Source organism: Lissotriton vulgaris, chromosome 11 (genome assembly GCF_964263255.1).
Source record: "Lissotriton vulgaris chromosome 11, aLisVul1.2, whole genome shotgun sequence".
NCBI lineage: Eukaryota > Metazoa > Chordata > Amphibia > Caudata > Salamandridae > Lissotriton > Lissotriton vulgaris.
The window spans coordinates 422,029,220-422,101,308 of NC_141699.1; the positions used below are offsets into that span (position 1 = coordinate 422,029,220).

At 43.9% G+C, this 72,089-nt stretch overlaps 2 protein-coding genes across 2 annotated transcripts; both read right to left on the reverse strand.

Annotated features, from left to right (window-relative positions):
- Positions 1-18,688: 18,688 nt before the first annotated feature.
- Positions 18,689-28,037, reverse strand: LOC147679927 (gastrokine-1-like). Its single transcript, XM_086943495.1, has 6 exons — positions 27,922-28,037; positions 25,596-25,649; positions 22,721-22,858; positions 21,285-21,395; positions 19,501-19,645; positions 18,689-18,943 (listed from the first exon to the last, which is right to left on the reverse strand). Exons 1-6 carry the CDS (start codon positions 27,931-27,933, stop codon positions 18,852-18,854), a joined length of 552 nt encoding a protein of 183 aa, XP_086799621.1. The 5' UTR covers positions 27,934-28,037; the 3' UTR covers positions 18,689-18,851.
- Positions 28,038-33,581: 5,544 nt separating this feature from the next.
- Positions 33,582-47,770, reverse strand: LOC147679928 (gastrokine-1-like). The gene is made up of 6 exons (XM_086943496.1): positions 47,677-47,770; positions 46,860-46,913; positions 42,872-43,009; positions 42,414-42,536; positions 36,625-36,760; positions 33,582-33,845 (listed from the first exon to the last, which is right to left on the reverse strand). The coding sequence occupies exons 1-6, from the start codon at positions 47,686-47,688 to the stop codon at positions 33,766-33,768; spliced, it is 543 nt and encodes a 180-aa protein (XP_086799622.1). The 5' UTR covers positions 47,689-47,770; the 3' UTR covers positions 33,582-33,765.
- Positions 47,771-72,089: the final 24,319 nt, after the last annotated feature.

Genomic DNA, 72,089 nt, shown 5'->3' on the forward strand with positions numbered 1-72,089 from the left:
ATTCCTAGATAGGGAGGGTGTTTAAACTAGGTGCTTTTATCACCTGTTTGCACTATCATTGTAATATGATTCCTCCTTTTGTATTTTATGGAATTGTAACCATGCTGACCATATTATTTTTAATCATATGTATGCTTATGTTGACTAAAATACTGCGTTTGAGATCACGTCGTTAAAATAAACATGTTAACCTTACTCTGTCTCTATTTTGCTCCTGTTGTGGACTGGTATGAACGTATAACAAACAAGTGTTCTCACTTCCCACCATTCCTGAGATGGTCCTAAGTCGCATGTTCTAGGTTGTCTAATCATTGGTTTCTTTGCTATAGGACGAAGAGTTAATGTGACACTGATTGCTAGTCTGGTAGGGGATTTTGGGTACTAAGGTGAGTTTTTGGCACATCCTAATTCACTGAGGTCCTAAGTCTCTGTGCACAGTTCTGTGTCTGAGCAGAATCCCTGTAACAACTCCTAGTGGGATCCCAGACTATTAGAACACTGCTTCCTGGTGAATGCAAAGCTTTTGTGCCATTATCCAGGGACAGACATTCCTAGCATATCACTGCCTTCACTTGAGGTACTGCTGGCCCTAATGTTTCCCTTTTAAGAGACAGTTACTACCAGCCTAGTTACCACCGATTCACAGAGACATTCTTCGCCTGTACAATTTGGATTCTTGAGATTTGCGAGCCTGACAAACCTGAGATAAAGATACTTTTATTTTCATATAAATCGGTGTGATGTCCTTTTGTGAGTGTTTTTACTGTGTCACTGTTGCCGTGTGTTGCACAAATACTTTACACCTTGCCTCTGAAGCTATGCCTTCCTGCTCTGCACCAAGCTACGCTGTCGGAAGCGGAGGTCCCTACCTGGACTAGGGTGCATACCCCGGCCAACTAGAGACTCCGGTTCTAACAGTGTCCAACAGCGCAGAGTGGTCGAGGAGATGCAGGCTGTAGTTTCTCCACAGTTGAGGTATGTTCTGCTGTCATCTGTGGCGGCGTTCAGCGTGGTCTCAGTACTTAGGTTGCACGAAATCCTGATTGTGAGGTATCCAGTAGGTGGTCTTGTTCCAGGAATACGGTTGCTGGCTCTCTCAAGTACTTTGGTAGGGTACAGGAGCAGGAAGATTGGACGTAATTTTGAGATCATTGGGGTCAGTGGAGGCTTTCTTTAGAAGGGTATAACTGATTGAATTCTTTTAGTGACCTTGCATGAACTGTGGTGGAAGGGTATCTGACACTTGCTGGCGATGTGCTGGGCTTCAGTGATAACTAAGTGTACAATGGAGTGGTCATTCCAGGTGAATTCTATGGTGGGGCTAAATTTGATTCTGTTGCTGAGGTGAAAATGGACTTGATAGTGTATCCAATTTTGTGCGTGGGTTTGGTGACCAGTTGGGTGAGGCTGATGTTGTTGGTGTCATTGGGGTCATTGATGTGGAAGTTGAGGTACCTCAGTAGGACGTAGTAGTGAGAGTCGATTGCTATGAGGTTGGGGATAGCATCACACAATGTTTCTTGGGGTCCAGGGGGGTCTGCAGGCGAAGGTGCCTCTTATTGTGGTTTTCACGTTAGTTTGCAGTAGGAAGTTGAGGTGTTCCATGAAAGGCGTGGGATCATCAATGGTGATGGTGATTCTGATGGTTGCCTTGAAGATGATGGTGATGCCTCTGCCTTGTTTGTTGGTGCGGTCTCAGTTTATCATCTTGTAGCCTACAGGCATGCGGGTGGTGATGTTGGGGTACGAGGAGGGGTTGAGCCACGTTTCAGCAATGAAGGCAACGTCCGTGGAGAGGGTGGTGATGGTATCCTAGATTTCTGTGGTGTGCTTGCAGAGTGAGTGGGTGTTGAGCAGGATACAATGGAGTGGTTGTGGGGTTGTTCTTTGTCTTGTGGGCATGAATGGTGCACGATCTTCCATAGGTTGTGTTGCAGGAGAAGTGGTAGTGTCAGCAGGTAAAGGGTCCTTTGGTGGATCGTGGGGAGGAGGAGACGCAGCCGGTATTTTGGCATCTGGGGACCAGGAGTTACTTGGAGGTGTACAGTTGGACGGGGGGAGGGTCAGGGTCCTGGCGCCCAGCATAGTCCTACCAGTATTGCATTGGCAGTGCACCCGCTGCACGCATCCCCCAGGATTAGCCATGCAATGGGCTCCATTAGTGGTCGTGATAGGTTATCCAAATTGACCTGGGTGCCGGGGAAGGAACTGGAGCTGGCACTGCATAGACAGGGACAGCAAGCAGGGCAGGGACAGGGAACTGCTGGCAGCACAGGGGCTGGGAAAGCAGACAGGGATAGGTACTGCAAGTAGCACAGGTTCTGCAGACAACACAAGGGCAGGAACAGCAGGCAGTCAGGGACGGCAGGTAGTGCAAGTGCAGGAACTGCAGGGAGCACGGAGACAGAGACAGGGAGTGCAGGCAGTGCATGGACTGGGACTGCGGGCAGCGTAGGGACAGGGACTTCAGGCAGCACAGGGACAAGTACTGCAGGCTGCGTGGGCACAAGGGTACAGGCACGGTACCTTTATCTGGGGGTAAGGTGACAGAAGGGTGGCCCAGTCCAGTCACTTTCGGGCTCTGACGGGCATGGACAGGCCTGCACCGCCTGCGCTCTTCCCCTGATGCAAGAGGTGGCACAGGGCATAAAAGGTGCTTGGGCAGGAAAAGCAGAGGGCCATGAAGCTCCAATCTTGTCCCAGCATCAGAGGCTGGTGGGATGTGCAGGCTGGCGGGAGTGATCTGAACGAGTCCCCCGATGTTGGAGGCGGAGCGGGTCTTAAAGGCACCAGGATAGGACAAGCTCCAATCTAGTCCCAGCATTGGAGCGTACCTCACTTACTGCAGTTATTTTCCAACAAAACATGCTAAACGTAGGCTACTACAGACATTTACTCAGTTGCTATTCTTATGTACATCTATATGCTTCCCTAGCCTTAGTAATAGACAGGTATCACCTATGCATTTTAGAGGTACATATACAATGTCTAACTCTTTATGTATGGGAAAGGTGAAGATAGATATTTGTGTGAAATTTCAAGGTCCCTGAACCAAATTTACTATGCTTAAAGGGAGATTCCAATGCGTACATATTGTCAGGCTCTGAGGATCACCAGCAGCTTCACTATATCAGTCATCGGGTCCCAAATTATGGGTGCAGCTTGTACCGTGTACAGTGGGGTCCTTTTTGAGCTGTGGATATCCTCCCTGAATAGGTAAATAGCAAAGAACACATACCAACCACCACAAAATGCACATTCACCTCAAATCTCGATCTACTGTGGCATCTATGGCTAACTTGACATATTCTTCACACCTACCTGTTATCTCCAGTCCACTGACTGGTCAGGGAGAAAAGCCAGCAGCCTGAAGTGTCTTCTTCCTTTTCAACTCTTAATCACGGTGCTGGAGGAATTTCTGGATATTTTCATGTCCAAGGAAAACCCACAGGGATTAGGTGGAGAATGTGTCCGCCAGTTCCCTCAATTTAGGGGGACAGGAGCCATATCCAGAAATATCCATATACTTGGCTGGCTGGGGTCGTCACTCAACACCATGCTGGATTGGAGGATGATTAGAAGGGAGTGCCAAAACAATTATTTGTTGAGTGAATAAGTGCACATCCATTGGATTAACAATTATAAATTAAAGAGTATTCACTGATTAATTTTCGCTGGAGATTATTGCTTTTCGTATAAACTGCTCGAACAGTGCAATATGCCAAATGACCATATTCACAATCATAAATATGCAAGTGTAAATCTCCTTACATATATATCTACACCTACATATAGGAGTAAATCTCCTTGTGATTGGATTTCACTATTAGCAAGAGCGTGTGGATAGAAACCCCTATGACTGAATTTATGAGTGTAAAGTTATTACCCTTATCTTCCTGGATGTTTGAGGAAATCTCCATCGCCAGGACAGAAAACTCCATACAAAAGTAGCAGGTCATTTTGAGAAAATAAATTTGAATCTAAGACAAAATAAATATATTTTAATGAAAGAATATTAAAATTACATTTTCCGAACTCCTATTCACTTAGAACTAACCCAGTAACAAGGGTCAACACACCTAAATTAAAACTAAACATATTAATACATTTTAAACTATTTACATTTTGAATTTAATTTACACATTTTATACTTAAATTAAATTAATTGAAATGTTAATTTGTCCCCACCATCACTTACAGTATAATTTATGTTGAGAGTCGCAATCTTGATTGCAAGATCTGTATCAATGTATTTGTGATTTTTTTTTTAATTTATTATAATTTGCCATATATTGTATTGGATTTTTTTTATGTATGTTAAGAAAGTGAAGATTTAGACAATTGCAATTTAAAAAAAATATTCAACAATAAAAATAAAGCTAATTTAAATAGTGTTTTATTTAAAAATGTATTAAATTCAATTTATATCTGTTTCTCTGTGTTAGTGTTAATCTCTTCTGCCATTGATTTAAAAGGAATTGTGTTGAAGTACTAGTAGTTTGCTATGTGTGGTGCTTGACTTAATCCAAGGCTAGGCTGGATTATATTTAAGCCTGCTTTTTCACTTTCACTATTGTGATACTCCTATGTGGGTATGTGTTTTGTATTAGTATGTCCTGTCTAAACCTTAACTTTAATTTCCCTTAAACCCACTTATTTTGTAATAGTTGTTCCAGATTCGACCACCACTTCACCACCACATCTGCTACTAAATCCTATACTTAAGTGTGCTGAGATCTCCACCACTTGCACAAGGAAGACTTATTTACAGGAAAAATAGGCAATGGAGAGGTGGTGATCTCCAGTCAGAGGCTTGTGAGTTCAATTTTGCAGTACATAAAGTAGTTCTACCTTACATACACTAAATTAGCTATTATAACCAGGCATGCTCGTTTGTCAAGGTAATTGTACCCAAACAACGATCAACCTTTCATTCTTGTTTGTCCTGCTTTTCACACTCCTATTCGTCCTTTTTAGGTCAAAGCCTAGTGTGATCTGCGCACATGCGCAGTCTCGCTACTGAGATCTTATTACTTTGAGGAACTTTCAGTTACCGGCTTTAAGCCCCGCCCCTCGTTCCGATTGGCCAGCGTCAGCGTTTATGCTAAAAGGTGGCCAGCCATTGGGAAAGAGCACTTTGTGACATACAGTTTTCTCTGTTTGAGCCGTCCCACTTGAATTGGCTGACTTGACTTGCAGAAGCTGAAATAGAAATAATAAATTATTCCACACATACGACTCAGCACACAAGATAGCAAGGTTTATTGGAGACCAACAAACAGCAAATTAACGTGCAGCACGGAGACATCAGCAAAGCCACTGAATGTCCAAAGAGGTGACGGGTCTGACAGGTTTTATAGGCCCAAACCGCCAAGGAATTAGCATCATAACATACGTAGCACAAATTAAGCATCATTCATTTGACCAATTAGCAAGAGTTTAAACAGTCGTATACCATGTAAGGTCTGAACTATACTGTTGCTGACCACGTAATCCCAGTGGGCAGCTTCTGGGACTTTCCACTGTAATGTAAGATAAAAGTCTGGTACTTTTCCAGTTAATAATTGCACATAGTAGTAATGACCAGAAACATATTGCGAAATGGGATATGCGGAAATGTACGTGTACGTGCCTAAGCGAGCATCTTCCCTTGTGCCACGTATCTTGTTTTTGAGCAAACCTTGCATTACTAAAGATGTTTCTCTGAAGCTAGGAAAAAGTGCAAGCATCTTGTGCAGTGTTTATTATATCAACTTAACAGGCCTAGAAGCTAGAAGCGTACTGCATCTGGTATCATAAAGAAAATGGCTTCCACAGACTTACTGCTGTCGCAAAAGGATTCTTATCTTTATGGGGCCATGTGTTTCAAACACATGGCCCCATAAAGATAAGCTCCGCCTACTCACTCTGTCTGTTAACATAAAGATAAGCGTTCATATTCATAGCAGGCCAGCCAGACCCACACAATCTTCCCTGCTGCAGACTCCCTCGGTCTCCATCCCTGCCTTACACTCAAGCTTCAAAGTGAATGCCCTGGAGAAAGCTCCACTTGGCCGGGGGCTGCAACGCTCCCTTCCGCAAGAACCCATTGTTGGCAGAAACCTATTTGCATCATCCCCTTACTTCTGAATTGTGCTATACTCCTGTCGGCTGTCGCCCAGTACTTCTGAAGCCAAGAGTGCACCTTGCAGCCCACCCTGCCCCCACCCCCTCCCGGCCCCCTCACTCACCGGTGCTAGCCTTGTGAAGTTCACGAAGCGGTACTCGCAGGCCGCGTCGGTCTTGGTTTCCACCCAAGGCCTCTTCATGGTGGAGTAGGTGTTCCCCGGGCAGGGGCCTCCCGCTTGGGGGCTTGTTCAGCCGGCAGCCCATCTCAACAGCTTGAGCCTGATGCGAGCCCCAGATCTAGCGCCTAGCGTCGAGCTTCACGGCACATGGACGAGGCGCGAGCGATGAACATAATACGGTAAAGAGCTCTGGCTGCGAATAAAATACATATATCACAGCATGTCTGGCCTCATTTCTGACAGGATGCATCACCCGAGACTCCACCCTACTCAATAACACACCCATTGGCCATTACCTAACCACACGGTAACTCTGCCACACGTCTGTGGCCAGATGACATCTTTTGATTTGAGGCGCGATGTCACTTATTAGAGTCAGCCGAGCTTCATTTATTCTGGGGACACTCTGTGCCATCTGTGGGGGCCCTAGGGTGGCAATGAGATGCGTCTGACATGCTGACAGAGCCAAGGCACCTTCCGCCGAGCACCTCTGTTTATTACTGTTTATGCAAGGGGGTGCATGTCTCACAACTGCTTGGATAGTATATAGAGCGCATTACATGAAGGACACGTTCGATTTTGTTAGGCACGGGGACATTAAGTGATTTGTCCAGAATCACAGGATATTGAGCCGAGACTGGAACCTCCTTTTGCGGTACCAAAGATGGCAGCTCTAGCCGTTACGCGACATTCTCGATGAGCCACATGTAAACACTCTGTGCCCTAGGGTGGCAATGAGATGCGTCTGACGTGCTGACAGAGCCGAAGCACCTTCCGCCCAGCACCTCTGTTTATTACTGATTATGCGAGGGTGTGCATGTCTCACAACTGCTTGGATAGCTCCGTGGCAGACACAGCAGGGATTCTAGTTGCTTACTGATGTTGTGAATTACACTCGGGTATGATGCCTGTTTTACTTTTGCAGCTTAATAGAGCCTGAACTCGAACCTAAACTATTGGAGGGCTTTCCATGATTGTCAGTTACATTACACAAGGATATGTTCGATTTTGTTAGGCACAGGGACATTAAGTGATTTTCCCAGAATCACAGGATATTGAGCCAACGCCAAGACTGGAACCTCCTTTTGCGGTACCAAAGACGTCAGTTTTGGCCGTTACGCCACATTCTCGATGAGCCACATGTAGCTCAGCTGTTAATTTTGCTGGGGGTAGGAGATATGATGGGGTGAAAGGTTTGGGGGGACTCGGGAGGGGTATTGGCTGCACTATTGTAACACCTCACTAGTCGTTATTGGGGGTGGTAACCAGACGATGGAGTTCATTTCACTGGCAATCAACAACACGCCACATCATTCATTGGATGATGTGGAGTGTTGTTGATTGTTGAGGAATATTGTATGACAAGAGAATATCCCAAAGGGAATTTTTCATAGACTGAAGTGTCTTGTCGGTGTCCAGCCCCTTTGGTTAGTTGGGCCCCTCTCTTATTTTTGAGTTCATTTCACTGGAACATTATGTCCTAGACCTGGAATTTTAAGCCCCATCTGTTGGATTTTGGGAGCTGTAGTCTAATCCTGGGGAGGAGGGGGCGGGGGCGAGGGAGATGATGCCATCAGCTAGGTCTGGCTATTTAATCAACGACTTTGCATTTTGGGTTCTGTAGTTTGCATCCTAACATTGGACGTGTGAGGTAAATGTCAGCGCAGGCTGAAAGTGTCACGCAAGGCACAGGACTACTTAACAGCTGAAGAATGTTGTTTAATTTGAAGTGCAACCAGAAATGTACAACTTTGCAAAAATTTGCAAAATGCACGCAACCCAAGACTGAAGCATAGTTGCGCCGGTGGCATAGAGACATCCGCATCCGCGTGAACGGAGGAGGGTGGGGGGCGTACACTCATCTGCTTTGCAGACCGGTTTTACACCAGGGGCAAGCACCACTCAGCAAAGCTCTTTAGCCCATCCTTCTTTAGTTTCTACCGTTACACACTGCAGGACTACAAGCAGCGGCGTTGCGTCCATTGGGGCGTTGGGGCGTTGCCCTCCCAATGCACACCGCCGCCATCCGGACTGCCAATGTATGCCTAAATCACACATTCAGGAACGAGTTTCTGGCCGGCCGGTTACTGTGCCGGACCAGAAACCATCAGGAAAAGGGGGAGGCGGGGCTGTGCAGACACGCTAGTGCCGTGGCCTCTTTCGGACAGGTCATTTTGCTGCCCGGCGCGGACATGCGCACTAGCCTCCCCCTTGGGAGACCGGGGGTTGCCTCATGCCGTAGCCCCCGGTCTCCTAATGGGGCGGGGATTGGATGCACCCACACGACCAAGGCAATAACAACGACAGCAGCAAGTGCCCCCTGGCACAGAGGAAACACGAGCAGCTGTAAATCCCCCCCAACTACCCTTCAAAGAGCAGCTGTAAATGGGGATTGCTCATTTATCATTCTGTTTTCAAACAACAGCATGACAGTTTCTCAAAATACACGTGCTCTATCCACTATGCACTTTCCATTTTTGGTTAACGCACAAAAAAAAATCTTTCCTTTTTCTAAAGAAAAGTACATTTTTGTTTCAAAAATCCGATTTCATCTATTTTCCCCCAAATGTCAGCTTTCAATTTCCATAGACAATTGCATCACATTGTCTGATTCTGCGCCGTCAGAACAGGTGTTACCAGGACGTGCCAAGGATGTCAACATTGTACCAGCGCCACAATTGTGCAGCGGCTGCCTACCCTCGTGCATAAACACCACACAGTGTCAGTCACGGACGTTAATATTCTAATGACAGCCACTGTTATGTGACATAAAGGCCACAATTAGCCCCGCGTGCTCATGCTCTGATGAGGATAGCCGTGCGACCCTTATGCTATGATTCACCCAAGGATGCCCTATATATGCCAAGTTTGACCATTACTGTGTTCGGGCATGCGCGCTGCGCTTGTGAGCTACAGTGCAGAAATAATTTTCCGCCTCACCACGTTCAAATGTCACCAGCCGCCACTGACTACAAGCAGGGCCGGCGCTAGGCATGGGCAGAGTGGGCAGCCGCCCAGGGCCTCGCGGCTGTGTTACTGTGAGGGGGCCCCCCACGGGCCCATAAACCTTTGAAATGGTGCCATTGTAAGAGTAACAGGTGGGGAGCCCCCTCCCTTGGGGTTTGCAGCCGTGGTGCAATCAGCGAGGCCCACGGCGGGGGCCCCCTCACTCCCCGGCTGCCATGGAGTTAAAGTGCAATATGACACCCCATCCCTTTCAGATGCTGCAGTGCAGATTGGGCCCTGATCAGCCTAATCGCTGCATCTGCATAAAAGCAGTTAGGGAGATGCTTGAATTGGCGTGAGGTGTGAAGTGAGCCCTGCCCCTGCATGAAAGAAACGCAGAGCAACTTGCAGGGCTTACAACACAAAACCATAGAGTGATCTCACATTACAAAAGGCGCTAGTCCTTCTATGGAAGAAATGGATAAAGGGCTTATTATTCTTTTCTTTTTTTGCAACTCTGTTTTTTTTTCTCAAACAAGCATGTTCATCCAAAACAAACATAAAAGGAGTTTAACATAAATAACAACTCCAGTTATAAGCGCTTGGTGTTTTTTATTTTCATGTAATTTACATGAACCGAAGGAAGAATGAGCAATTTGCTCTTTAAAAGTTAAGTTGAGATGCTAACATTCAGTTAGGGGAAGCGATGGGGGGGGTGATCCCACATCCATCCTTATCACCCCAAGGGGAGTGCAATGAACCCTCCAAGATACACCCAAGTCATATAACCCCTCGGGCCACTCACCATTCATTGCTTTACGCATCTGAAAAGTAACACAAGAGCAGTTGTGTAACACAAAAGGATGGGGTCCCTCACTGCAGAATGTGATAATGGGCCACAGAGTCTCCCACATCTCACATATATTCATTGGCCCTAGGCTGAATGGGAGGCCCCTGGAGGGATGGAGCCCTCAGAAGTGTTGTGGGCACAACTGTGCTGCAGGGGACTGTATTGCGCCCAGGCACAAGACGTGAAGCAAGGTAAGAGGCCGGAGAGAAGAGTGGTGAATAGCAGGGTATGTAGGGGAGAGGTGGAAGCTTGAGAGGCAGAAACAGTGAATGGAGAGTAGAGGTGATAGAGATAAAACATGAAGGGGGAGATTTTCAAACCTTTTGTGCAGGTTTTGCGTCATAAAAGTGACGTAAACCAGCGCACATTTTTTTTGCTGCTATTTTTTTTCCAGCGAAAACTTGTTTTGTGCTGGAAAGCACCCTCTAAGTAGTGCAAAGAAGCGCAAAGCACTGCTTTGCGTTACTTTGCGCCGAGGGGGTGGTACATGGGCGTGCCCATGTAACCACCCATGCCCTTTGATGCAAAACCATATTTACAAAAATTTGTGAACATGGTTTTGCGACAAAAGTTAACGCCCCTTCAAAGGAGGCGCTAACAAGAGAAATGCTTTCATTTCTCCATGCTTTTACGACTTTGCATGCGCACTACACTGCGCAGCACGTATGCAAAGTGCGAAAAGCGTAGTATCGTACCCAGCATAGTATTTTGCACAAGAAGGGTACCCTTCTGTACAAAACCTATGCAACACTCATGCACACACCCTAGCGCTTCAGCGCTAAGGTGTGTGCATGGCGCACAGAGCTGAAACGAGTGCCGGTGCAAGGGAAAGGGGAGGAGAGAGCCAAGTGTTTGAAGATATAGTGCTCTCCTGCTCCCTGGCTGTCGCGCAGGGCAGCGCAGCCGCACGGGGGGGGGCAAGGGGGAGGCTGCGATGCGTCACATGACTTTTTTCGGAATATCCCCAAAAGAGTTGAGAATGGAGGGGCGAGGTGGACATGAGGGACGCAGAACCCGTGAACAAAGTAGAAGAGAAAGATGAAAGGCAGTGCTTGGATAGGCGAGGAAGATATAAGAGAAGCAGAACCCTCAGGAAAACTTAAGTGTCATAGAGAGGGAATGGTGAGTGTTGGATATAAGAGGGCAAGACAACCAAGAGCAGGTAAGAGGCTAGGGTAGAGAGGCAGGGGAGAGGTAGAACCAGTGAGAGAAGGCTAGAGACTGCAGAGAGATGAGAGGTGATGAGCTCAGCAGGTAGGTAGGAGGTGGGTGTAATATAGGCAGGATTTGTGAGAAAGGTAAGAGACAGTAGTTAAGATAAAGTGAAGTGTAGAGCATGGAAGGGAGACATGAAGTTATGAGACAAGGTAAGAGGTAAGGGGATCAAAGAGGAGAGGTGGATGCAAAGGGGACAGACCAGCAAAGAAATCTTAGGAGTCTGAAGGAAGAAATGAGAGAAGAATGGCAGTACATGGATGCGGTATGTAGATGTAAGAGAGGCAGAACAATCAAGAAAGCTTATACAGAGAAAAGAGAGGGAATGATGAGATGTGGATGTAGAAGGCCAGAATCGGTGAAAAAGGTAAGAGGCAAGGGGGAGATGAGGCATACAGCATGGAAGAGAAAGATGGATATAAGGACATAACGAGAAAGAGAAGCAACAAAGTTGGGGATAGCAGAGAGATTGATGTAAAAGGGGCAGAATCCATGAAATAAAGTTTGAGGAACAGATGATAATATGAATGAATAATGAATGGAAATAGGTGGTGTAAGAGGCAAAATCTGTGAGAAAAGATTAGAGTGTTCAAGAGGATGAAAATCGAGAGAAGATGGAAATGGGGCAGAACCAGTGACAAAAGTTATAAGGCTGGGGGAGAGATGAGCAGTGAAGATAGCGTAGTAGAGTTTGATGGAAGAGTGGCAGAATCAGCAACAAGAGGAGAGAGGAAGGTAGTAAGGGGAGAGTTGTATGTAATGAAGTAGGAGCAGAAAGAAAAGATAAAAGGAAAGAGAAGAAGTTAAAGGCATGGCTGGATTTAGGATGGCATAACAAGCAAAGAAGATAAAGACTGGGTAGAGAGTTGGGATGTGAAGAATAGGACAGAGAAGAGAGATGTGGATTTAAGAGGGGAGGAATCAGCAAGTGAATATCAGAGGCAAGGTGGAAAGATGAGAGGTAAAGAGTAGAGCATGGAGGTGTGAGGGTCTAGATGGATGTAAGAGTGGCAGAACCAAAGAGTAAAGGTAAAAGGCTTGGGCATTCGGGAAAGATAATACGTTAAAAGGAGAGAATGCAGAATGAGGTGGATGTAAGAGGGGCTGAACCAGCAAGAGAAGAAAGTAGGCTGAGCAAGAGGTGAGGTAAAAAGTAAAGCACAGAGGAGAGAGGTGAATGTAAGTGGGCAGAACCAGCAAAAAAAAGTAGGAGGCTGGAGGAGAGGTAAAATTGTCTTTGAACTAGCATGTGCTGCTAAGTACATTGAGCCTTCTGCCAAAGTTTTCAATTACCTGCCTCTTTATTTTCCAAGTGCCCTCTCATCCTCTTATTTGTGCTTTCTGTTTACTGGAGCATTTTCAGGTCGCTCACCCGAACCATCATGGATCCCTTTATGTTGATGTCCATGCCTGCTAAAACCAAATGCCTTAACCTTGAACTTCATTGGTGCAACTGGAGTATCAGGGAGCCACCTGAAGATCCACTGTACAGCTATGGGACAGTCTGTCTTAGAATTGTATTCATGCACTAATCTGGAAACATTGGTTTTGGAGAGATAGAGGCATAGCTTTTAAACCCCGTTTGACGTGTTGCATTTCCACATAATACAGCTTTAAAATATTTGCACTTATTTTATTAGGGCTATTTTTTGTATTTGTAGCCATCTCAGTGATGTACACATTAGAGAGGTAGCTTCTTGCAAAGCTACTTCAACAGTGCCAACAAATGATTAGTCAGTGGACACTTCTTATGATGTCACTTGCTGTGATACTACATTTTATGCAAATTAGAGGGGCCTCACATGTTCCTATCCTGCCCGGGGCCCCATGAATCCTAGGACCGGCCCTGACTACAAGTACCAAAATGCAAAGGTAAAAATCTAATCTGGACAAAATTCGAAGGAGGAGTCAAATGTAAACGTCACGTGAACGTCTGTGGTGAGCCATGAAAAGGGCCCGCCCTCATCCTTTCCCCTGCAGAAGGGGCGCTGCGCTACGTGCACAAAGGCGGAGTTTTGATAAGCACGAGAAGAATTTTAGAGGAAAATTGATTTTTGAGTACAGTTGCAAAACAAGGAGCAGAGAACCCAGATTGCAGGTGCTCCACATCACTTGTGCCACCTGCAAGTCATTTCTGGCTTGTAATCAAAAGCACTGTGCAGGCTGGCATTTGTAGTTTCTTCATAAATCTGAGGTTAGATAACCCAGAAAGAAATGTGCTGCTAGCTGAACTGTGAGGCTTGGGTGAAAGTTTCACACTGGCTCGGGCCACTTTACCGCCATGACGGACTCTGCATGCAATTCACAAGCAGCAAAAATAATAGCAGATGAAAAGTCTCACAGAAAGTGAGGTTTGATGGAGAAAATTATTTTTTGAGCGGCAATCCTCACAATAAAAAATCTGCAGCTATGACTTGTTTCCACAGAAAATGTTGCTTGTAGGTGAAACAGTGGGAAAGTGACACAGTGCGATTTCGTGATTTTATAAAGTTTATCGACATTATCGGATCGCCCTGCCATAATTGCAGTTTCAGTCAGCCCTTACTTTGCTCAACAAACATAGTTTTCTTAAGCCGATTATGGTCAAATGTGGATCTTTTTGCACCTCAGAAACAGCATGTGGATTATTCACGTTTTTATTTGCGATGTGTTAAATATAAAATAGATTTTATAAAAAACGATAACAGGGTGACGTGGTTAAGTAATAGGTGGACACTGCCATGTCGCCAAGGTCCCGAGGGGCACACCCAGCTCAGGAGTGTAAAAGGTACTTCTCAAGGGACATAGCCAGTTCTTAGGGACGATTTGATTTGACTTTTATAAAGTTTGACTATTACTGAAGAAGGGTGTCCTGGTGCGATGGAGAAGGAACAGAATGGGGAGAAGTAGTTCAGTTGAAATAACCATGTATTCACTTTTTTTTAGGTCTCGCCTGTCTGTTGCATACCTGCCAATTTACAAATTAATCCCACAGTGTGAGGAGGGGGCAGGACCTTATGCTGAGAGCTATCTAAGAGGCACCCTGCCCCTCATCAAGCCCCCCTCCGCCCCCAACCCCATGTATCTCCCAGAAAAACAAGCACTGAAAATGCAACAGGTCCCGCCTTTGATTAAGTTAAAGCCATTTGCTTTGCTAATGATATTGTATTGTAGCTTTGCATTAATTAGTGTATATTTGTGATATGTTGTAGTTGTCTGTAGCTAGAATTGTTTTGTTAGCTGTGTAGTAGTTTAAAGCATAGCGTTAGTAGGAAAAGAGCAGTGTTTCAGATTTGGGAGGTGAATGAATAGAAGAACAGTGTGTGTGTTAATTTTGTATAGTGAGGATTACAATAGCATGAGGCAGACGAAAGGGGTGAGGGGAGAGCAAATATATGCACATATCACAAATATACACTAAATAATGCAAAGCTAGAATACAATACCATTAGCAAAGCAAATGGCTTTAACTTAATAAAAGTCTAGACCTATTGCATTTTCAATGCTTGTTCTAGATAGTGCTGGGCTACCATCTCTAAATGACCTATTATCAAGAACATTAGTTTAAGGAATACACACAAAGAATCATGCATTCAAAACCAAAAATGTAACTCTTTTATTTTCCTTAATGTTACAGAGGTCAGTGTTGCATGGTTTGCTGTAATCACAACTGTGAGCTTTGCTTTTGTTGTCATATAAAATGATATGTCTATTAATTGTTTTAATAGTATCACCTTATCATTTGCACTCATATTTCACCCACAAGAAAGACCCAGACTTACTTACTGTTACAAAGTATAATTGTAGTCACGAGGTAAATCCAAGAAGAGGTTTATTTATAAGTTACAGATGATAGTTGTAGGTTACAAGCTGATTGATAGTTGGTTCAGGATCAGTTCATAGCTAGTTCATGGCCCCACCAGGAGCTGCATCTTAACAGCTCAGCCCACTCTCTCCAACAGTCACTCTTCCAGTCCACCAGGCACACCAACATTCCACACTGACATCAGGCATACTAAGGTTCCATACATACACACAAGCATACTGGCTGAGCAGCTGTAAATGCAAGCACAACACTTACCATCAGGGATGAAACACTTTGTGGCTGTTTACTAGTTACAACATTCCCTATTCCAGTACCGGTACCAAGCTGCAATCTGCAGCAGAAAAGAAAGACTGATGCTGGGGATACCACCTGTACCACAATTGTGTGTACGGGATAGAGCAACATCAACAAACAAGCATTTGCAATGCAATAGGTCTCGCATTTGCGGGAGTTATTGGTTACACTGACAACCTAGGTGGTATCTCTTGTCCACTGTGAGGAAAGTCTTTGAGCTACTTTTCTAACATCAACTTAGGCATCAAGGTCACAGACTTTATCTTTGCATGCACTTCCTATATTATAATATTTGCAGTCGGTCTCTGTAACAGCAATTGTGGGTGAGGCACTTACTGAGCTAGTCTTACAGTGGGCATTTCCCGGGTGCTTTACCCCAACATTAATATTGTTATATATTTGTCTCGCACGTCTGCCATGGGTATTAGTCTGAATGCCAAATTGTCTCTCCCATGCCTGTTCATTCTGAGCTTTGACTCACTTGTTCTCCTATACAGCTGTTCTCCTTTAGAGCCCTTTCTCTTCCGACTCTCTGTGTGATCTTAGGCAGCCCTGTTCCCAATATTCTGTTTGCTATGTCTACCATGCCATCAGTCCTTTTCAGCGTTCCTGACAATTAAGCTTGTAAGTCTACCACTAGCCCTGGAATACGTGAAGTAATTATTGGTTTATGAAAGACATATAGTAAAATGCCAGTGCAGGGAAGTGGGTATAATTTTTCCAATATGGCGCTCCCATGAAAAATGATGGTGCTGGCTTATTGGAGGCAATTCTTGGCATAAGTGGCACCCCAGGCAAAAATGCTGGTGCCATCACACTAGAGGTCATTCTTGTCCTAGGCATAGGCACAATGAAGGTAATTATTGGCATACCTGGGGCCCCCATAGCATATTTTGAAGAAATGGGGCCAGGCCCTGAACAGTGTCAGGTTTCATAAACTTGGCACACCATGAAAGTACCTGACCATTTAATAAGCTTCCTAACAGAGCCTCTGTCGTTTGGGTACATTTATGTGAAACGTGTGCTTTGAAATGCACTGTTTTGCCCACCAATTACTCAGGGGCAGAACCCCCAAATCCTCCTGGAAGAAATTAGGCCTCCTCTCTTGACTTGCTTGCTGAAAATTATGGTAAATATTACGCACCGCCACTCTGAAAATTCACCAGCTACATGAGTAAATATGGGCTGTCAATAGGAGAGAGAGAGAGAGAGAGAGAGAGAGAGAGAGAGAGAGAGATAGAGTGAATCGTGCACTGATGCTGCTTGTGCAATATTGTTTATGTATATCTCACAGGTTTCAACTGGTGATACCCATGTACTACCTGCTCTGTATTTGTGTTGGGGACGTGAAGGGAGAAATCATGGACTTTACTGCATGTGCTGTACCTTTACTGTGTGTGAGAGAAGCTAGCAGCTTGGCCTCCTTCCTGCATTCCATACTTCCCTTCAACAATATATTCCATTCTGCACCACGTGCTCATCTCTTGCACCTTGCACTCCCTCTTGTTATTCCCCCTACCCCTTATAAACCGTATTTCCTCCTTGCCGGCTCTGTAGCTCCTCACTCTTTACCCACCCTTCCATTCTCAACCATTGTGGCTTTTCTATAGTGGAAATGTGTTATCTCGGCTTACCTAACATGCAGCACGCGTGCAGCATAGGCAGCACCGGTGCAAGCTTCACAAAGACAAGGAACCTTATTAGGCAGGTGACAGCTGCACATATTTCCTCTAGCACACTCACCATGGGCGCATACGCATTAGCGGTGCAAGAGTACCTTTGTGTGGGAAATAACCATCTACTACTGCTCTCCACATTCGACCTCTTCACTGCCTTACCCACGACTGCAAACATTATTTCAACATGCAAAAACCAAGATGAATCTCATTGCTAATATCTGTCTAATTAATGTGTGGCACAAAACCACAATGGTTGGCACATTATGCTCTGGGTATCAGGTGAGAAGGCAGAGACCACAGTTGTACATCAAAATACTGATAGCAAAAATATTGTCTGACATACATATTGAGGCCTAAATATTGTGTCATAAATATCCAGTTCTTGTGTCCTGATTTTCTACAGGTTCTCTTGCATTAACTCTTTTATCTCGTCTTTAGCACCTTATAGTTTAGTCAGAGGATAATTAGGCCTCCATCTCCTGGTACCATATTGTGACGACTCTTGCTTCCCTGAAGCTGTCTGCTGCTCGAGACATAGCAGTGTGGTCGGCCCTGGACAGCCTACCCTGCTGAATGTTAGTGCCTGCCCAAGGCAGGTATTAATCTTTGATGCAGCTCAATTGTACTGGTTCCTTCCATTCATATTTCCAGAGGAGGAGCCTGCCCTTGTGCTGCACCTCCCCCTTAGGATACACATGAGCTCACAATGCGGGTGAACTGCAGTGCCCATTTTGTGACTGTGAATGGTGGCTGTGCATTCACAATGCCTTGAATTCACACAGCTCTAGTTGTGTGAAAGCAAAGTCACTTCACACATGTATAACCTAATTTCTTAAGTTTGTGAATTGTTAAAATGTTGACAAAAAGGGTATTTTGCTATAGACAACCCCGTGTTCAACAGTCAGAAAAGGGGCTACTAGCCCCAATAAACATTTCAAAAAGGAGAGGAGTGATGGAGCCATCTCAGTCCTATTTAGGAGCCGCAGTGGAATGTTTCAATGCTTTGTGACTGGGATCACAAGTCATTGATCATATACAGACACCTTACTTGGTGGTATCTCGTTCAGAAAGAAAGAGGTGTTCTGGCCATTCCTGGGGGTTGTAAATTGCACCCTGCCTCAATAGTATAACGGGGAAATAGGTTTTGCAACTTCCAGTGAATATTCATGCTGCAATGCAGCAGATTATTCAGACTATCCAGGCCCCCAAAGCTATGAGAGGGGCTTGGACGGCGGGTATAAATCAATTTTATTGTATAGTAAAATAATAGAAAAAATGTTGTTGTGCCAATGTCTAAACTGGACAAATAGCACCACCACGTGTCAGACTGTCATAAGTGTCATAAGGGTAAGTGGTGACAATTAAAAGTGCCGATGGCGAGCACCAGAAACCACGGCTCAAATTAACACCCGCCAATGTTACATCATTTTCTAGTCCCATATGTTTCAATAGCATTCCTATAGGCAATGTGGCCCATTGCTCCATATGTTTATCATCATCCATGTTATTGCTGATCATGCTTAATGTTTTGAAGTGGTCATAAAGTAGCAGGCTTGCAATACAAAACCCAATCATACATTTTCAGATTTAATAAACAGTGACACGACAATGATTGAAGCAATGCTACAGTTTATTTATTGGCAGAATTCGAAGGAGCCCAAATGGGGAAGAAATATACAAGGAGAAGGGAAAGTAAAGGTGGTATTTCACCATCTCAGAAAAACAAAATGGTGGTCTCCAGGCCCTCGAAACTCTGATATTCAAAGTCGACAACATTAAATTTGGAATCCCGCACAGACGTGGACGTCCAGGATGAATAAGAGTCCAACATTCATGCATCCGCCAAGGCTGAAAAACAAGTCGTTTCCTAGGGATGGAGAAAGGAGAAACATAAGCCCTTTAAATGTACAAGCACCCAGTAATACGCTAGGAAGCTTCTACAGAACCCAAATGCACTACTGAGCAATAATGGAAGTCACGTCTAAGTGAACATTGCACCAAGAATAGGAGCTTTCACACTGGGAAACTCGTCAACTCGCTCAAGACCAGTGTAGAGTTATGAAACGCAGACACTCAAAGTTTATACCGATTCAGTAATAGACAGGACAGCTAACATTAGCTGGTCTTATTGAGTATTGCTTTTTTAATGCACCTTCATGGATACTTCTGTACCCAAATAAAAAGGAAATTGAATTGAATTGAATTGACTACTGGTTGTAGACCTGTCAATATGTGCCAGATTGGCCTAGGTGGTAAATAGGGAATTTTCTGATCACTAGTAAATGCCTCCAAATGGCCAATGACTCTTTCTAGGTCAGCACCCACCAAGTTTGTTTCAAAACAATCATCGGACTGATCTGCATGGATCGGGATGTCCTATTCTGGTCAATTTTGTGCTGGGGAGTGGAGATGTAGGATACTCACCGTGAACTTCCTGAGCAACGTAGGATGGCACTCCCCGGCACATGGCCTCAATAGGTTTTCCATACTGTGCAAAGTTCTCGGCTTTAGCACTGGTGACGGTATATTGCATAGAACGAGGGGGTGGTCCTGCAGGCCCTTTGTTATCCTAAATAGGGGCAGAAACACACGTTATAATTACTGGACTCGTTGCCCTACGCTTTTCATGATCTCTTTTCTTAAGTCTCCATGGCCGCTTTACCACTCCCACACGCTTCATCTACCTCTCCTTCCTCTGCATCTCGATAGCATTTCTGGTGCAGATCTAGATTATCTTGTCACCAACACTCAAGACTGTCTCTTATCATGTTTATTGTTTCTGACATTTGGATCTAGAACTTGACACGTTACTCCAGATGAGACCTCTAGAACTTGACACATTTTACCAGGAAAGGCCTATAGAACTGGGCACAATACTCCGGAACGACAGGCAATGCTCCAGATAGGGCTACTAGAGGTTGACACATTACCCTAGATACAGGCTGCAGAACTTAAGACAATGCTCTAGAAGAAGCTTACAGAAAGGCACGCAATAATCCAGATATTGTGTCTAGGACTTAACGTGTTATATCAGTTATGGCCTACAGAACTGGTTACGCTTGTGTGACCCCTTCTGTAATATACAAATGTAGCACCAGCACTATCATCAGAGGGGGGAAACATCTTTTACAACGCAACTTTTACCACGCAGTGCTTTTACATCGCAACTTTTACAACGCAAACCATTACAACGTATTGCGCTGGGGGGCGCTCTAGGATAGGGAATAGATTTAATTTACTATCCAACACCTTCCCTTCTATCCACGGGGACTGGAGTTGGAATAGTAAATTAAACTATTCACTATCCAGCGCCCCTCAACACTAAGCGTTGTAAAGGCATTCGTTGTAAAACTTGCGATGTAAAAGCATGCGATGTAAAAGCATGCGTTGTGATGTCATACATCCTCAGAGGGTGTTCCCTAATTTGCATGGGGGCGTGGCCCCATGCAAATGAGGAAATCAATGTGCCTCTGCACCCGTGCCATAATATGGACACGGGCGCAGAGGCAAACATGCTCTTAGGAAGCGCACTGAAAGTGCGCAACAAAAAGGTGGTGCACTCAATGCACCTGCCTGTAGGGGGATCTCTGATCACTTTTGAAAGTGCAGAAGGGTTGCCACCTGCACAGAGAAACAAGGAGCAGTTTTTAAACAGCTGCTCCGTATTTCTCGTGACTGCACTGCCCCCAGGGCAGCGCAAGTTGGCAGCTGGCCCGAGTGCAGAGCATTCTTCCTCAAAAGGCACTTTCTCCCTGTTTTCACCCGGCACACCTTCTTTAAAGTGCGCCGGGCTTTAATTTGCAAACAGAAAAAGTGCACCCTATCTGTAATAGGGCCTCAGATGCGCTCAATTGAATTCAACACCAAGCTGTAGATTTGTCTTCGAGAGTTGGTTAAAATGATCCACTTGTGGCCTTCAGCAAGGGACACTGAGCTTCAAATGTAGGCTAATCAAAGATGTATTCAGTGCTCAGACCTCTTTTTTACTGCAGGTTATGCTTGTTTTTTCAATCACAAATTTCAACCGAGTCACAATTTTTATCTGAGTGAATGATTATTAAATGTGTGTATGTGTTTTAAATAGTATCGAGGTCTACCTGTCCTATGGCTGTTTACTGGTTGCTTTGACACATAAATGAATTATTTTATTAAAGGCACTCATGCACACATTCAGTACCCCAGCCCCCCCCCCCTCCCTCCACTGTCACCTTCTTCTCCTTGGTGAGGCGGGCGAGCTCCTGGATGCTGGGCACCACATTCCTGTTCATCCTGTGAACGTAGCAGGACTTCTTGGCAAAGGGCCGGACTGCAATGAATCCCTGGAATACATAACATTCAATAATCAACATATATCCCTAATCAACATAAGGGCTGTTGATCACATGACAGTAATGTGTATAGGGTTACTGGAGAATTCTGTAGGCATAACACTTAACCAGCTAATGGGAGAAATGATGAGACAAGTCAGCAAACCTTTTCATGAGTTAGCTTGGTGGGTTCATGCAACCGCTGAAGAGAAATATTTGCGATCTACAGTTCAGAGGTTCGTATTCTATCATATATGTTATTGGTTATTCATTATTATCAGAAGCAACATTTGTGTTTTGTTCTTTGAGACTTTGAAAATAATAATTTGTGGTTTTATGTATTGCCAGTTTCCACACTTGCAGTGCTGTAAAACGGTCCTTGTAGGGGATTCCAAAGTGCAGCAGTGCTCTACTGCACTCTGCCAGAAAGGAAATAACTTATTAATGTGGGGCCATATGTAGGTAATATGTGTTTTGCCATTCTCAAATTGCGATTTTTAGGGAATCGCAATTAGAGAATCGCAAAAAGAAATGTAGGTAGGATTAGGAATATATTTTGCGAATCCCACCTATTCCTTATTTGCGAATCGCAAATTGAGATTCGCAAATAAGGAATACCTTCTCATTCATTCCTATGGGCTAGAATGCCCATAAGAATGAATGAGAAGACATTCTCAATTTGCGATTCTCAATTAGAGAATCGCAAATTGAGATTGCAATTTCAAGGTTGCAAGGGTGTCGATTGGACATCCTTTTGCACCCCTGAAATCAACATGTGTGCGCCACATGGCAAAAAAGTGCATTTTTCAAAGAAATAACAAATTACCACCAACCCGAAGTTGGTGGTAATTTGCAATTTCTTAAGCCAAAATCGCACAACTTGGGTGCTACCTACATTGCATTTAAGGAATCGCAATTTGGGATTCCTTAAATGCATTTGCACAATAAGGAATCGCAAATTTTGCGATTCCTTTTTTTTGTGTGGGTTTTTGTGTGATACATAGCACACTGCCTAAATTGCGATCGCAAACACAGAAATTCTGCGAAGTTCTGCATTTGCAATCGCAATTGGGCTACCTACATATGGCTCATAGTCCTCAATTTGTAAGGTGAGGAGCTCCCAAAGGAAAACATCCTGTGGCTCGACCTCCTGCTTCATTCCCAAGTGAGCACTGGCGAAGAACTGAAGCTCAGTGGGTTTATGCTCCTGTGCAGAAATACACCTGCAATTATCGGGGCGCTCCTTTGATCCCTTCGCAATCCATTATATTTTGGGTAACAGACCAGTACTTGTCGATTACCAGCTTTATTGCAATACCAGAAGCTGTCTTACTCACAGTGTTGTAGTCCCAGATAGAGTTTATTGAGTTCCACCCGGCATTAGTGTCAATGTTGGCGATGTTCTTGCCATTGTTGATGTTGACCATCTGGTGGACGCTGCCGCCATCATTCCCCTGGTTTGTCAGAGTGACAGACTGCAGAGAAAACAGCAAACCATTAGTAACACACATGTGATCTCCAGAGAATCCCAGTGGGATCAAATCAAGCTAACATATGAAGTCAGCGGAAAACTTATAGAGTGAGCACTGCAGCATCAGGCCAAATGCAGCAAGTGAACGCAATATCTACACAGCAGCCCTGCCGCGTCACATCCATCCAAGTAATGAATCATTAGACATGTGAGTGGTATGTTTAGGAGCACCTTGTGCTGCAGTCTACTCAAAAGTAAATTAATTAACGGGGGAGCTCCATGGAGCTATAGAGCACTACTGTAGGATGTCTCCACTCTAAAGGATCAATTCATTAGAGGTGGGTGCCAGTTGACTCCTGTGCGGAATTACATCGTCAGGCGACGTACAGAATGACCCCAGTGGAGTGTGTCAGCGTCACAGACGTATACAAGATGAATCCAATGGAGAAAGCCACCATGAGTGTATATGTGTCTTGTACAGAGATGTGCCATGAGATGCAGTTTGAAGGATCACAGCCCTAAAGCAAAAATGGGAGCTCTTGAGCGAATGACTACGGGGTTGGTCCTAATCCAAATGGTACAATCATTATAGTGGGGATGGCCTGGTGACAGTGAGCACTGATGGTTTGAGCCTGGGATAAAGTATCACAATACTACATCTGCAGATGTTTGATTATGGAGCAGAACTACATTATTGGCTCTGTCAAATAAATTAAGCTTTATAGTGGTGCGGACAGGATGTCGCCACAGTTCAAGGTACATCTAAATTCTCAAATCATTAGATGTGCAATTGGATGTTTACAATAAGAATGAGAGAACCCCACATTATCCAAAGCCTTGACTAATCAAGATGTGCATGAGATATAAAAGTGAATTAAAGTAAAGGGTTGAATCTTATTTTAAGATGAAATCCTGTAGCAGTGCGGACAGTATGTCTAAAAAGCAGCATTGTTGGACCAAGTCTCAGAGAAATCAGGAAATCATTAGAGGTGTGGAAGGATATTCAACTTAGAAGCTTCACTGGATGAGTACCAACCTTAAGTAAGGACTATCTGATTTAAGGTTTGATGGTAACCGGATATCCAGTATGGAACAGTGGGACAGGATGTGTAAAGTGTAGCAGCAGAGTATCTACCTTAATCTAACATTTGAAATTAATTGAGGTTTGAATGGGCTGTCTCCAGAAAAGTTAAGTAGGGTTCGACCTTTCACAAAGTGTCAGGTAATTAGAGGTGTTCATTTGGATACCTTGTCACCAGGATCAAGTATAATCTAGCGCGTGGTCGCTCGCTGTAGTCTTTATGCATGGCGCTGGAGGTTCATTGGATTAGGGTGTGTGCATGTGATGGGACTGTACCCATCCCTTATGTTTAACCGCCTATATTTTGGGAAAATAGAGTCATCCGTTGTGGGATCTCTGTACATTTCCAAATAGTGGACATGATGCCTTGTCACGAGTGAGGTCACAAAGCTGAGTTAAGGGTTCATGCCCATTGGGACAGTAGATCCTGTTTGTAGTTCTCACTATAGCATCTAGAATTTCCTAGCAGCACAGAAAAGGAGAGGCATGGTTCACAGAAACAGAGGACACCTCTTCCTACACATATTCCTGTGCACTAATATTGTTCATTAAAGAAAAAGAAAAACCAAAAGGGCTGGCTTTTAACTGGAAATTTCTGTTGGTTTGCCACACTTTTGTAAGTCACATGGGTTTCTCTGCAAGTTACTTAAAACAAAGGTTGTTGCACTTCCCTTATTTTGGCTTATTTATTTTTTAAAGCCAGAATATGCAATGCATGAAAACCCGTTTTTATGTGGCTTATATGTGAGTGTTCCTTTTCTTCACAAAGTGAGCGAGAAATATATTTCCAAAAGCTCCCATGTAAAAAGATCCCTTGAAAATGTGTACACTCGGTGATTCAGACAAAAAAAAGTATTTGCACCTTCTTGCCATGTTACATGCATTTTCCTTTAAATACTGTGCAGTGTATCTTACTCGTAAACATGCGCATTATTTGTGCCTCAAATGAGCAATTGGCAGAAACTCATGCACTGGGAATAATAATGTCAGTAATATACGATTTCAATCTTGAATGTGGGGTTTACATTACTAATCCCTACGTTTTCAAGTATGCATGTCAGAAATGATCTAATATATAGATATATATGGTATCTAAGTCATGTGGGCCACATTTGCATGCATTTGGTTTGTATCTTTCCGTAATAATGTTGGCTCGGAAAATCTAGTATAGAATATTGAGTGGCCACAATAATGTGCCTAAAATATCATAGATCAAAATATCGACGGGTAAGTATGCCTAGATGTTCTATACCTATCTTCCCTTACACATAGCGTGACGATAGATATATCTCTTGAACAAAGCTGTTGATTTATTTTCCTGACCTTATGCCAGTACACATTTTTTCTAAATGTAGTAGTGCTCTAACCTGATTGATTCATGTGTTTACACAAATGTGTAACACCACTTTAATGCATGTCTATTTATTATTTGTTTTAGAGTGTTTGTGAAGTACTGCTATCCATTACTGTGGTGGTAGCCGAGAGAATTGGTGGTGAGGAATAGGATGCATAAAACAGGTGATTGCATGTAGCATTGTAATAGCTGCACCAGCAGGTGGTGGGTAATAAATGTATCAATCAACAGTGAAGCCTTATACATCTGACCATGTAATCCCAGTTATAAAGCTGCATGTTACCACAGGCTACCTTTTCTACTTACGTCATCAGCCAGAGATGGAGTCAGGAAGACAGCCAGAAAGGCAGCAAGGAGAATCTGAGGAGGAAAAGTAATATATAAACTACCAGGCAAGCTAAAAGCTAGCATAGAAATAACACCTTCTGCAGTGGAGGCTACTGGAAATGGGACAATGTATAATATCATCCAAGCACATCATTTAGGGGGTCAATCTTAATCTGTTTTCGGAGCTCAGCTTTTTGTAGCCTAATGCAAAACACTTGCATCCCAGAAAGGGCAGCTCACAGAATGAAGCAGGTGTCCTTCACACTTCCTCACATTTTTCTCAAACTGGCCTAGCAGGCGGCATTGCTTTCAAGTATGCGCAAAACTGCATTCTTTTTCTCATATCCTTCAAAGGGTTCCATGGAAAACTTTACAGCTTCAAGTTTCAACGTTTTACAATTAAGCCTCATTTGAGTGGAAATCAGTACTGTGGTGACAATTTAATTTGTACAAGATACAAATAAATCTGCATTTATTTCTCATTTCTGAGAGAAAAACGGCAGAGCTTGAACTTGCAGAAATAAGTGGGAATACATTTTGACTGTGTCTAATTAGCCTAAAAATTAGCTCACAGTATGGAGAGCACTACCTTGAAATGCGGAGAAACACTTAACTAGGGCAAAGGGGCACCTAAAAAGGGAGGACCCGATTCACAAAAGTAATCTGTGACAAAATCCTAACTTTACGATTTTCGGTATTCACAAAAGGCATTTAGTAGTAGTAAAGTTAGGATTCTTAACTTTACTACTACTAAATGCCTTTTGTGTGTACCGACAGTCATAAAGTTAGGACTTTTCTCAGTTTAGTAGTAGTAAAGTTAGGAATCCTAACTTTACTATTTCTAAATGTCTTTTGTGAGTCCCGAAAGTCGTAAAGTTAGGATTTTTTCTCAGATTACTTTTGTGAATCGGACCCCTTAACTTTTTCAACCTTAATAATTAAAAAAATCTGCAATATGCACAATGTCGCTGGAATAATAAATATTCGCTTTCTCCTGATTGCTGCACTATAGGTTACTAACTGTATGTGCCTTGACATCTTGAATGCATGTGAAAGCGAAAGCGAAAATAACATGATAAAGAAGATCACAATCACTACCCTATAACCAGTGCCACTAGAATTATCTGACTGTGGAGTACCAAATTATATGTCAGGATTGACTAAATAATGCAGCAAGAAAAGGCAAATTATGCGTCGAAATGCTGCTCATTTTTTTTAAAGTATTACTTTATTATTTTGTCATTTTTACACATAAACACTGTCTGGGCAAAGAGCTTTCCTCATTTGCACCAGATTAACACCCAAATACAGCAATAAGTCACGCAAAGGTGACATACACTCCTCTGGGAAGGACATTCCACTTCATAGTGCAACACATGCTCCCGTGGGTTAGTCACTTTTGATCCGTTTGATCTAGAAATTTGTTAGGGTTAAAATCTGCAAATTATGCAGCAAATGATGGAATACGTGGCAAATGTTGTGCCATAATTATGCAGAAAAAAAGCACAGCAGCAGAATCATATAATTACAGTAGCTCTGCCTATTACTTAGAACCCACAGTCTCAAATTGATCAATTAGCATGATGTTAAATGTAATAAAACCCATAATTAAGAATATCCAAAAGTATGACATTTACCTAAACCCTCTTTAAGTGCATAACCAAATCATAACCCTAACCATCACTCTTTATCTTACCATCACCTTATCCATTTCACTCAAAGCTACTCTCACACTTATGTTTGTACTTAACCTAAACCCTTTGCCTTACCCTAACACTGCATCCTTTAGTTACCCATACTCTTTCCTCCATCACGTACCCGATGCTTATCAATCACCCTAATGTCAGCCTTAACCTTACTCACTCCTTATCCTTGTTCATAGAGACACCTCTTACCATTTTCATACCCAACTCCCCGCCACTAACCATAACATTATCCCTATTCTTAACCCGTAGGCCAACTCCAGTTCTTCATCTTACCACTTTTTAATTAAAATTACTTAACCTTTTTACAATTTTGAAAAACTGCACTGCCCTGGTCTTTTTTCATTTTTCCTCATTATTACAAATCTTCAGTGTGGTATTTCCTCATGTTTGATTTGTTGTTGCTACATTTCATGGATATCTTCTGCGTTATCACCTAATGCTGTGTATCTTGGATCACCTTATGATAGCCACTGAGGACTTCAGACACCTCAACAGTGTGAGAGGCAAATAACTTCTCTATCTCATTGTTTCTGTCCTCACCCTACACCACAGAAGCCTATCATTAGTAAAGCCTTATGTAGACAAGGTTGGATACTCACAGTCAGCTTCATTCTGTTGGTTGGTGGAGAGCCTGCCAGGATCTGCCTTTGAGGGCTTCACGGCCCCTTTTATAGGTGATTTCAGGCAGTGGAGAGGGTGTGCTGAGCAGGGCTTGCCCATTGCTTGAGCTCCACCCTCCCACTCACCTGGCTGACATTTTTTAGTACAATCATTGTATTTGAATAGACCCATGCCCGATTAGATAGCATGGTTATTTACTCTGCTATAAGAGGAGAGTGAGTATTATCATAGGCCCAGCAGTAACCTGCTCCACCCTTCATACTGGCATACACATGACCAACACAGAGGTGTTTCCCCGCGATTAGCACATTAACCTCCTAGGACATGACCTGTCTCTGGTAAGGCGCAGGAGCGATCGTGCACTGCTCGCTTGTTATCTGCAATTCTGCCATATCAGCTCTTAGCCAGGCAATCCCTGAAATCAAACAAGGGCTGACAGTTTAAGGAGTTTAATCATACCCACTACCCCACCTATCCAATGAAAATGCATGTGACTAAGTTGTTGAGTTGAAAAGCTTCTGAGTAAAAGGAATACATTTGTTTAAGGCAAACAACCTCTTAATTTTCCATACATATCAGGGGTGTACTTCTGCATGAGACCTCAGACGTTGAGTATCCTGCATTTTTCTTGTAAGATAGTGCTGCTGTCAGCGGACATTTTGAATGAAGCGGTAAAGGGCGAGGTCTTCTTTCTGTTGGTGCTTGACTTCCTTAGGGATACGTTTTTGTTTGAAAAAGATACAATTTTAAATAAAAGCAAAAGACCTCATATATATGGTAACTATATTGCTCATTTGGTAAAAATTGTAATCAGTCTGTTGTCTTTTGTATTAATAGCAGGGGCTTCAAAAAAAGAAAAGGTAATGCAGTTCTGTGTAGAAATGGAAAAAATTGAGGTAGTGGACTCTTTTCCCTACTTGGGCATACTTTTCGATAAAGACCTGTTGTGGGCAAAACTTATGGAGGGAAGAAAGATGGAGATGGAAAGGGTTATTGTTGCCATAAAAACCTTTGCTAGAAAATTGGGTGCTAAACCCTTATTACCGATAAAAAATATTTACCAGGCCAGAGTTCAGGAAGCAGCAACTTATGGAGCTGGGGAGTGGGGTATGGTTGCATCAACACCACTACAAACCGTTGAGAATATATATTTCAAATCTGTAGTTGGATTACCTCCCTCGTTTACAAATGGTATTTTACACTCAGAACTGAATCTGCCTTACATTTTAGACCACACACAGCTGGCCCCACTTCTCTGGCACTCAATCTGGAGGAGAGATACAGTTTCACTGAATCAACAAATATTAAGGAGCTGCTTAGAAATGGACAAGTGGAAGAGGTCTTGTTGGCTTGGCTATGTGGAGTCAGCCTTAGGGGAGATTGGTCTCCAAGAACTCTTCAAAGACCCCCTAGCCTGTAGAAAGGTGTCAAAACAGAGGGTTAGCGACATGTGTATGCTGATGGCGGAGTATAAGCGCAAGGAACACTCTAAAGAGAAACAAGCAGTCAGGGCATATGGCCTCAAACCGCCAATAACTGAAGTAGGTTTTTCTTATCTACCAAATGTAAATAAGATGCAACACAGATTTCCATTATTGAGGTTTCGCACTAACCTGATTCCCCTCATGTTAGGGTACCCTAACATTTAATCACTAAGTGCGTGCCCATGTGATAAGCTATCGGCTCAAACAGAACTGCACATACTTTTATTTTGTAGCCTATATGAGGAGGAAAGGAATTGCATTCTAAAACCAATTTTAAAGAAAATTAATTTTAAACAGTGTCAGGTAGCACTATATTTTTTTAAAACACTGCCTGGCCCTTTGGTCTGTTATTCAGTTGCCTCATTCCTATGGGCTTGCATGAGGAAGAGGAAAGGGATGGTTTGTGGATTACGGAGTCGTATAACAATAATACAAGTATCTAGACAGAGCACATGAAATGGCTCTCGTTTTTAACATTTTATGTACTTGCTTCTTTATTCTGAAATTGTGATGAAATATTTGTAATCTTAAAATTAGAATTTAGAAAAAAATATGTTAGTGTAAATTATTTACATGTGCTTTTATGATCCTTTTACTATGATCGAAAAAGATAATTGATTGATTATCAGTCAATTCACTATACGAAAAAGAGCAACATTACATAACATAGCACAAGACAAGTATCAATTCCTGAGGTTCAGATAATTAATCTAAAGAACGACTTATAGCGTCTGACCCCGTGAGACACTGCACCAGCTGCTATGGCTGTGCCGGTTTCTAGTATCTGCAGGAATGCTGTAGACATTGTATGACTTACCTAGTACCCTCCTATGTCGGTCACTGTCTTAACTAATAAGAAATCCTTCCTCTATGTTGTATGACATGCTTGCAAAGTTGCGGCCAATGGGAGGCAAAAAAACTTTTTACATTGAATAAGAGAATTGGATACGCTGGCTCCAAGCTTACCTCTTACCATGTCTTAAGCTGTCTCTCAGCGCATCATCGAAGTACAACTGAGCAGAAGGTTTAAGTAAGAAATGTACAATAAATTCCTCCTCAAAGACAATGTTTCTCCAGGACCAGCTTAAGGGTAGTGCCAGTGTATAGTGCAATGACACAGGGCAAAGCCCAGGCCATAGATGCCTTTGCAAAGGGATAACAGTAGACAAGACATAAACACAGGAACTCATGCAAATGGCTGTTTTCAGAGCCTAGCATTTTATCTGAAGGGGGATTGAGGTCTCTTGGTCCCAGTAGGGCACAGTCCACTCAATAAATAGCTCAAGGTGTCCTGATGGTATGCCCACCCACCTACTGCCTATCCCTTAGTTGGCGGTGGGTTTATTAGAAAGGATGCCATCTGAAACCTCCCACCGGAAAAAAGCCCACAGTCACTTGGGAACAGAGAATTTGCACAGCTTTAGACCTAAGCTGAAGATAAGGAGTACATCTTGGGTGTCTTCATTTTTCCTTAAAAGTTAGTAAGGGCTCCTCAGACCTGCCGATGAAGAGCATTGCATGATGTTTCTAGAACTGTAGGTCATAACTCGGAAGGGAAATGGAGGTCAAGGTTTGGAGCACAAGGTCTGCCCCACAAACAGCAGCTGACGACAAAGGCTTGATGTCGTGAGGGTTCTGGTAAAGTGTGAGGGTGCTGTCATGTGTTCTGTGCTTTGCATACTGGGGCCATCCTATTGTGCATCTCTCCATCATTCTCCAAGGTCCTAATGTCTGCATAGGTTGATAACTGTTGCTTATTTTGTTACATTTCAGTATTATTATATCACAACGCGCCATGTATTCTTTGTGAGTTTTGATATTTGCATATCTACACACTCATATTTTGAATAGTGTTTTGTATTGGCATAGAAAGAAAATATTTTTCATAGATTAGTTCTCATAAATGTTCTCTCACGTGACATCACGTGTTGCAATCAATAAATCAATTATTCTTTATTCGATTTAAAAAAAGAGAAAAGCACACAATAAAAAACAATACAATAAAATATACATACACACATTCTTTGTCACAGCATTACAATCACATTGTAGTGTTATGAATAGTTCAGAGAAATCGGTACAATTCATGAGCCAAAAACCCCCAGATAAAATGTCTTTTTATCTACTCTCCGTTGATTTTCGTGTTCAAATCATATTTTCACAATGCTTTTGGAAAACAGTTTAAATCAGCTTTCTTAATCCTTTCAGTTGCAAATGGCATTTTTTGACTATAAGAGAACTTGATTTTCTGTCAAGGCTGCAGTTTGACAATACCCTGCCTTCTCAGATAAACAAACTGCACTTGCAGACAGCCCCAAGCTGTCCGCCATCACCATCAGCTGTACTGGTGAATAACCCACTGCTCTCCTCACCATAACAAGCCTTGCAATGCTAATTATTTTTAGTGATGGAAAAGAGGACTTTGTTTAATGTACTGTGTTGTCTGTGGTCGTAATGTTTCATTTCTGCTCATTTATGATTGCTATGAACTTTGTAATAGTTGTACATATGATATGACTTGCTCAGGCCTCATATAAGTCCTAAAAAAAAATCTTTTATGCATCTTGGGGCATATTATCAAGGGGGTTTATCTCCGCTTTTTTGGCTTTAAAAGCCAAGAAAGCGGAGATAAAATTATCTCCCTATTACCAAGCTGTCGCTAACACCAGTTAGCGACAGCTAGTAGGAGATAGCGACCATCTTGGGCCCCACTTTGCATGTCAGTGATATTTATCACTAATGAGATGCAAAGTGGGCGTGCCAAGATGTTAGAGACTGAAAACAGTCGCTAACATCGCTATCTCCTATTACCAACCTTTGGAGATATTCGCGCTAAGCGGGAATATCTCCAAAAGCTAACACCTGCCCTGAGCAGTTCTTAGCCATGTTATCCAATGGGAGGTGGATAACATGGCTAAGAGCATTTGCTCGATAATGCATGAATATCGCTGACTTTTCAGCGATATTCATGCATTTCGGCCGTTTTTTATCGCATTTGCGATAAACCTTGTTAATAGCAAGGTTTATCTGCGATAAAAATCGCCGATGTGCGGCGATAATTTTTGTCTCTAAACAAGTTAGAGACAAAAATTATCGCTAGTTGTTGGTAATATGCCCCCTTGTGTGTGCTTTTCTGGGGAAAAGATAACAGAGAGCCTAAGTAAAAATAAGGGGGCATATTACCAACAACTAGCGATAATTTTTGTCTCTAGCTTGTTTAGAGACAAAAATTATCGCCGCACATCGGCGATTTTTATCGCAGATAAACCTTGCTATTAACAAGGTTTATCGCAAATGCGATAAAAAACGGCCGAAATGCATGAATATCGCTGAAAAGTCAGCGATATTCATGCATTATCGAGCAAATGCTCTTAGCCATGTTATCCACCTCCCATTGGATAACATGGCTAAGAACTGCTCAGGGCAGGTGTTAGCTTTTGGAGATATTCCCGCTTAGCGCGAATATCTCCAAAGGTTGGTAATAGGAGATAGCGATGTTAGCGACTGTTTTCAGTCTCTAACATCTTGGCACGCCCACTTTGCATCTCATTAGTGATAAATATCACTGACATGCAAAGTGGGGCCCAAGATGGTCGCTATCTCCTACTAGCTGTCGCTAACTGGTGTTAGCGACAGCTTGGTAATAGGGAGATAATTTTATCTCCGCTTTCTTGGCTTTTAAAGCCAAAAAAGCGGAGATAAACCCCCTTGATAATATGCCCCAAGGTGTCTCTGACAGGTGGCGTTCTGTTTCTGTTTCTTTCCAAACATGAACTCTCTCTGGGAAAGTTCAGTAGAGTTTTGTGGGGCAACGAGCTGTCTATTTTCCTCATTCAAGTATCAAGCTAGTACATTTTCTATTTGTGATTGCCTGGGAGCTAAGAAACATCTTTGGGTGTGGTCAGAGTGGACCCTTGATGCGGAACAGTGGTACATGCTGACAAACGGCCTGCAAAAGCAACCTGTAGAAAGCCCCACCACCCACCACCATCCATTAGCAAGCATTCCTAGCAATTTTCCTGTTCCACCTCAAAGCTTGAGATCGACAGGGCGCTTCACCCTAGGCAAACATGCACTTCGAAGTGACCTTAGAAACATTCTAATTTAATATAAATCAAATAAAGAAAGAAAAGAAAGAAAAAAACAAAATGAAGTTGGTTTCAATATTTTTTTTATTAGACAAGCAGAAGGAGGCTTTCTCCTACATGGCACACACAAAAAGGGAACTGAAGGCAACTAGAGAGGAACGTAAGGATCACAGCTGCAGAAAGAACACACTGACTGCCAACACAAGAACATTCAGGGGCAGGGGGTACCAGCTCCAGCTGGGTGCTGTTCTTATATGCCGATGCAGAGGTTGACATCCACCACCCACAGGATTCCAGCATTCAAACAAACTCCAACATAAAAGCTGGCACCTAGAAGTAAAAGAAAAGAAGGAAGAGGAGCTCTAGTCATATTTTTTTTTGAAATCACACATGCGTCACACAGCTCACACTAGAAAGTACTGAAACAGCTGCACAAAACCTGTCTTCCTGGGGGCCAAGAATACCTGCCTGATATTTTTGAATATTTAGATGCACTATTTGTAAGACATGGTAGGTTTTGGATGCTCGCCCATTACGTACAAAGCTTTCAGCATGTCAGAGACAGGAGAATTTGGAAAGATGAGCTGCAAAAACAAAACAAACGTTGGCAAAGCCAACAGGTCTTGGTTTAATTTTTGCACGCATGGAAACATAGCGTTAGCCCATTAGAGGCAGACACATGTAAGAAACGAAAGCTAGTCTATATTCAGGGCTCCCCTGCCTTTTGCCCTAGAAAAAATGAAGGCCAGAGGGCAAGGGAACCTTCATTCTAGTGATGTTATTGTCTCTATGACAGGCAAGGGTGCTCACCTCCTGTGCTACATTTCACCTTAAAACGAAAAGAAGACCGTATGGGATGTAAGGATGAAGGGATAGCAAGGGAGCCATATTTAATAAAGTTGCCATCAGCTTGAATAAAGAAAGAAAAAGCATCCCTGGACCGGGAGAGACTAATGAGAAGTCAGCAGGTTAGAAGGGTGTGTGAGGGACACGAAGATCAACACGGAGGTGAAAAAGGCAGGAATAGCAGGGTGGCATGATGAGAGGAGGTGGGGGTGGCAGAAACAAAAGAGTGAAACACCTAGGAAAGAGGGAGGGGTCAAAGAGAGAAACAAGAGGGAGGCGTAGGAGAAAGGATCGAGGAGAGAGACATATGGGAAATGGGACAGAATGGGGCAAGCTGGAGCTGGCACAAGAAGGGAAGTGGACGGGTTGGTAACCAGGAGAAGACAGAGAGGCTTATTGTTGTAAAATAATCCCTTATGTATTCAAAGCAAGTACTCCATTTGAGGTGGAAAGATATATTCTAACAGACAATTGCTTCCAGGTCAACAGCAGGCTTCTATTGGCCGAGCCATGATGTGATTAAGAAGGTCTCGAGCCAATTGTCGAAAGAGACGGGCCCAAAAAAATCAAATATTGAAAGGGTAGTATCCAAAGTCCACTCTAAGCATGTTATAGGTATTGTTGACAGATGCACTGTCAAATCCTAGACCTAAAAACTGCAGTTATCTAGGTGGCAAATACCCATGTTACGGTGTCAGAAAACAGTGGTACACCAAGGGTTAAATGGCTATTGTAAAAAGTCTGTCTGTATAAGAAACACTTTCATTCTTTCTGAATTTCCTGTTGGTCTTTGTGCTTTTACTACTGGCCCATGAAGTTTAATCAGTTGTGAGTTTTACCTTTGGGGCAGGGTGTTCTGTCTTTGTTACGTTTCCGGCATAAAGAACCAACATTTGCAATTATAATGCTGCCTCGGTAAATTCTGTACTTTTTGTGCCTTTAGCCTATAAAGGTTCGTCTTTTTCCTTAAACTATGGGATTGAGGCAGAAAGTTCCATGTTTTTGTCACTGCATAGATTTCAATGCACCAAAACGCCAGGGATAGTAGTACTGGTACTATGCAAACTTTGAACACCAATGATATCACAAATATGGACTCTCACTGACTCATCCTTTCAACACCCTCGTGTTTGATTCTGAAGTGACAGGGGAAGGCAGCTTTCGATCCTTTATTGAAAGTAAACGTAATCTTCCAGCCCTGCGCACTTCCTGTCCCTCCACTGTTTCCATTGACATCTGAGGCCAGGAGTAGTTGAGGAGGGAGCACCATTAGTGCCAAATGGCAAAGCAGGGGTCTCAGCTGCTTACCCCACTGAACCCTAAATGACTTTCACGTGTAACTCATAGGCAGGGAGTTCTTTCTCTGAGGTACGTGTATTTACAATGTCCATTTCTGAATTTTTCAGAGGTTGAGGATTACAGTGTGGGTTTGCGGTGTCAGTGATCATATTAGAAGAGGATTTTTTTTTTCAACTGGTTAGAATACAGGCCTAGAAAAAATGCCTTCATATGAATCCAAATAAAGCTGGGCTCGTTTCTGTGCACTGACGTATCACAAATTATCATCTGAAAAAACTGAAAGCAAGGCTAAGTCAGCCTCCTGGAAATCATAACCGGAAAAGTTCTCCAAGTAGAGGAACTATTATTGAGGAGATCCTGCTCTTCTCACACCGCTTTGGAGGAGTAGGAGTTGTTTCTTAAGTAACATTCATATCCCCAGCAAAAAAGGGCTTGTTCATCACCAGTGTCAGGGTGTGGTCAGATATAGAGAGAAACTCAGGCCTGGGAACCTCCCAGAGGAAACTGCTGAACCTTTGTTCCAGATACCGCAGTGAACACCAACAGCTGAACTACAAGCAGACTGCACCCATACCCCAGCCAATCTACAACACTGTAAGTAGGGCACAGGATATGTGCCAGACACAGCATAGCATGTTCATCCCTTCTGATAAATATTTGCTGGGAAGGGTACATTAACCCAGATAAAAAGGGGTAAATGAAAAAAATATATAGAAAAGTTGCCTTTCTTGTCACTGGGATCATTTCTTTTACCTCTCAGGGACCCGACATAGAGCAGCTCTTGTGCCAAGCCCGATACCCAGCTAACCAGCCCCAAAGTAAATTCCTTCCATTGAAATTGTATGCACATTTATGGAGTTCCAGTTAGATTAATTGTATGTCATTGCTTGTCTGGATCATGTATGAGGGAAATCTGGGCGGGATCAGGACGTACATCGTACACTCTGGTTTGGTGGTTACTCACCTTGCACCTCCTCAGCCAGGTAGGTAGGGATTCCTCTGCAAAGGGCTTCTATGGGTCTTCCATATTGGGTCAGATCTTTAGCTGGCATCTTTGTGGCAGCGTACTGCAGCGAGCGCGGGGGAGCTCCCTGTGGGGCCTAAGGATGGAAAGGAAGGGGACAGAGAGTGAACGTTCAGTCATTAAAGCAGGTACAGTCATTTGGAGCCTCAGACAATCATTCCCCTTTTCTAAAACAGTCTTCCTGAGCTGTATGTAGGCTAGTTTCTGAAAGAGCATTGTTAGTGATTCAAAAACTACTACGTCAAATCGGTGGGAATCTACTGAAAAGCTGCCCCAATTTTCATTGCCTGAAAACCCACAACCAAAGGCCATTTTCGATCGCATCCATATTAGGCAAACTCAGTGCTAAATTTGTACAAAAATAAGTGCCAGGATTCTCATCACTTGGCTACTGCAGCTTGCACCACACATTATCCCTGCCACGCTGCAAATGTTAGTAACAACACAACTACTAACCATCACACTCCTACAAGTGTGATACTGCAGACTATTTCAGGCCTGAAAGCTATAAGAATGGGTTGAGCGCCAGGTAATAGTAATATTTAATATTTATTCACTCCATAATTAACTGTTGTTGAGGTCATCTCTAATTTACCCACACAGTGCCACCTTGTGGCAAACTATGAGACTCGCCGATTTTACGAGCAAGTGTCTGTGCCAGCACCGGAAACCACCGGCTCATATTAGGCATTGGGCAAACTATTCCACAATGCATAGTAAACAGTGACAGAGAAGCCACAGTGATAGTTGAAATACTCTTGAGTACTGTGGAAGATTAATTTCGGAACAGTAAAAGTAGTATATATATATTTTTTTTAAATGTCCTGTTTTTCTCTTCACGAATTGGTCAAAGCATTTAAAATAAAAAATACAAATTACAATAAAAGAAGCACCAGAAAAGTAAATTGTATTAGTTAATCTGAAAGGATTCACTTTTGAGTAAGTACATTTAATTGTACAGTTAATTAAAATCATTACAAACGTTTGTCGATTTACACGGTTTCGTACTATAAAAGAAGAACATGACCGGTTACATCAGCATTGTGGCAATTCACAGGTAAAACAACACTATTGAGAATGAGGGATAAGAACTAGTAAAATGTGGTTAATAGTTTATGCACATAAAATTAGCCTAAAAGCTTGACCAATCCTCTTCTGTCAGTACTGCCTTCGCAGCGGGGTGTGTTTAGCAAGAAAGTAAAGTGTTGTGTGTGCTAGTGGCTAGGCAAACAGTTCCATTACTCAGAGTGCATGTGGTGTTGTACTGGTCTTAGGAACAGTTAGCCGAGTCTGTGCACGCAGGGTTGCCTTAAAGACTGTAGTCAAGATAGCCACGGCATAGTTAAAATTCATACTTGGGAATTACTGTAAAGCGCGTGGAGTGCTTAGTGTGCAAATATTTCTAGAGTCTAAAGTTCATGGCAAGTTAGGCCTGCGTAGGTTAAATGGCAGCTATTGATGGATGAGATAGCCCACCGCCTGATCTTAAGCTTACTTTGTTTCAGTCCAACAAATGATTAAAACATGTAATACAAAAGGACACGCATTAGAAGAGAAGAATTCCTATAAGAGCCTTTAGAAGATACACAGAGTCAGTTGCTCAGAAAGCGGGAGTTTCTGAGAAGCATCTGAGCCATGCTGGCTTAGTTTTTCAGATCGGTGCTGTTGATTCTTCGGGTTTAAGAGTTTGGATCAATGATGATCAGTGAGGACCAATTTTCATGCTAAACCCTCATTCCCACCTGATTAGTTTGACCTCTTAGACGACAGGAAGTGCGCCGGATGCCGTTGTTGTACTTCCTGCGTCCGGCCTGATGTGAGCAGGAGCCTTCTCAGTGAGGATCATGGTGCTATGTTCCGCTCTGTATCCAGACAGCTGTTATCTTTAGTACGTTCTTTGAGTTTGTAAAGGTGATCTTCAGTGGCTACAAGAAATTTTACCATGTGGCAGCTCAGTTGGACGTAGTCACCGAAGAAGCATGCCAGCACCACTTGCCTGCAAGACTGTATCCGTCTTTTGATAAAAAGCGGTCTCAGGAGGGTGCGGCGTTCCTGTAGTAGTTCTCTAAAAACAGTAATAAAATGAACTATGTTTTCTTCGCCGTTGCCACATAGTTGGCACATTGCTGGTATCGGATGGCGTGGCCAGTGATGCAGGTGATTTGCGGAGGGCAGCAGCCCTAAGCGAAATTTCAAGAACTTCTTTTTCTTCTTTTTGGAGAAGCCGGTCTGGAGATAAGCTTAGGGCGAGAGTTTAATGTAAGATTGTACAGTGAACCAGCCATGTGCACGCTCTGCCAGGGAGGCTACATCCTGCAAGAGTGATTCCTTCCTGACTATATTGTTTACTACTTTTTTTAAGCCTGCCGTGGTCCCTGGGAGTTCCCATAGTTGTCGTAGCCCGAGCTGGTTGATAGCGGCCTCCAGGTATAGCCTTGCAGGGCAATTCTTTTTGGCTTGTAGTTCCTTCCACAGAAGGGCATTTAGCTTTTTCGGTTCTCCCCTGCTTATTTTGTTACAGCTTTTTATGTGTGTTCCTTTGCGGGCCAGCTCTTCTCTCGGGAGCCCAAATTCAAGCCTCATCTGTGTGGGGGATGTATACCCCAGCAAGCCGAAGATCATTCGCAGTGCTCTTGCTACAGCACCGTCTACAGTGTCAGCGTCCCTCCCTCTCATTGCTTCGCTGCCATAAACAATAGATGGAATTAATTTTGCCTGGATTGCCCTTGTTAGAAGGAGGAGACTTGATCCAGTGATTTTGATTTTTAGATTCCTTATAGCTACCGCTGTCATTAGTCCTCTCTTTTTTTATGGCTTTGCATTGTGGCTTGATATTGCCCTTGTAGTCTATAATGGCCCCTACGTATCTGTATTCAAGGATGGCCTCCAGCTTCCTCAATGCCAAGTACCAGTTATTTGGTGTTTTCGCTTTGTGCTTGTTAATACACATATTTTGGATTTTTCTTGGTTGATACTTTGCATATTTATTGCAGAATATTGCAACGTGATGTCCAGAAACTGCTGTAGGCCTACCAGGGTCCAGCTAATGAGCACCAGATCGTCAGCATAGAATAAATTGGATAGCTAGATCCTCCCCCTAACTTGGGTGCATGCAAATCGCTTTCATTCAGGAAGATTGTTAGCTCTGCCATAAAGAGGTTAAAACTGTTGGTGCAAGCACACAACCTTGTTTTGCCCCTGTGCTTGTTGGGATCTTCCTTGATAGATATTCTACTGCACCTAGTTTAACTTGCACCCAGGTGTTGCTGTGAAAGAGGATTAATTGGTTTAGGAGCAGCGGAGGAATGTTCAGCTTTTTACATTTTTTGCCACAAATGGTTTCTGTTAACATGGTCGAATGCAGAGCTATAATCGAGGTAACATCAGATATAGAGGTTGTTTTGCCTCGAGTGCAGTGTCAATCATTAGAGATAGAGCTAATATATTGGTGGTCGTCCCCATATTTTTGCATAAGCTGGTTTGGTTGTATGGAATTGCTGTCTTCTGCTGCCCACAATGTTAATTCCTGGAGTAATAGGCCAGTAAAATATTTGGCCTCGTTGTCAAGTAGGACTACTAAACAGTAACTTCTTGGGTCGTTCCTGTTTCCTTTTTTATAAATTGGGGAAATGATTGCTCCCCTTCAGGATGACTGAATTGTTGTTGTTTGCAAGGTTTTTTCAAACATTGGTTTGAGTACGGCCGCCCAGAATTCCGGCTCTTGTTTAAACAGTATGGGGGGAATCACATTTTGTCCTGGCGAGCCCTTGCATTTTCCCTTTGAAATTCGTTTACAGATCTGTGCATTTGTGATTGAGATTTCGTGTTCTGGTGCTTGAATTTAGTTGAACTACAGTTGTCGGGCTTCTGGGTGGTACGTGGGATTGTATGTCCTTTGTCTGATTTCATAAGCTTCTTTAAAGTGTGAGCCAAGGAAAGTTGTCCAGGCCTCTTCTGTGGCAAAAGATTTGATTCCCTGACTCTGCTCGCTGGTCAGATTGTTAATCTTTTGCCAAAACTGTGCGTCGTATAGCAGTCTGGACCAAATCAGATTTCTGCAGATCACCCTTTAGCCGTCTCAGCTCCTGTTGAGCAGTGGGGTCTTTCCTCAGTCTTCGAAGAGTATGATTAATCAGGGTTTTTAGCTTTTTTAGATGATTTTTATTTCTGAAATTTGGGTGTTTCCTGTGCTTCAGGGCTTGGACTGCTCCTTGAGAACGGGGGGTTCCCTTTTTTGTTCCAGTGTTGTTTCGTAGTGTTTTTATAAACACCTCCTAGCTCTCAATTGGGTCTGGTGTTGGTGTTTGTGCTTCACCTAATGCCTGCTTAGCATGAGAAAGGAGACTTTGTGGATCATCTTCTGCATTTTTTCCACCTCTTATTAGCAGTATATTCTGAGCTATGCTCATTAGCAGTTGGTGGACATAGTATTGAGAAAGCATCGATCGTGACTTCTTGGGTCAAGTGGTTGCTGTGGTCTAGTGAGCCAATGCGTAAATGCCTTGCCATTCGATACAGACTGCACGAGAAGAATGTGAAGTCAATTGTAGAGCTGGCTGTTGCGCTGTGGAACGTTGCTGCTTGATGGCGGTCCCCTGAACATCTGCCATTAAGTGCTCTGAAGCCCACCTCTTCTAATGTTGATAGTAGTCTCTGTGCTGTTTTCGAGCTTCTACATCCAGAGGTGTTATCTTGAGAACTTGATTCCCATACAAATGGGTCCTCCTCTTAATTGGTATCTGCAGTTCGATTACAGAGCATATTTAGATTGAAATCGCCGCTGATAATCATGCTGTTTGTTTTCTCAGCCCTTAGTAATTTTATGAGCTTTTCCTTCAGCTTCTGGGCTCCTCAGTTTTTTTCTTGCTGATGTAAGTAGAGGTTTATCAAGATTATGTCCTCCTTTTTATCCTACACCCGGGTAGATATTCATACGACTTGCATCACATTTGGTGGGGCTAGGTTGTGTGCCAGGGACGCTACTGCATAGATGCTCTTTATGGAGCTGTATATCGCAAGGCCACCCTTTCTGTGACCAAAAGTTGCACTCTGTGTGGGGGGGGGAGGAAGTCCAGGTTGTAACCAGGGAGTGCTGACAGGGAGTCCGACCAAAAAGGATTCATGTAATAAAAGACACATAGGATACTGTACCTACTATGCCACAGCTTAATCATAAATCTAGAAAGAGATCCTAGGTCAAGGTACTTCGTACTGCTCGACACTCCTTCTACGTCACAACGTATGATATGTAACTGCTTGTTTAGCATTTTAGATGAGGTTCTGAGGTAATCGCGCCTGCAATGCCATTCATTGTTAAAAATTCTAAAATGAGCCTTTGAAGAAAACAATATAAAACGGTGAAACATTAAAAAATGTTGTTAACTATTCTGGCTAGAACAAGATGAAAAGGTAAGCAAACGTTTACAGTAAGATTTGTTCTGAATGAAACTGAATTGAAAATGCAACTGAAATGTGTACACAAATGTGACTTAAAACTGTGGCTCACTGTGTCTAGAACTGATCATGCATATGGAAAGAGGGATGAAATAATATCTAAGTAATACAAATTGTGCTATTTTTAAGCTATCTGGTTTGCAAACGGGAGCCATCTTAATGTTAGTGCCCAGGCCTATTTCCTGTCCCAGTCCGACCCTGGTTATGCTCAACATATCTCAAGTTCCCCAGTTGACAACTTAGGTTTTAGATCACACCTCATCATTCAGTCTCACCTTTTGAGTTGCCTGCTTTTCTTTGGTAAATTGAGCCAGTTCTTGGATGCTAGGTACTTGGTTCCGGTTCATCCTGTTGACGTAGCAGGCTTTCTTGGCAAACACTCGAGTTGCAACAAACCCCTGCAAAACAAGCATTCTAATTAGAAGTCTAATTTCTGAGTTTGGGCAGAGGTTATTGGAGAGATAGAATAGGAGCAGCAAAAATTTGTGACAAGACATCTGAAAATTTGTGAAAGATAGTGCTAAGATAGGCTCCCAGGAGAAAACATAAAACGTCTTTTGTTAAAATAACAAAGGCCGGTGCCGCCATTGTGGAAGGTACATCAGGCCACCTAATTTAAATACAAGAAAGGCAACTGGAGCGGTGGTGGTTTACCACCACTGGAACTAAAACAGCATACTGCCAGCAGACAAGCAAGAGGAGGATTTTGTTTTGCCTCCTGGCTAGAACTCACATTGCCGTAGTCCCAGATGGAGTTCCAGGAGTTCCAGCCGGCGTTGGTGTCGATGTTGGCAATGTGATCCTGGTTGTTGATATTCACCGTCTGGTGCACGTCACCACCAATGTTGCCTTTATTGGTGAGCCTGACCGACTGCATTGAGAAACATACACATTAGTCAACTGCATATAGGGTACAATCCACTACCCAGTAAAGATACCCTTTCAGGGATCCAGAAAGCATATCTGCAGCAATGCACTGCACAGCTGGGTGAAGAAAGTATTGCGTGAAAAGAAATGTTGAGCTTTGACGTGCATAAAAGCCATTCATCTATACTTTAAGGAGCTTTGGCTCAGCCTCCTTCAGCCATTGGCTACAGGAACCCGCAGGGATCGGCTTTATACATTGTCAATCACATCTTGGATTAGTCCACAAGAATAATTTAGTCTCATATTCTATCTGTTGGTTTTCTGGATGTAGCCTGCTGCCTCCACCGGAATACAAGTGGGCCTAGTTTACATCAGAAAAGTACACTGCTGTTAAACTTTTAGCTATTTACCCCATTTATGCACTTTAGCACAAAACAGTCATTTCATAATTGTTTGGCTCTGTCCTAGGTATTTTGTTCATTGCTTTTGTCATACGAGTTAAAACCTACTCCCTTTGCTATTGCTTGTTTTATTTTGGAACTTGTGATAATAGGCTTTCATTTTTGTTGCATAACGAATAACTCTAGTTTCTGACGTCCAACTCAACAATTTCCCAAAATTCCTTTGTATCATTCCTAAAAGAGAACACCTAGAAGTGACTGATTATTCTAAAGAAAAAATAATATATACTCCTGGCAAAGATTCACTATGTTTTCATTAGTTCTAGATGGGAGGTCCTGAGGGTTGGTTGATTATGTCCTAACCTCTTAGCAGCTATGGAACGTCCAGCTCCAGTGCTGAACGTTCCATTGCGCAGGTGAGGTTCGAACGTCCGACGGCAGCACTCCTGAGGTAGTGGTGCCGTCGGCCGTTGGAATAGGCGCAGCACCTAAGTGGTTAATGGCTATTGCATTGCATCCCAGGAAAAGACTATTGCAAAAGGAAGTGTCACGTGAAATGTACAACTCAGAAATATGTTATGGTAGCTTTAGATTTTTTTTTCATTATCATTCTGTTTTTTTCGCTATAGGGAAAATCAATCTGCACTCAAATTGCATAGAACATTTTGACATTGAACATATTTAAAATCACATTAAGAGGAGAAAGGACCCAAAGCTATCTTTGACTGACGGTAATTTTGATAGGGAGGGTGTGGGCGGGCCACACAGGCACCCATATACACACACTCACTTTATCTGGCCTTAGGCCTCTGGTTCCTAGGCCTAGAGGCTAAATCCAGACCGCACTAAAAACACTCAGACATTGAGGCAGATCACTAGGTTGTGTTACTTTCTTCCTGGCACAAAGAGGATGTGGCCTAGAAGTTTCTTCAAGACTGTTCACTTTGGAGTCGGATTTGGTTTATATTCACTGTTTTGGTTTCTTGATGTTAACATGACAGACAACCTAATACAGGGAAGCAAGCATGCTGCTTTGAGCTAACAACAACAATTGTTCAAAATATCAAGAAACTCGACTCGGACCCCCACAGAGAACAGAACTCTTTAACACTGATGAGGTAGTCTCCCGCTATATTTGGCCATAGAAGGGAGCCTAAGGACAGCGGAGTTATTTACCGTCCCATTAGGTAATTCCCAAGCAGCCTAACCGTGAATTCCTTTCCTTCAACAATCCCCTGCGACATTACCTGTAAGAAGTTGGGAGATCGGGATATCCGTACACGGGCGACTGTATACACCCCCTGTGCTTGGCAGACAATTCACTTGTCTTGATAAAGGTGGCTATAATAAGAAACATCACAAAACGCGTCCACGCAACTAAAATTGTATAATTCAAGTCTCCAACACTGCAATTGATATGCTGAGGTGGTAGCGATACAATACTGGTGTTATCAGATCGGAGCAAGAATATACAAATCTGTATCCAACAATTGTATGTTGTAACTGTTCTGTCTCCTTGTAATTGTGCAGGTCACAATTAACTGTACTGTCTCAATTTTACTTTTGTTTTAGATTAGGGATCTATTTCAGTTATCCCTATTAAATGTTTTTTTTTTAATGTATTCAAAATAAATGAATTTTTAACTTTCCCTATGCATTTGTTGTATGTAATTGTCACGTCATAAGGTTTGTTATTTTAAACCTGTACTTAGTTGTGCCTTAAGGGAACTCCTTCTCTCTTACCAAGATATCAAGATGCAATCAATCAAAAATGTCCTTTCTAATTAAGCAATGTCTTTCAAACAGCTATGCCCAATTTAGTTTTTTTTTAAGTTGGAAGAAATATGGTAATTGCCTGGTAACCATTCTAGAACTGTTTACTTTTGTAACAATATTTAGTAGTAGAGACATATTGAGGCTACATTTGGTAAATATAACACAGGAAAGTTTTGAAAAACTTCCATGACGCATCCTAAGCTGGTTGATAGTGCCCATCACTATAAACAATCCAAAGGTATACAAATTCTGCTTAGTCATGCTCATAATTGTAAACAAATGTTACCAGTTTCAGCAATGAAAACCCACGGAGAAATAGACTGATTCAACTTTGATACAGCCAAGAATGCTGACCCAGATAAAAAACTCTAATCCAACATCACAATATTAATCCCTACTAAAGGGTCCAGGGTCAACACTGCTGACCTATGTTCAGCAACACCGATCCATCGTTAAAAATGTAAATCCTTTGGCAAAAATCTGGCTTGTGGAGCACTAATGCAGATCCATGTTTCACAGTATCAGGATGGGGACATCAGTGTCATATAGCTGTCAATGCTAATCCATGGTCTCCAAAGCTGATTTATGTGAACAATGCTTTCCGATCAAGGATGAACAACAAAAGACCAATGATGACAATCCAGGGTTACCAATGCTGATTTCTGGTCAACAATGCCAATGCATGCTTAGCAGATCTAATTTATGGTCAGCAATTTTACTTCATGCTCACCAAATGTAACCAGTTGCCAGTAATGGTAAAGCTTTATCAATGATCAAAAATGCTGATCTGTGGTCGATAATGATAAATGTTCAACAATGCATATAAACTTTCAATAATGATTATCAGCGGTCCTCAACTTTAACCCAAGGCCAACAACACGGACATTTGGCCAAGCCTGCCAATCCATTATCAACAAGTAGAATTTATGGCCTACAATTTTACCGTAGTCAACAATAGTGATCATTGGGCCATAATATGAAACTATTGTCAACATTGTAGATCGCTGCTGATGATAAATGTTGAATAATGATCAACAACACCAGTGTATTGTCATACATGCTGATCCCTTATCAACCAAGTGGATCCATGACCAACAAGTAAAATCTATGGTTTTACTATTTTGATATGATGGCCAACAATACTGATCCATGGTACAAAATGTGATGGTGAACAAATCACTTTTATAGCCAACCATGTGTTTTCCTATAATCATCCCCATAACGTTAGGCAGACAGATACAAATGGGCAAAGGACAGGCGAAAGCCGCAATTTGGTTTGACACAAATGAATGTTAGTTACCCCAGATAAACCATGCGCAATCATCCTAAAACCTGCAAACATTTTGCTTTAAAGGCACTGTATAAAAATTCTAAGCAATGCTAATGACTATGGATCTAGGAGAAACAACACCATCAGTCAAAGACTGAGATGAATAACAGTGAGCTCTTGTCAACAGAGTATAACACAATAAAATGACAAGATAAAACTGATTTTAATGATGATCAAACACAATCAGAAATGCTCAACTGGCACAAATACAGGTTTAATACTGCCCGTTACATCAAGAATGACAAACCTAGGATTGCTTCTCTATTGTTAAGTGGAATAGTTAACTGCTTTCCATTGCTGAGCCAACACTGATTCTATTGCTATCCCAACATAATAGATCCACTTACATCATTGGCCAGAGATTGTGTCAGGAAGACTCCCAAAAGAGCAGCAAAGAAAATCTGAAACGCAAATAAAAAATGATTGGTTTTGTTATGCATCACAGAAAGAATTATTTTATTGCAAACATTTGATGGACTCAATCAATCAATCAAACTGGATTTGTATAACACGGCTAATCACCCCTGTGAGGCTATCCAGGTGCTGGACTACAGCTGGATGCAGACCTTTTATTTTAAATGATGCAGTTGGTGGGAATACATTTGTCTAGGTGTGCTGAACTTCGAATTACAGTGCTTTTAGTATACACTAATCAGATACACTAAATTCACACCTTGAATTCACTTAGGTGACAGAAGGGGATCAGTCCTGGAGAAAGTGCTATACATAAAAAATGTAAATCCGTATTTGTAAAGCGCAACTACTTATGCTTACGGGTCTCAAGGCGCTGGGGGCCATTGTGGAAATTAAGTGAACTATTGCCCAGAGTCGCATGTTGCTGAGCTGAGCTGCAGCCGCAGGGGATGAACTGTGAGCCCTGTGCCCCGAAGTCAGCTGCCCTGGTCGCTGCACCACACCTCTCCACATAACACTCATGAAATTTTATGAAAATATCTGGCCCAGGTGCCATCGTCCTGGTGTGGCCCACATAGATCTATGATACTCTTCTACATTTGATCCAAAACATGTTGCTCATTCTTTGGCATCCTGCTTACTTACACTCAATAGTGAGCAGTCCCATTTTACATGAAACACATTCTTCTAAACCACACCTTTATACTGAAGTTTCAGCTACTAGAAGGCACAGTAAAGAGGTCTACTTACAGCAGCCTTCATGTTCCTCTCCAGTGGGGCGGCACGCGGCTGAGAAGAATCTAGCAAAGAGTGAGTTACCAACCAACACCAAAGGCTTTATATCTGTTTTAGAACAATTGCAAAGGTGGGGACAAACTGATATCTCCTAGGCACCTGTTGTATCTTTTTGGAAAGTCTTCATCACCTTGCTGAATGCCAGGATAGGTTGCTGTTGTACACCTTGGCAGCATTTGCTATTGGATCCTTCCCAGCATTGTTGGTTTTGCCGCCTTGCCCTGTGCGCCCATGTTGAACAGATGTGATAAACGTTTTAATACATTTCAAGACTGGTTTACATTGGCAGAGATTCCTTGGCATTCTTTCACATTTGAGTGTAGTCAACATGGCTGCTCTTATATCAGAATATTTGTAATGTACTCCCACTCAATCATGTTCACAGTCAAGTAGGGCGTTTGAGGCTACAATACATTTGACATCAGTAGTTTGCTTAGACTTACCCTTGCGGAATGCACATGTTGATGGCCTGGCATTAATCAACAATAAAATTATTTTCCAAAAACATGCATCATTGAGATGTTGAATATGTTGTCTTGTTTAAAGGTACTTTCCTTGAATTATCAGCACGCCATGATGCAAACACCGCACTCACATTCCCAGCTATATAAATGTAGGCGTTCTTCCTAACAGACTTTGCAGATGAGGTAAAGGCTAAGGGGAGAGATCCATATTCAGAAGATATAAAGATTTACCATTAAGATATTGATGGATCACAGGGAATAAAAAAAAAACGAGGCGACAGATTACATGCAGGGCAGTCAAGTACAAGCCACTTAAATCCGGAAGAGCAGTGCAGGATAGGAAGCTTAATTTGTGATTGTGGTTGTCAGTGGGAGCCAACTGCACTCATTGTTGGAGACACAACGTGGAAAAACGGAGGACGAGAGAGACAGAAACACCATCCCAATTTGAGAAAGCAGCAACCTGCAAGAGTGGGATAAAAGGCGTAAAAGTGTAAGGTGGCGGATGAAAGAGGCACAAAGCAGAGAACCAACATTTAGTTGCAGTGGTTGAGGAAACGTGAGTAGTGCATTGTACACTGGCACTTATTCTTTTACAAATTAGGCACTGAAAGGAAGAGTCGGATTTTGGGCCTGTCATACTTTCTACTGTCTTCAGATTGGCAAATAAGCTGAGAAGCACACAGGAAGAGAAAGGAAGAGTGCTGGGGTGTGCAGTGAAATGCATACCAGCAAAAAGGAGTTTGCATATACATTTTGCGTGAAAATCCTTATCTGTAATGTTGTGTCTTTGGAAGACTTGTTTAGTTTTGGAGGCAACATTTCCAAAAAGAATGAGAAAACGGAGCTAAACTAGATGGTGTAAATGCTATGATATGTGGTGTATAGAAACGCTTCTTTTGGAGGGGTCATCTGCATTATTTGTGGACCGATACTACTGTTTTTTTAAAACTCTGCACACTATAGCACTTCTGTGCATTCCTCAGTGCTTGTCCTCTGAACTGTAAAATCTGTTAACATTGGATAACCCCTATTTGCCACATTTTAACTTTCTTGTCAGGTCCTAGTAAAGGTGTAAATACACCATAGTCATGGACTCTTAACTCCACTAGTCGACTGAAGCACATGTTACGCAATCCACTAGGCCTACATACGCAGCCAAGTTAGCATATCTTTTAAACCTTAAGGAAAACCTGTCAAAGTACCCTTTTTGACTAGAGGAAACCATGGTTTTAAACATTAAGTAATATATCCATATACCGGCCTTCAAGCCCACAGAGTGTGACCAGTTTTTAAATGTGGAACATGTAGGAAATTAGGGTTGGCATGCCCCTACACTGACTAGCCCCCAAAAGCTATTTTCGTAGTATATAGCTGTGGCTTGTTCTGTTACACAATTTAAATACAATTAAAATGCAATTGTTTGTATCTTTGGTTTATAACAAACTCCACAGTGCATCCAACTAACGATGGGATAGCTATTGGATTCATATTCCTGAATAGTGGCGGTACAGAGGAAGGCTCTGCCATTGGGATTACGATATCCATTTCCGACTGCCTTTTCATGGCAGGAAGACCAGCCATAAAAAGGCTGTCGGAAAAGGAATTTGGTGGTCCCAAATAGAACTCCCGTCTATTGTGGGGGCACATGTGTTGCCCCACACACCTCTATGCACTATGTGCCATGCACCACACTCTCCATGGACACGCAGGAAGCACTCCTTTTCATGGCAGCTTGTGCTGCGGCCCTTTTCCTTTTCATCAGTACACTTCTGGACCTGTGGATACTCTACCAGGAAGAAGGACTGGTGCACGGCTGAAAGGATTGCCGCTCTGCTGGATTGCTTCTCTGAAGGACTGCTGCCCTGCTGTGGTGACCTTCTGCCTGGGTGAGAAGGATTGGACCTGCATCTAGTTTCTTTAATAGTGGGGTTACAATAGCATGTTTCCATATAGAAGGGATGGAACCGGGGCTGAGAGAGGACTTACAAACATTCAGCATGATCACCAGAAATGAAATCTAAAGGTCTCATTCATCTTCCTCAGGGCATGTCTCTGGAAAATCGCCAGAGCAGGTCTGAAAACTTTCTCTTGTTAAAGTCCCCCCAAAAAACAGAACTCATCATCAGCAAACCTAGGTATCAAAGACTAATTTGACTCAACACTATTAAATGAACTCAAACTTAATGACTTCCACTCAACTTTCTCCTCTCTGTAATCCTTGGGCTTAACTGCTGAAAACAAATAATCACTTACCCTTCACATGTTCAAGTTAGCTAATTCTTCGAATTTTAGCATGCACTCTCTGAAGAAGATGAACTATTTTATGTTATGTTAATGAATTTGTATAGCGCAAAGGGACGTCCCAGCGCTGCTTGCCAGGGAGTAGAGTGGGAGAGGGAGCTACTGAGCAACGGAAAAGCCAGGACTTCACCACCCTTCCAAAGGATAAAAGGTTGGGTGTGCTTCCCAATTTCTCACTCCCGGGCGTTGGTAGTATGTGCTACCACTGTGCCTTCGCCTTACCTCTGTTTCCTTTATTTTCTCAGCTATTGATGATGATTTAAGATGAAGCAGAAGATGTGAATCTAGTAATTCCATATTGGCTACACACATCCTGTTTTCTCCTCCCGCTGCCCATGGCTCTTCTTCAGTTTTGAAAATTCCTCTGTTCCTTTTCTCTCTCCTATCCTAAGGATGTTATCTATTCGGGCAGCTCTCTCTCTCTCTCCCTCTTTTTCTCCCACTCTCTTGTTCTCGCTCTCTCTCTCCTCTCTCGCTCTCTCTCATAATGGTGGTTGAGTACTTCTCTTCCTCTCTTCGTATCCTGGCTCATTCCTCTACATTTAATTCTCCTAAATTTTCTTGCATTATTCCTCCTGTTGTATACTCCTTTTCTCTTCTTATTTTTTACATCATGATTCTTTTTATGCCCATTATACTTTGTTTCATTTTTGCAAGGTAAGTACTACCCTGTGATTGCATCTATCTATGTTATCTACATATTTGTTAATTCTTACTCTTTATACAACTTTCTTCCCTCTCCTATGTCTTTTCCTTCTTCTATTTACTTGCTTACTTTCTATCTATTTGTCTATTCAATTATTTAAATATTTATTCATAATATACTCATTCATGTATGGTATTTATGCATGATTTATTTAAATAAAAAATGTCACATATCTGTTGTTGCCTTTTTATTTTTCAGATTTTGACATATATTTATTATCAATTTTCTTGCTATCTTGTCTTCATTCTCATGATGTATTCTCATTGTAAAATTCAATAAATAATTTCAACACAAAAACATAATAAGGGGGACTTTCTTGTCTTTATTCTCATGATGTATTCTCATTGTAAAATTCAATAAATAATTTCAACACAAAAAAATAATAATGGTGGTTGAGAACGCTGGGTTGCAGAGCAGTGGAATCTTAAGGCTCCTAACTGAGGCTATTTAGAGTTCAAGACATCTTTCTACGTTGAAGATCAATTCTCGGCGCTGTAGGACTTTTTGCATTAGTCCTCCTTGCATTTTATTTATGCATTTAAATAATAATTTCCTTCTGTTCTTTAGCTTCTTTAGAAATGTTTTGAGAGGAATTGATCTATTTCCACCCATAGAACTTAATGGGTAGCAATCCTTGGGGAAGATAAGCTGCTAGGTTCCTGCCTCTTCCTTCTTGTGTCTGGTATTCTGCTCTTTCATTCCCCCACAGAATCTTTCTTTGGTCCCTTGTGCCCTTCAGGGGTCTCATTTTGAACCCTTAGGTTCTATAGAGTTACATTGTTCTGTCATGAAGATTGTTTTTACTCATTCCAGCTCATTGGAGAGCCTTGGGGTTTACGTCTCAGGGTTTGCATGATGGGGTAGTTCTATGACCTTCAACCAACGGTTGGTACTTTGGCCACAGAGATCATGACATTTTAATACCTGTTTTTGTTCCGCCTCCTTCTACACCAGAGTGGTATTGTACAACCAACCACCGTATTGTCACTTTTGGTGTTTTCACTCAGGGTTGTAAAGCTAACTCTCTGCTGATCGATTCAATCTACGATTGTTATTTCATGTGTTTTTCCAAGTATTTCTTTCCGCGGATATATTCAGAGTATATCTATATGTTGCGTAGCTTACAGACACTGAACAATTTTTAGAGAAAACTGAAAACTACAAGGCAACCACTTAAGCTTCTCCTCTTCCCTTGTGAAGCATTTTTACCCTCAGATTCTCACGTTAAGATGTCTTTCTTTTGAAAAATTAGGTCACACCTTTATTGTGTCTTGACTTATTTGTTATTTTTGTCACTGATAAGCTTACTGGCTGTTGCTTAATTAGCCACTGCTTGTGCATTTTGTTTTTCGATTTTTTTGTTTGATATTCTAACAAGGGATTAGCCAGACAAACAAAGTGAGCAAAAACTGTTTGCATAATTCTCAGCATTTACTTCTATTTGTTAGTCATGCATAAAACACACCCATACCCAATACAAATATGTGTTTTGCTGGGGTGGCTTTCAACCTACAATTAACATATGAGCCTCAATCTCTACATTAATGTTATTATCTCATAGCTCTTTCTTCCCGTTTTATTTAGGATGTATTCAGTTCTCAAAATTCAGTTCCTCCAAGATGTATAAGGAATCAAATTTGAGAACATTGATTCTTTCATAAATGTCCACTCCTGCTGCTCTCCAAAGAGGGTGGTGAATGCATATACTGACAGGGATTAGCACATTTGCTTCCTGGTGGCCTGTGATAACATGCGGTACTGGCCAGAATTTGAAGCCCTTGATATCTGCACTTCTAGATAATCAGCTTCAAACCCTGAAATCAAACAAGGACTGCCAGTTTAAATAATTGTTATCATATTCACTACCACACCTACCTGATCAAATCCCTGCTTGCTGTTGAGTCGAAAAACCTTTTAGTTTGCCCGAAGTAAAAACCATTTTTCAGTTAGGGTAAAGCCAGACTTTCAACCAGGAAATCATATTTGCATTGCAGCACAGAGCTGAGCCTATGGTGCTGTCTTTTTTAATTTATGGATTTGTATCTGATTGAGAGTTTTGGGGATGGGTAATCCATCACAAATGTAAGTGACATCCCGCCTTCGCTCAGAGAGCGTCCTGGGTCTGGTGCTCAACACCGATTGGGCTATGGGGTTCAACCCTCTCCACCCCCCTCGTCAAGTGGCCTGGTCTACAGCAGCTTCCAGGACATACACATTTTTTTGGCTAAGTGCTGAATTGCGCAGGAGATGGGGCATCTAAAATGTAGGTAATCTAGGGCATGAAGTGCATAAAAAAGTATGGCATCTGTAAACCTGAGTGCAATGCGGGAAGGCTAAAAAGAAACAAATGGCTGCTAAATATTACATCCACACAGTCAATGAAAAGTAAATGCAGGTTAAATTAATTGATGGAAAATGTGTTAACGCGATCACTGCAGTTGTGTATGTAACCAGGCAAAGAATTGAATCATATTTGGTGCCCTAGGGAATTGTGTTGTGTATAGTGCTATGAGGGCCGCACCAACAACAACTTTTTGTCAGCTCCACTGTGCCATTGGCAACCAAAAACACAATATGGCAGTCCATCGTGGCCAAGGTGAATGCTGTCGGAGAGGTCAGGAGGACAGTGGACGACTGCAAGAAGTGTTGGCATGATTCCAAGTGCAAGATCAAGCAGAAACTTGCAGCCAACCTGAAAGCAGCAATGTAGACTTGATTTGGGAGTTCAGCCCCACAGGAGGAGCTGGATCCTTTGGAGGAACAGGTGTCCCAAGTCATCAGTGAGGAGACTGTGGTCGGAGTTCAGGGACAGGATACAGCTCAACACGAACAGACACAACAGCAACAGGGTGAGTACGGTTGGAGATGGGCCCAGTGGCACTCATGCACATGATCAGTCACACACAGTGCATCCACATGTCAAGTATCAGAGAGATGGTGCCCTGTGCAGACGAATTGAAAATGTATGATGTTGAGGCAAGGGGGCCATGTAGACATCCTGCCACATCTCCAGTAAATGTGTCCCCCTGCATGTCCATGAGATGCAGTCCTGTGTACATAGTGACTGCTTGCAGAATGAGCCCTGTGTGGCGATGGTGCAAGGCAGTTGCACTATTTGGGGGGCAGTATGGGGGTAGTGGAGTTGGAGATAAGACGTGATGGAGTTATGTAAAAAATAAATCCAACCAATTGCCTTGCGCTTGCTCCATAGCTAACTCGGCGCAGCAGCAAGTGCAAGTTAAATAGTAGGATTAATGAATTACATACCTAACTCAAGCACGTTGTGTCTCCTACTCTACTACCCCCCATCCGGCCCCTCACCTGCCCTGCACCTGCACCCTGCACCACCATCCTGCAGAACTACCACTGCAAGCCGTCACTGTGTGAACACCAAGTGAGAAACCATCAAGTGAGTCTGCAAACCAGAAACACATGCAGGGTCATATGCACAAGGAAGTGGCTGAGAGAGGCGTTAGCCTTCTTGGCTTAACGCCTCTCTCCGCCACCTTGGAAAAACAAGGCTACACCATATCCACAGGGTCATGGTGCCACCTTGCTATTCCACCTGTGATGGCGCTAAGTCTCACAACTTAGTGCCAACCCAGTCACCCTTGCACCAGAGTGCAAGGGTGTCTGCAAGCCAGAAGGTTTCCTTTGTGTACAGGAAGGTGTCCCTTCCTGCATATGAACAAACTTAAAATGCCATCTACTAACTTACATGTGTGCTGCTTCATGCAGCACATATGCAAGTTACAAAACGTCATTTAAAAATAAAGGTTTGTTCATGTACAGGAAGCTGTCCTTTCCTTTACATAAACAAACAATGGCATTTAGTTTTTCGAATGTGTGCTGCACAAAGCAGCACACATGGACAATGCAAAAACAAGGACAAATTAAGCAGTTCTCCTCTGATTGCCAACTTGAGACAAGGGTTTTCCTGGTCCTAAGTGTTCTGTTGGCTCCTATTTAGACTGCCCTTGTGAATAGGGGGCTGTGCAAATATCAATGTGTATTGCGGGGAACGCCCACCACAACACCCACTGCATGCCCCTTCACGCTAAACACAGCGTGAAAGGGGGCCTATTCACAAGGCAGCGTTAAGCCACGTTAAGTGGCTTAACGCTGCCTTGTGAATAAGGCGAGGCCCCTATTGCCAAAACAATGTCACAGAAAATGATGTGTTTGCGATTGCGGGGCCTTTGAATGTGCTCTGCAATGTCACAACAAACTGGTCATGCAGCCAAAAGGCTCAAACGTTCATATCCCACGATGCACACAAACAGCACACTTCACTCAAAAGGTGATGTAATAGAGTGAGCAGGGCGGCTATGCCTACAACACCACAGGGCAGGGACAATGCATTTCAGGAATGTGTCAACCAAATCTGTACTGCAATACTTGTATGTGTGCCAAACTCACAGAACTACAATGTCCATGTACAGAAGTAAGACAACCATAGCATGACAACAAGCAAGGATAGCAAAGTAGCAACAAATGAAGACAGGTAGCTAAATGGCACTCACACCTCTTAGGTTGGATTGCACACCTCCAATCCCAAGTGTAACCATCTGCCATAACGACAACACCATTCGGCAACAGGCCAGGTGTCATTTGCCCATTCCACCATTATGTGAATGAAAGCCTAGCTATTTATTAATTCAACTGTGTCAGTGACCAACGATGCAGTCATGGTTGTTATCAGCCACCCACAAATCCATGCATTGAATATCCGTAACCAGTTCAGCATGTATCATCCATGTGACTGGCTGCATGTCACATACATAAACACACATCACCCTGCCATTTGCATCTGTTGGCAGGGTGGTGGTGACAAGGCCTGAGCACCACAAATATGCCATGGAATTCAACATCCCTCTAATCCTGGGCCGCTTACACATCACACTTGGGTTCAACATAGAGGGCTATTGATGTTGACACTGTCTGTCCAGCCAGCAATAACAACAGTAACTCAGGAAGCACCATACTCACAACGGGTAAGCCAACTAGAGGGCAGTAAGCAGTGCACACAAGACAAATCACAATAGACAAAGCTACCTGGAGGCACATCTATACAGCATAGTGCAGCACACATGGAAACAGAAAGTAGGCCTTAGTGGCCAATGTGCCCAAAGGGGGGACTCCTCACACATAACTAATCTTGCAACCAACCGATGCACATGTGCAGTACACAGAGAAGGTGCGGATCTGTGAGCCACACTGACAATGCAAGTGACAGTGCATGATGAATGCCATGCCTGCAACCCAAACATCTCCACATGGTGAAGGCCACATCAAATAGGTGGCTGAGTGTGGCCCACATCCTTAAAGGAGCAGGTCACACTCTGACACATCCACATACAGAAAACCCCTGATGTAACCAAGACCTCTACTTGAAAACAATGCACAACTGTCACAAATCTGACCATAACACATATTCAGTCCAGCTTGCAACATCTCAGCATTGGAAATGCACAGAAGTGGAGGCCCAATGCCTGAAAGGGATAAGGGGCACAAAAACAAAAGCTGCATGGTTGAGTATCCACAATGCAGTGGACACACTTACAATTTGGAGTACAACCACATTGATTCCAATGTGGGACAAACTGCATCCCCTTCACAACTGAACACAGGACACAACTAGTGCTGCCTGTGTGTATGAACTGCCCAATCACATTAGTCATAGCTGTAAATTGTGGCATGACAATGTACAAGTACAACCTCATACCTGTGATGTAGTACAAAAAGCCAACAACCAGCAAGAAATAGGCAGCCCCTCCCAAACAGTCACAATGTACGTTGTCATGCAATCGGCCTGTAAACTTATGCAATGCAGGATCATCCATGAAACATACAGTTAAAATGCTTCTCCCCTTTACATTGCAGAGGGACAAACACCACCTCCTGAACAGCAGCCTGTCCCACTCTTCACTGATGAAGAGTATGAATTCTCTACAATCAACCTGGACACCCTCCAACAGCAGCTAGACTCCATCAGCACCCCACCTCCAGGAACAGGGCAATGCAGCTGCATCATGCAAACCCCACCCCTGCACAAACCACACAGCAGCAAGCACCTACCACCACAGCTGTCTCCCAGGACCTCCCGGATACACATATTGAATTCCAACGCCATGTGTTAGCAGTCCAGCAAGAGATGGTCCATCGGGTGTGGTTGGGGTTTGACAGCATTGCGGCCAAACTTGATTCCATTTGTGGGTGTTCCATCCAGCACCAAGTACTAAACATCACGGACACCCACAGTCCGCTCAATGCTCTCCAACACTCCTTGGCAGACATCGCTGGAGTCATGACTCAGAGACAGGAACAACAGTCCAGTCAGAGTGGCTCCAGCGATGGCAGCCAGGAGTTGGGCCACTTGCTGCAGATATTGGAGAACATGTAGTGGATGCAGGCGGAACAAATGGCTGCCATGGCTGCACACCAGCGAAATGTAGCTGGAATCTTCCATGCCCTGTGGATCATCATCACTGCATTGCTGCAGCAAGGTCTGGCGCAGATGAATGCTGCTACTTCTACATCACATCTCCGCCCCCTGATGTGTCAGTGCCTCATGGTGCTGCAGCCAATCTACCACCTCCCACATGTGAGGCACATTACACATTAGAGGATGAAGAACAGGATGAGTCTGCCTTGTTCCGAAGAAGGGAGCAGTAGCATTCATCTAGGCCAAATGGCCTGTTTCTAATTGGTTCTGGGCTGAGCATCATGCCACAGAATATCACCTGCCACTGTCCCCCAATACAGTCTGTGACACCTACTTTGGACCTCGACATAGACTGCCATATTTTGTTTGGTCGCCAATGACACAGCAATCAGACTGCTGACTGAACTCTTCCTCGTTCTTTGGACTGGTCAACCCTAAAGGACTGTCTGGCCCTCCACTGGGCATCAATGTAATGTGGGGATTGCATGGCCAAGTACTGGTCCAGTCTCCAACTATGTCAACAGATATGTGAATAAATACCTTTTAATCACACAGACGTCAGTTGTCCATGATCAATCCAGTAGAGCAGTATCATAAAATGTAGGAGCAGTGAGTCCACCAAAAGGTACACCCAGGGAAATAATACAAATGTCAATGTTTTATTGTGATCCTGATAGGCAGTGAGAGGACCCGGTATGTGTGGACCAGCTGTGCCCCTAATGCTCTAATACACTAATCTAGCAATATCCCAAATTAGCCCCACATCCATGAAGGAAATAGAAATATTTTTAAAAAAAGCAAGTCTGTTGCAGGCCACAAGTAGTATCAGCCTTAATAAATGCTGAAAGAAAAGCTCATGGCATATCTACTCACACACCCTACTGGCTGGACAAAGCCTGTTATGAATGTGCACATAGCATTTCACATCCCAAGATGGGGCTCACCACATACACATTGACGGAGATACGTAAGGGCACATGTCTATCAGCCACTAAATGAACCACAATGTCTGCCTCACTGAAGTTGAGTTGGCATAGGGACTCACCCCAAAGTGTAAGGTGTCAGTCAGCCCCTTCCTGTGGACAAACAATGCTTACTGACTTTGGAACCCTCACATGGTGTGACCACTGTGAGTGGGTAGAGCAATGTGATAAGGGATGTGTGGTGATCTTCACTGAGCATATAGTAAGAAGCAGTGCCACCATTTCAAGGGTGGCATCACTATGAGGCAAAAGGTAACAGCTGTCAGAATATGCCATGACACCTGCTGCACAAGAGTGACCAATGCAACAGTTCGCCTTTTGTGGCCAGCAGAACTGTGTGCATGCCTAAAAACGTGTAAGGTGACAAATTCATGGGTTTACAACTTCAGAGATTCACAAAAGGCATATAAGTCAGTACATCTAAATGTACTACTCTTAAGTGCCTGTAGTGAATACCGTAAAACCTGAACTCATGATTTACTCTCAGATGACTACTTTGTGAATCCGGACCACTGTTCTGCCATGTGCATTTCCCAGTGGACACACAGAGAGACACCTACTTGCATGGCATGGAGTTTCTGCCTCCATGTACAGGAACATACCATTCAAAAGAATCTAACACACTCGCACAACACAGCATGTGTGACAAGGTTGGTGCGATGTAGATGGACTCTGCGCAAGGAGCATGTGAGATGCAGACTGTTAGACCTGGCATAACTTGGTGTGATTACCCCTGACTTTTTGCCTTTGCTTCCTGCGAAGTTAGAAGCTGTAGGTACTTGCCACTGCTAATCAGTGTGCAAGTGCAGATCTCCCTGTATAAAGTGTAGAGTTGGTTTGGTTTTCTCTGATTTGTATGTTTACAGTACTATGAAGATCCCTAAGTGCTGTGCACTGTGTGTGTCCAAGCTAGTACTGAGAAAATTGCCAGAGAGGGAACACAGGTCTTCAACGTAGGGCCTGCGCACATTATGCTAAATTAGCATGTTGTCCTGAAAAGTGCTATCACTTGTCAGGCCTTACTTTACCTTTTGCATACACATTGGGGCACCCCTGTAGGATGTCCTGGATAACCCCTAGGCAGGGTGCGGTGTAGGTAAAAGGCAGGACCTGTGCCTGTATGGGCCCTAGGCCCTGACAGTGGAAAATGTTCCATTTCATTTTCCCTGGTTAAAGGCCATCCTGCACATAGGACAGAATGGTGGAGGATGGGTGTAGTATTGTTAGCCTAGTTTCCCAAGATGGAACAATGAATTTTGGTATGTCTGAACTCAGAGCGTCATAATGCATCTTTTTGGGTAGATGGTTTTGTTGCTATGTGTCCAGAAATTGCTGTTTGAGAAAATGGCTGAGTTTGTGATTTAGACCTATTTGCTTGTCTCAGCAGAGTGTGAATTGCCTGCCTGGATCTGGGAGAGGTAAGAAAGGCTGAGGGAGGTCGTGCCCCAGGGGAGGGGTGGAGGCGGTGCCAGGCTGCCCTGCACCTGGAGTGGGGTGAAGGAGAGGCTTTGCGAGATGAAGAAGCCTGGTTCAGAGCCAAAAAGCAATAGACCCAACTCCCTCTGAGTCATTAAAGATTCATGCCCCCAGTGTCAAAGAGAGTATGGTGACACTGTGGGGGGAGATACGCCAGACTGATTTAGGGAAGGGGTCGGGACCCCTGAGCACAAGGAAACTTCAAAGACACGAAGGGGTATAACTAGAAGAACTGGAACCCCAAGACTTTGGTGATGTTTTGTCATGTGGACAATGTTGTCAAGAACGGTCTTGGTATCGTTCAGAGAAGTGCTGAGAGTGCTTTGAAGATGCCGCTGACTGGTCTGGCCTCTGGCGGCTTTGACCTGTCCACGATCGGGAAGAAAACGTTTGCCTCAGGAAGAGTACCCGAATAGGCTGCAGGAGACCCTTGACCCTTGCTTCATGATCTCGGGCTTGTGGGCAGTTTGTAACTCTTGACCGAGGAGAGACTGAATGGGTGCTGCAGTGGGTTGTGCCCCCCTTCTTCCTGAGCAGGACTTTGCTGTGTGCTACGTCGTGTACCCCAAGGGCCTGAGGTGAGCTGGCTCCCTGTTCCGAAGCACAGGAGAATAAAAGTTTCCAGGAAGACTCAAGTGACGCGGTGATGGGACCGTGTCGTAGCAACCTGAGACTTCTGAGGAGGTGCCTAAGGTGAAAAGGGGCACCCGGAATTAATTAAGACTCTGACGCGCAGGGTGCGTGTCTTGGTGCAGCTACAGGTGTTGGAGCAATCCAGGCGGTGGAATATTTGTTCTTTATCTTGTCTGTTTTTAATCAAGCGGATGGTATAATTGTACAAACAGCCAGCCGGCACGTGTTTCGTTGTTGAAAACTGTGTTCAACAATTCTTCAGGGCTCTATGGCTGGATCACAAAACTTTGTTGGTCCTTACTCCGGTGATAATTCCAACCCGGCGGGGTAACCAAAAAGACTCTTAGCTTTGAAAGTGTTAAAGGTAAGTATACCAGCTATATGTTGGCAGTTATATTGTGGACGCCGAGTGATCACAAAACCGCGTAGGGTAATGTACAGGATCAGTAAAATTTTAACGTGAAATCACGATATCAATGCGGCAGGAAAACAACCGGTAAAGTCCCGGTGTAGCACGTGCCCTCCGAAAAGACCCGCCCCTTCCAGATAAATGGCTTTCCCCTCGGCGTCTCTTTCACAGTCTCGTTCGCACACAAGACTGAGCCCAGATTCGGAATGCACAGAGAGTGCCTGTCGCAGTGCAGTCTAGGCACTAGTGGAGAGTGCCGGGACATCGTGGGCACTGAGAAGCAGTGAGTCTCCGACAAGGGGATCCGCGCATGGTGGTGAGGTGAGACTCAGACGTGCAGTGTGCATGTCGTGGTGCGATCCAGGCGTTAGCGGAGAGTGCTGGAGGGCTGGTGCGAGTCTCGGACGCGCCGAGGTGCGTGTCGAAGGAGCCACTGAAGCTGCTGGTGAGGAGTACCAGGGAGCGGTGAGCACCAGGGAGCGAAGTAATCCTATCAGCACTGGAGAGGAGGGCCAGGTGATCGGGCCCTCATAGGCAACGTGAAGGAGCACCAGCGTCGGGTGGAAGCCTTTGTTAAAGGAGTTGTGTTGAACATTGGCGGTCCGGACCGGTAGCCCTGCAGGAGCTGAACTACCAGCCCAACACACCTTGCCCGTGGTGACAAGGGTCTGAAGTGAGGCCAAGCCGTTGCGGCAGGAGAGGAGACTGGGGTCGCGCCCCCCCAGGTAAAGTGGATCATCACCTGGGGAAGGGTGCGGGCCCGGAGGAACACTCTCTCGGCCTCTCGCTGCTGGCAGCTGTGTGCGCCTGTTGCTCTGGCCCAGATTCGGCCCGTATTGGGCCCGGAGTGGAACTTGGGTGTCCTCGTTTATCCATGTTGGGGGCAACCAGTCGAACACTTCTAAAAACAGTTGTATAACACTTTGCATCTTTGCTGCTAACGAGCTATCAAACTGTTGAACAACGTCTGACACTAGAGCGGCTTAATGAACTCAGGGGGTTAATGCGCTACGCACTACGTTATGTTGCTCTTGCTGGATACAGTATCATAGTGCACTGCATTGATTGTTTACTGCACTGTACCGAATTGCACTGTGATGCATTATCTTATTCCTTCGTTGCACAGGGCATGCTGGTGGTGATACGCATTGCATTGTTTTCATATCGCACTGTACGTAATTGCTGTGTGATGCATTGCTGTATTCCTTCCTTGAACAGGGCATGCTGGTAGCGACCCGAGTTGCATTATGTTGTTTGAACTCAGTACAGGATCTTGACGCTACGCATTGCATTGTTTCACTGTGGCACTGTACAGAAACCCATCGTTAAGTAGGGCAGTATTCCTTGTATTTTGTAAAATGTGTGAATCTAGTGATACAACGTACCTAACCTGTTGAGAACGGTAAAAATTCAGCGTAACTGTTAGTTAGAAGTCTTAGTTGGGAATTAGAACTGAACAACCCCCCGGAAACAATATTTCTCGTTGTATATGTGTGGAATGTGTATCATGTGGTCATTTTGTATATCTTTTTATATAATGTATACTTGTTTTATCCAAACTCGTGTGGAGTCCATTTGTGGTGACATCAATCATTGGGGTTGCTGTGGGCGTGGTTGCACATACTGAACACTCGTGCCTTGGAGATAAGCCTATGATTCAGAAAAGGGGGTGGTGATGGACAGAGTATCTGAATTAAACAGAACACTCTTACCCAGTCAAAAGATCAGGGCTTGATCCATCACCGTTTTTTAGCTCACTGCACCATCCCAGCTCAGAACCTGGCTACATGCAAATTAGTCTGTCCCTGACCCAGTGCATCATGGGAACAGGGCAGACCAAACTACCAAGCCAATTCTTATACTGGAAAGGAAACAAGCTTCCGGGGACCGGTTTCTGGCATTACAGCCGTCTTCGGCCGGCTTGCTTGAATTCTGATGGTGCAGTGAGCAAGGGACTCATGTCTGAGCATACCCTTCCATGCTTGTGGTGGACAAAACGATTCAGAAAAGGGGGTGGTGATGGACAGAGTATCTGAATTAAACAGAACACTCTTACCCAGTCAAAAGAGCAGGGCTTGATCCATCACCGTTTTTTATCTCACTGCACCATCCCAGCTCAGAACCTGGCTACATGCAAATTAGTCTGTCCCTGGCCCAGTGCATCATGGGAACAGGACAGACCAAACTACCAAGCCAATTTTTATACTGGAAAGGAAACAAGCTTCCGGGGACCGGTTTCTGGCATTACAGCCGTCTTCGGCCCGGCTTGCTTGAATCCGGATGGTGCAGTGAGCAAGGGACTCATGTCTGAGCATACCCTTCCACGCTTGTGGTGGACAAAACGATTTAGAAAAAGGGGTGGTGATGGACAGAGTATCTGAATTAAACAGAACACTCTTACCCAGTCAAAAGATCAGGGCTTGGTCCATCACCGTTTTTTAGCTCACTGCACCATCCCAGCTCAGAACCTGCTACATGCAAATTAGTCTGTCCCTGGCCCAGTGCATCATGGGAACAGGGCAGACCAAACTGCCAAGCCAATTCTTATACTGGAAAGGAAACAAGCTTCCGGGGACCGGTTTCTGGCATTACAGCCGTCTTCGGCCCGGCTTGCTTGAATCCTGATGGTGCAGTGAGCAAGGGACTAATGTCTGAGCATACCCTTCCTCGCTTGTGGTGGACAAAACGATTCAGAAAAGGGGGTGGTGATGGACAGAGTATCTGAATTAAACAGAACACTCTTACCCAGTCAAAAGATCAGGGCTGGATCCATCACCGTTTTTTAGCTCATTGCACCATCCCAGCTCAGAACCTGGCTACATGCAAATTAGTCTGTCCCTGGCCCAGTGCATCATGGGAACAGGGCAGACCAAACTACCAAGCCAAATCTTATACTGGAAAGGAAACAAGCTTCCGGGGACCGGTTTCTGGCATTACAGCCGTCTTCGGCCCGGCTTGCTTGAATCCTGATGGTGCAGTGAGCAAGGGACTCATGTCTGAGCATACCCTTCCATGCTTGTGGTGGACAAAATGATTCAGAAAAGGGGGTGGTGATGGACAGAGTATCTGAATTAAACAGAACACTCTTACCCAGTCAAAAGATCAGGGCTTGATCCATCACCGTTTTTTAGCTCACTGCACCATCCCAGCCCAGAACCTGGCTACATGCAAATTAGTCTGTCCCTGGCCCAGTGCATCATGGGAACAGGGCAGACCAAACTACCAAGCCAATTCTTATACTGGAAAGGAAATAAGCTTCCGGTGACCGGTTTCTGGCATTACAGCCGTCTTCGGCCCGGCTTGCTTGAATTCTGATGGTGCAGTCAGCAAGGGACTCATGTCTGAGCATACCCTTCCACGCTTGTGGTGGACAAAACGATTCAGAAAAGGGGGTGGTGATCGACAGAGTATCTGAATTAAACCGAACACTCTTACCCAGTCAAAAGATCAGGGCTTCATCCATCACAGTTTTTTAGCTCACTGCACCATCCCAGCTCAGAACCTGGCTACATGCAAATTAGTCTGTCCCTGGCCCAGTGCATCATGGGAACAGGGCAGACCAAACTACCAAGCCAATTCTTATACTGGAAAGGAAACAAGCTTCCGGGGACCGGTTTCTGGCATTACAGCCGTCTTCGGCCCGGCTTGCTTGAATCCTGATGGTGCAGTGAGCAAGTGACTCATGTCTGAGCATACCCTTCCACGCTTGTGGTGGACAAAACGATTCAGAAAAGGGGGTGGTGATGGACAGAGTATCTGAATTAAACAGAACACTCTTACCCAGTCAAAAGATCAGGGCTTGATCCATCACCGTTTTTTAGCTCACTGCACCATCCCAGCCCAGAACCTGGCTACATGCAAATTAGTCTGTCCCTGGCCCAGTGCATCATGGGAACAGGGCAGACCAAACTACCAAGCCAATTCTTATACTGGAAAGGAAATAAGCTTCCGGTGACCGGTTTCTGGCATTACAGCCGTCTTCGGCCCGGCTTGCTTGAATTCTGATGGTGCAGTCAGCAAGGGACTGATGTCTGAGCATACCCTTCCACGCTTGTGGTGGACAAAACGATTCAGAAAAGGGGGTGGTGATCGACAGAGTATCTGAATTAAACCGAACACTCTTACCCAGTCAAAAGATCAGGGCTTCATCCATCACAGTTTTTTAGCTCACTGCACCATCCCAGCTCAGAACCTGGCTACATGCAAATTAGTCTGTCCCTGGCCCAGTGCATCATGGGAACAGGGCAGACCAAACTACCAAGCCAATTCTTATACTGGAAAGGAAACAAGCTTCCGGGGACCGGTTTCTGGCATTACAGCCGTCTTCGGCCTGGCTTGCTTGAATCCTGATGGTGCAGTGAGCAAGTGACTCATGTCTGAGCATACCCTTCCACGCTTGTGGTGGACAAAACGATTCAGAAAAGGGGGTGGTGATGGACAGAGTATCTGAATTAAACAGAACACTCTTACCCAGTCAAAAGATAAGGGCTTGATCCATCACCGTTTTTTAGCTCACTGCACCATCCCAGCTCAGAACCTGGCTACATGCAAATTAGTCTGTCCCTGGCCCAGTGCATCATGAGAACAGGGCAGACCAAACTACCAAGCCAATTCTTATACTGGAAAGGAAACAAGCTTCCGGGGACCGGTTTCTGGCATTACAGCCGTCTTCGGCCCGGCTTGCTTGAATCCTGATGGTGCAGTGAGCAAGGGACTCATGTCTGAGCATACCCTTCCTCGCTTGTGGTGGACAAAACGATTCAGAAAAGGGGGTGGTGATGGACAGAGTATCTGAATTAAACAGAACACTCTTACCCAGTCAAAAGATTAGGGCTTGATCCATCACCGTCTTTTAGCTCATTGCACCATCCCAGCTCAGAACCTGGCTACATGCAAATTAGTCTGTCCCTGGCCCAGTGCATCATGGGAACAGGGCAGACCAAACTACCGAGCCAAATCTTATACTGGAAAGGAAACAAGCTTCCGGGGACCGGTTTCTGGCATTACAGCCGTCTTCGGCCCGGCTTGCTTGAATCCTGATGGTGCAGTGAGCAAGGGACTCATGTCTGAGCATACCCTTCCATGCTTGTAGTGGACAAAACGATTCAGAAAAGGGGGTGGTGATGGACAGAGTATCTGAATTAAACAGAACACTCTTACCCAGTCAAAAGATCAGGGCTTGATCCATCACCGTTTTTTAGCTCACTGCACCATCCCAGCTCAGAACCTGGCTACATGCAAATTAGTCTGTCCCTGGCCCAGTGCATCATGGGAACAGGGCAGACCAAACTACCAAGCCAATTCTTATACTGGAAAGGAAATAAGCTTCCGGTGACCGGTTTCTGGCATTACAGCCGTCTTCGGCCCGGCTTGCTTGAATTCTGATGGTGCAGTCAGCAAGGGACTCATGTCTGAGCATACCCTTCCACGCTTGTGGTGGACAAAACGATTCAGAAAAGGGGGTGGTGATCGACAGAGTATCTGAATTAAACCGAACACTCTTACCCAGTCAAAAGATCAGGGCTTGATCCATCACAGTTTTTTAGCTCACTGCACCATCCCAGCTCAGAACCTGGCTACATGCAAATTAGTCAGTCCCTGGCCCAGTGCATCATGGGAACAGGGCAGACCAAACTACCAAGCCAATTCTTATACTGGAAAGGAAAAAAGCTTCCGGGGACCGGTTTCTGGCATTACTGCCGTCTTTGGCCCGGCTTGCTTGAATCCTGATGGTGCAGTGAGCAAGTGACTCATGTCTGAGCATACCCTTCCACGCTTGTGGTGGACAAAACGATTCAGAAAAGGGGGTGGTGATGGACAGAGTATCTGAATTAAACAGAACACTCTTACCCAGTCAAAAGATAAGGGCTTGATCCATCACCGTTTTTTAGCTCACTGCACCATCCCAGCTCAGAACCTGGCTACATGCAAATTAGTCTGTCCCTGGCCCAGTGCATCATGGGAACAGGGCAGACCAAACTACCAAGCCAATTCTTATACTGGAAAGGAAACAAGCTTCCGGGGACCGGTTTCTGGCATTACAGCCGTCTTCGGCCCGGCTTGCTTGAATCCTGATGGTGCAGTGAGCAAGGGACTCATGTCTGAGCATACCCTTCCTCGCTTGTGGTGGACAAAATGATTCAGAAAAGGGGGTGGTGATGGACAGAGTATCTGAATTAAACAGAACACTCTTACCCAGTCAAAAGATCAGGGCTTGATCCATCACCGTTTTTTAGCTCATTGCACCATCCCAGCTCAGAACCTGGCTACATGCAAATTAGTCTGTCCCTGGCCCAGTGCATCATGGGAACAGGGCAGACCAAACTACCAAGCCAAATCTTATACTGGAAAGGAAACAAGCTTCCGGGGACCGGTTTCTGGCATTACAGCCGTCTTCGGCCCGTCTTGCTTGAATTCTGATGGTGCAGTCATCAAGGGACTCATGTCTGAGCATACCCTTCCACGCTTGTGGTGGACAAAACGATTCAGAAAAGGGGGTGGTGATCGACAGAGTATCTGAATTAAACCGAACACTCTTACCCAGTCAAAAGATCTGGGCTTGATCCATCACAGTTTTTTAGCTCACTGCACCATCCCAGCTCAGAACCTGGCTACATGCAAATTAGTCTGTCCCTGGCCCAGTGCATCATGGGAACAGGGCAGACCAAACTACCAAGCCAATTCTTATACTGGAAAGGAAACAAGCTTCCGGGGACCGGTTTCTGGCATTACAGCCGTCTTCGGCCCGGCTTGCTTGAATCCTGATGGTGCAGTGAGCAAGGGACTCATGTCTGAGCATACCCTTCCACGCTTGTGGTGGACAAAACGATTCAGAAAAGGGGGTGGTGATGGACAGAGTATCTGAATTAAACAGAACACTCTTACCCAGTCAAAAGATCAGGGCTTGATCCATCACCGTTTTTTAGCTCACTGCACCATCCCAGCTCAGAACCTGGCTACATGCAAATTAGTCTGTCCCTGGCCCAGTGCATCATGGGAACAGGGCAGACCAAACTACCAAGCCAATTCTTATACTGGAAAGGAAACAAGCTTCCGGGGACCGGTTTCTGGCATTACAGCCGTCTTCGGCCCGGCTTGCTTGAATGCTGATGGTGCAGTGAGCAAGGGACTCATGTCTGAGCATACCCTTCCATGCTTGTGGTGGACAAAACGATTCAGAAAAGGGGGTGGTGATGGACAGAGTATCTGAATTAAACAGAACACTCTTACCCAGTCAAAAGATCAGGGCTTGATCCATCACCGTTTTTTAGCTCACTGCACCATCCCAGCTCGGAACCTGGCTACATGCAAATTAGTCTGTCCCTGGCCCAGTGCATCATGGGAATAGGGCAGACCAAACTACCAAGCCAATTCTTATACTGGAAAGGAAACAAGCTTCCGGGGACCGGTTTCTGGCATTACAGCCGTCTTCGGCCCGGCTTGCTTGAATTCTGATGGTGCAGTCAGCAAGGGACTCATGTCTGAGCATACCCTTCCACGCTTGTAGTGGACAAAACGATTCAGAAAAGGGGGTGGTGATGGACAGAGTATCTGAATTAAACAGAACACTCTTACCCAGTCAAAAGATCAGGGCTTGATCCATCACCGTTTTTTAGCTCACTGCACCATCCCAGCTCAGAACCTGGCTACATGCAAATTAGTCTGTCTCTGACCCAGTGCATCATGGGAACAGGGCAGACCAAACTACCAAGCCAAATCTTATACTGGAAAGGAAACAAGCTTCCGGGGACCAGTTTCTGGCATTACAGCCATCTTCGGCCCGGCTTGCTTGAATCCTGATGGTGCAGTGAGCAAGGGACTCATGTCTGAGCATACCCTTCCACGCTTGTGGTGGACAAAACGATTCAGAAAAGGGGGTGGTAATCGACAGAGTATCTGAACTAAACAGAACACTGTTACCCAGTCAAAAGATCAGGGCTTGATCCATCACCTTTTTTTAGCTCACTGCACCATCCCAGCTCAGAACCTGGCTACATGCAAATTAGTCTGTCCCTGGCCCAGTGCATCATGGGAACAGGGCAGACCAAACTACCAAGCCAATTCTTATACTGGAAAGGAAACAAGCTTCCGGGGACCGGTTTCTGGCATTACAGCCCTCTTCGGCCCGGCTTGCTTGAATCCTGATGGTGCAGTGAGCAAGTGACTCATGTCTGAGCATACCCTTCCACGCTTCTGGTGGACAAAACGATTCAGAAAAGGGGGTGGTGATGGACAGAGTATCTGAATTAAACGGAACACTCTTACCCAGTCAAAAGATCAGGGCTTGATCCATCACCGTTTTTTAGCTCACTGCACCATCCCAGCTCAGAACCTGGCTACATGCAAATTAGTCTGTCCCTGGCCCAGTGCATCATGGGAACAGGGCAGACCAAACTACCAAGCCAATTCTTATACTGGAAAGGAAACAAGCTTCCGGGGATAAGCCTGGCTGCTCGTGTCAAGCTACTAAGGGGGTGAGCAGGGCTGTCTCGGACAGTTTCCTATCTTGGCCTAACGTGGGAGCAGGGGAAGTCCGGGTCGCACACTTGACAAGAACGGGGCGTGCAGGAATTCTGGCTTCTAACACAGAGCTGTGATGCAATCTGTGGTACCCGGCACATACATCCATCTCCATGATGGGTAACAGTAGCTACTACAATAACCTCTCAATGCTATGTCCCTAACTTGTGCTGCAAATGCACAATGTGCTGGCCAACTCTGTGAGTCACACTTAAGATGTATAATTGCCCAGACGACCCCTAGACTAGGATGTAAATACTACTTGCCATCATGTACCCAGCAAGTTTACTGTGCTTACATCTAACGTATCCTGACACAATCCATCCTGCTAAGTTACATGTCATGACCACACTTACACATTCAACAGAGAGTCCATTGATGATATGAGATGCATACAAGGCAAAAATACGCAGTCCACCACTTCACCCCTGATATAAGTGCAACCGTAAATCCAAACAATTGACCATTTATTGCTAAATTGTAAAATGTACCTATCTTACACTAACTTCAATCATTACTACTACTTATCCTTTTTTTTAAGTTTGATTTATTGAGGAATAAAAGGGGGAAAGGAAGGAAAAGGGAAGGAAAGAGAAGAGTTACAATAAGCAAATGGCAGAAATAAACATTAAAGTAAAAACATCATAAAAATAAGCATTACAAGCATGAGAAAGCATGAACATATCATATAGATAGCAATACATTAAGCAAAAATACAATATATATGAATATAATAATAATAATAATCAAATACAAGTATGAATAAACAAGTAATGAGGAAGTCATGGGGGTTTGTGGGCTTCAACTGTGTCCGGAGAAGGAGAGGGAGGAACAGAAGCAGAAGGAGAGAGATATGTTACCAAAAGGGAGCCAACGTAGGTCACGTTTAATAGCCAAGGAGATGGGAGATACATAATTGGTGTCTAAACGATGATTAAAACAAATTGCATTCCACCAGGCTTGATAGGTAACATTTGCAGCTTGTTTCCAATTAGAGGTAATGATATGAAAAGCTATAGCAAGGAAGAGGTCAAGTAAAGAGTAATGGCTGGAGGGGTGGGGAAGTTCTGATGAGAGGGAACCAAGAAAAACTAGTAAAGGCGAAAAGGGGATCTGGAATTGAAAAATCTTTTGAATTTGCTTCCAGACCAACTGCCAGAACTGGGAAATAGGGGGGCATTCGAACAACATATGTTTGAGATCAGCAGAGGGGAATGGACAGGAGCAACAGGAAGAGGGAGTGTCTGTTGCGAAATGGGATAGGGCGAGTGGGGTAAATAAAATTCTATGATAAATAAAAAATAAAGTCTGGGTAGTATTAGCAGCTCTGGAGGTCTTATGGAGTTTAGTCCAAATTTTGTCCCAAAGAGGAACCGGCCATGTCTGAGAAAAGTCCAGCTCCCAAGCAAGTTCAGTATGGGATTTTAATCTATCATTGGTAAGACGAAAAGAATTATATAAGGCGGAAGCAGAAGGAGACGCGTCCAATAAAAGGGAAGTGAGTCTGTAAGCTGCCGGAATTTCATTAGAGGAAGGGAGAGCTTGAAGATATGAAAGTAAGGCTGGATAAAGGGCGTCGTATTGAGTTCGGGCAGAAACGGGCAAAGAAAAAAGAGATTGAAGGTGTTGAAATGAAAGAGGTTTACCTTGAGACACTAATTGAGATATCTAGGAAAGGCCTCGAGAATGCCAAGTTTTCCAATATATGGTACGGTTTTTTATTTTAAGAAGAGCATTATTCCAAATCGGTTGTTCATGAAGAGAGAGAAGAGTTAAATAAGAGGACGAGATGTAAGGGGAAAGGAGATTACGAGAATGTGAAAGAATAGGCGAGCGAAGACGAGTTAAGGAGGATGTTAAAGATAAGAATTCTTGAAAGGTGAAAGGGGAGATGAAAGAAGACTCCATGGTTAACCAGACAGGGGGATGATGTGGTAAATCAGATGATAACCAGCGAGTCGTTTGTTTCAGGGAAAAAGCAAGATGATAAAGTTTGAAATCAGGAAAGCGGATTCCAGAGTTAGCTTTGTCTTTACGTAATGAAGCAAGGGCTATTAGGGATCTTTTACCGTTCCAGAGAAATTTCAGTAGTAGAGAATCAATTTTCTTAAAGAAAGAGAGAGGGATGTGTAAAGGGAGCATGGAAATAGTATAAAGAAGTAGGGGAGATAGCATCATTTTTATAGAATTGAGGCGACCCCACCAGGACAAAAAGAGCGGATGCCAACGAGTGATAGCCGCATCCATTTTCTTATATACATAGTCAAAGTTTAGCTTGAGAGTATCAGATAACAAAGGAGCAAACCAAACTCCTAAGTATTTAATTTTGGAAGGTTGCCATGAGAAACCTGTAGAAGAGAAAAAGTGCTTCTGACAAAGAGGATTCAAAGGTAGAATCTCACATTTATCAGCGTTCAAACGATATCCG

Excerpts from the sequence above, each read along its gene's own strand:
- LOC147679927 (XM_086943495.1), bottom strand. Across the intron at positions 21,396-22,720 it reads CTATCTGGGACTACAACACT|GGATTCATTGCAGTCCGGCC; the intron begins GTGAGTAAGACA and ends TATGTATTCCAG. Across the intron at positions 18,944-19,500 it reads CGTTGCTCAGGAAGTTCACG|GAAACGACTTGTTTTTCAGC; the intron begins GTGAGTATCCTA and ends CTCCATCCCTAG.
- LOC147679928 (XM_086943496.1), bottom strand. Across the intron at positions 42,537-42,871 it reads CCATCTGGGACTACGGCAAT|GGGTTTGTTGCAACTCGAGT; the intron begins GTGAGTTCTAGC and ends CTTGTTTTGCAG. Across the intron at positions 36,761-42,413 it reads AAAAGCAGGCAACTCAAAAG|GCCCCACAGGGAGCTCCCCC; the intron begins GTGAGACTGAAT and ends TTCCATCCTTAG.